Genomic DNA, 72,089 nt, shown 5'->3' on the forward strand with positions numbered 1-72,089 from the left:
GTTGTTTTCCGTATTAGGCTATGTGCGCCTTGAGGAGAGACTGTTCCTTGTTCACTCTCATTTAATCCCTCCCTCCTTTCTTATTCGTTTATTTGTTCTTTCATGTGTGTGTGACAGTATTCTCAGCACCTAGAACACATAATTGGGATTCAACAGATATTTACTAAACTTGTGAATAAATGTATTCATTTACTTCTTTATACTAGACGTTCTTCTAGCTCCTAAATATGTAAAGAATATATGTACTAAAAAAAAAAATTACAAGGTAAGGGGCACAGTACCTGCTGTGTTAGAAGGATGCCTGCAGGCCGTGTGAGCAGAAAAGGACACATCAGTCGGACAGTAGGGGGGAAAGGAGTATGTGAGAGAGGTGAGAGTCAGTGAAGGCTTCCTTGAGCTGAGAATTTAAGGAGAATCACAGGCCTCATAAATGCCCATAAATATATATTAAATTGAATTAAACACATCTTTAACAATTGAGGAAATTTCAACAGTGTGGTTTTCAAATTGAATGATATGGGCCAAAGCAGATATATCAGAATAAATTAGAGTGCTTTCTAAAAATAAATACCTCCTTCCCCTTCTCATATCTGAGAGTCTGTCATTCAAAAGGCATGTATTTTGACAAAGCATCAAAGATAATTTTATATGGACACCCCTCCTTCCCTCTCCCTAGTAAGAGAACCCTACCCTAATAGAATGGATACTATCATCTAAAATAGTGAATTCTATATTCTGAAAGGATCCCATGGGCTACTTTTAGTCATAGATTCAAACAGTGAATTTTTGTATTTTTATTTAAGGAGATGATCTTTTGCATTATTCTTTATTTAATAGGTTTCTTATATTTGTAGAATTTAAAGAGTTAAATACTCTTCAATTAATATGTCCTTTAAAAACAATGATTCCTTTAATTAGAATAAAGCTTGCATAAGGCATTTTTCAAGGACAAACTATTAAACATTTATTGAGAGAAATAGTAGTACATATGAGTGAGATATAAAACATAATGTTGCTTTTGGAATGATGTATGAGGGAAATATAAGTGGGCTGAGTGTATATTTGCTTACGTACATATGTACATATGTTTAAAGTCCATCAACAACTAGCGAACAGATGTCCGTGTTGAAAACTCTTCAGTTTGATGTTATGTTTACTAAACTGATGGGTCCTGTTTTCATTCAAGGCTCTTTGCACATGTTTATTGAAACTTATGAAATGATGCTATATTTGTGTTTATTCTTTTCTCCTGAGAATTATTTTTGTTGTTATTATTCAAATATCTTTTGATGTTCCAAAAGCCCCTGATTAACGGCAGCTGAATATATTGTTGATCATCAATTATGACTAATTCTATCCGAATTTAATTTATAAGCTAAAAGTATCAGAGGAACATATTTAATTTTCATATTGAGAAAGTACAAGGTTCTCAGTATTTCTTACATATGGAAGAAAAGGAAGTCTCCTTAAAACGTTAGTATAAAACTTCTGTGTATAAAATTTTGAAGGTGGAACTTTTAGAGAAATATTTCATCTCTGTTGCTTTTAAGATAATTATTTTATCTGCCTGACATTAAAAGTTTTTCAGAGAAAGTGAAAGTGCTGAATTTCCAAATCTAAACTTAATTTGAAATGTGTAAATCCAACAATATGTATAACTCACTGTGATATACAGACGAATAAGTTTTATTTATTTTTAAATATCTGGCCCCCAACAGTATCTGTATGCTAAACCCACTTTCTCAGTCGGTGGCAGAGAATGACATATTGATTAGATTGTATAGTCTTATTTCAATCCCGTTCATTAAAAAATTACAAACTCAAATTTGATTTAAAGGTCTTCTCACCGTCTCTCTCCTCCACAAGCCCCATTCACTCTCTCCCATTGCTGCCTCCCTGACCCTGCTGGTACCACGGTACTAGTGGATTAAAATGTGTGTGTGTGGATGTGTGTGTGTAAGACTGGGTATGGTTAGGGTGATGTGTGTGGGGGTAAGGGTAACAGCAATGTGGAGGTGAAGGCATAGTTTGGTCTTACCACAGAACCCCCTTTTCCATTTCTAAATTATCTGGTGTGCTTGGACCAAGAGATTGCCAAAATTACTTTTAATCTAGTAACTGCTTTTAAGTAAAGCTCTAGATATGGAAATGATTTGCTTGAACATTTAAAGACATAGAAATCAAACTTCAAAATATACCCCTTATGATTGCTTTGGCTATTTGGAGTCTTTTGTGGTTCGAGGTTAAAATGGATGGATTTTGAGATTATTATACTAAGTGAATTAAGTCATACTGGAAAAGCCGAGAACCATATGGTTTCACTGATATGTGGGATATAAAACTGAAATCAACAAAGGAAGAAGACAAACAAATAAAGAAACAAAAACTCATAAACACAGACAATAATTTAGTGGTTACCAGAAGGTAAAGGGGGAGGGGGATGGTAGAAGAGGGAAAAAGGGGATCAAATAATATGGTGATGGAAAGAGAACTGACTGAATGGTGAGCACACAATGTGATATACAGATGATGTATTACAGAATTGTACACTTGAAACCTATATAATTTTACTAACAATTGTCACCCCAATAAATTTATATATATATATGTGTGTATATATATATATATATATATATATATATATATACACCCCTTATGATTTTTCTTGATATTTTTCTTTTCAAAATTTTCATATTCTTTCCTTCAATGACTGAGCACTATCTTTATGCCATAAGACTCATTTTTTAAATTATTTATTTATGTTTTAAGTTATAGTTGACATTCAACATTATTTTACATTAGTATCGGGTGTACAGCATAGTGATTAGACCTTTATATAATTTATGCACTGATCCCTCCAATTACTCTAATACCCATGTGGTATTAAACATAGTTGTTGCGACCTGATTGACTATATTCTCTATGCTGTACTTTACATCCCCATGACTATTTTATAACTATCAATTTGTGTTTCTTAATCCCTTCACATTTTTCACCCAGCTCCCCAACCTCCCTCCCCTCTGGCAACCATTAGTTTGCCCTCTGTATCTATCAGTCTACTTCTGTTTTCTTTGTTCATTTATTTTATTCTTTAGATTCCACATATAAGTGAGATCATATAGTATTTGTCTTTCTCAGTCTGACTTATTTCACTTAGCATAACACCTTCTAGGTCCATCCGTTTTGTCACACATGATAAGATTTCATTCTTTTTATAGCCAAGTAATATTCCATTATGAATATGTACCACATCTTCTTTATCCAATCCTTTATTGATGGGCAATTACGTTGCTTCCATATCTTAGCTATGGTATATAGTGGTGCAGTAAATATAGGGGTGCATATATCTTTTCAAATTAGTGTTTTGGATTTCTTTGGATAAGTACCCAGAAGTGAAATTGTTTTGTCATAAGGTAGTTCATTTTTAAATATTTTTGAGGACGCTTCAAACTCTTTTCCATGGTGGGTATAGCGATTTGTAATTCCACCAGCAGTGTACAAGTATCCTTGCCAACACTTGTTGTTTGTTGATTTATTAACGATAGCCATCTTGACAGCTGTGAGGTGATATCTCATTGTGGTTTTGATTTGCATTTCTCTAGTGATTAGTGACTTTCAGCATCTTTTCTTATGTCTATTGGCCAAGTGTATGTCCCTCTGGAGAAATGTCTATTAAAGTCCTTGCCTGTTTTTAAATTGGATTGTGTGTGTTTCTCTTGATGTTGAGTTGTATGAGTTGTATGTAAATAAATACATAAATAAATGAATATATATATATATATATATATATATATATGTATCAGATTATCTTTGGCAAATATCTTCTCCCATTGATTAGGCTCTCTTTCCATTTTATTGATGATTTATTTTGCTGTGAAACAACTTTTTAATTTGACGTAGTTCCATTTATTTATTTTTTCTTTTGTTTCCCTTGTCCAAGGAGAAAGATGAGAAAAAATATCACTAACAGTCATGTCAAGAGAGTTTAATGCCTATTTTCTTCTAGGAGTTTTACAGTTTCAAGTCTTACATTTAAGTCTTTAATCTATTTTGAAGTTACAGGTAACCCCCTTATAATACAGCACTTCTATAACACGGTTTCACTTTAACACAGTTCAAGAATTGGGGAAAACTCTTGTACAACACAGTTTCCTAGAACACAGTTTCACTCTAACAATTTGAGAATTAGAGAAATCCCCAAACAACATGGAGCTTTTAAGAGCAAAAATATATCATTTGAAATTTTTCATTCAAGCATGGATGTTGTATCAGATTTAACTGCAGAATTTTAAAATTTATTAGAATTTTAAATCAATTTTGTTTGTGGAGTATTAAGTTCAGAAGATGAAGATATCTTGTCAAAAAGAAAATGTCCTCAGTTAATGAAGCTCAATAGTGATGACGAAGAAAACATTATTTAATACATATTAATATGTTATACTTTTGGTGAAAATTGCTTTAATAAAGATATTTCTCTTACTTACAAAAATATAATAGTATATTTTTTAATTTTTGGAAACTAACCCATTTTTGTACTAGTTCTTTGTTTCATATAACACAGATTTGCATAAAACAGCATTTTTGGGAACCTAACAACCGTGTTATACGGGAGGCTACCTGTTATTCTTGTATATGGTATAACAAAGTGGTCCAGCTTCTTCTCCTTCTTCTTCTTCTTCTTCTTCTTCTTCTTCTCCTTCTTCTTCTTCTTCTTCTTCTTCTTCTTCTTCTTCTTCTTCTTCTTCTTCTTCTTCTTCTTCTTCTTCTTCTTCTTCTTCTTCTTCTCCTCCTCCTCCTCCCCCTCCTCCCCCTCCTCCTCCTCCTCCTCCTCCTCCTCCTCCTCCTTCTTCTTTCTCTCTCTCCCTCTTTCTCTCTCTCTCTCTCTCTCTCTCTCTCTCTCTCTCTCTCTCTCTCTCTCTCTCTCTCTTTATTTTTGCAAGTATCTGTCCAGTTTTCCCAACACCATTTATTGAGTAAACTGTCTTTACCCCACTGTATGTTCTTGCCTCATTTGTCATAGGTTAAATGACCATATAGGCATGGGTTTATTTCTGGGCTCTCTATTCTGTTCCATTTATCTATATGTTTGTTTTTATGCCAGTACCATGATGTTTGGATTACTATAGCTTTGTAGTATACTTTGGTATCAGGTAACATGATATCTTGAATTTTGTTCTTCTTTCTCAAGATTGCTGTGACCATTTGAGGTCTTTTGTGGTTTGATTTAAATTTTAAGACTATTCTAGTTCGTTGAAAGATGTCATTGGTATTTTGATAGTTTTCATTGCATCTATAGATTGCTTTGGATAGTATGGGTATTTTGATGATGTTAATTCTTCCTATCCACGAGTATGGTATATGCTTCCATTCATTTGTATCTTCTTCAATTTCTTTGCTCACTGTCTTATAGTTTTCTGAGTACAGGTCTTTTACCTCCTTGGTTAAATATATTTCTAAATATTTTGTTTTTTGTGAATTGTAAATGGGATTGTTTTCTTAATATCTCTGACAGTTCATTATTGGTGTATAAAATGCAACCAATTTCGGAATATGAATTTTGTAGCTTGTTACTGTACTGAATTCATTTGTCAGTTGTTAGAGTTTTTTCATGGAATCTTTAGGGTTCTATATATATATATATATATATATATATATATATATATATATATATATATATATATACACACACACACACAAATATATATATAGTATCATGTCATCTGCAAATGATGACAGTTTTACTTCTTCCTTTCCAATTTGGATGCCATTTATTTCTTTTTGTGGTCTGACTGCTGTGGCCAGGACTTCGATACTATGTTGAACAAAAAGGGTGAAAGTGGGCATCCGTGTCCTGTTCCTGATCTTAAGGAAAATGCTTTTAGGTTTTCCCCATTGAGTATAATATTAGTTGCGATTTTGTCATATATGCCCTTTATTATAATGAGGTATGTTTTCTCTATTCCCACTTAGCTGAGAGTTTTTATCAGAAATGTACACTAGATTTGTTAAATACTTTTCTGCATCTATTAATAAGACCATATGATTTATTTCACTTTTTTTTTTGGTTTATTTAGTGTATCTTGTTAATTGATTTGTGGATATTGAAACAACCTTGCATCCCAGGAATAAATCTCACTGGATCATGGTGTATGATCTTATCAATGTATTGCTGAATTAAGTTTGCTAATATTTTGCTGAATGTTTTTGCATCTATGTTCATCGGGGATGTTGGCCTATAATTTTTTTTCCCACTAATATCTTTGGTTATTTAATCCAGATAATGGTGGCCTCGTAGAATGAACGTGGCAGCCTGCCTACCTCTTGAGTTTTTGGAATAGTTTGAGAAGGATAGGTGTTAATTTTACTTTCACTGTTTGGTAAAATTAACCTGTGAAGGCATCCAGTCCAGGAGTTTTGTTTTTTGAGAGTTTTTTGAATACTTATTTGATTTTATTTTCAGTAATTGGTCAATTCAGATTTTCTATTGCTTCTTGAATCAGTGTTGGAAGATAGAATTTTTCTAGAAATTTATCTATTTCTTCTTGATTATCTAGTTGGCATATAATTGTTCATAATATTTTCTCAAAATCCTTTTTATTTCTGGGGTGTCAGTTTTCACTTCTCTTTAATTTTTCATTTTATTTATTTGGGTTGTCTCTCTTTTTTTCTTGATGTGTCTGGTTAAAGGTTTATGAATTTTGTTTATCTTTTCAAAGAACCAGCTCTTGGTTTTATTTGTCATTTGTATTTTTTTCTTTTAGGCTTTTTTGTTTATTTCTGCTTTGATGTTTATTTTCTTCTTATTATTCACTTTGGGGTTTGTTTTCTGTTCTTTTCTAGTTCCTTTAAGTGTAAGGTTAGCTTGTTTATTTGAGATTTTTCTTTTCTTGAGGTAGCCCTGTCCTGCTATGAATTTTCCTCTTAGGATTGCTTGTGCTGTATCCCATCGATTTTGTGTTTTCACAAGATACCTTGTTTCAAGGTATCTTTTGATTTCTTCCTTGGTCTCAATGTCAACTCATTATTTTTATTTTGTTATTTTTAGTAGTAGTTGGGTTAGTACTATGTTGTTTAGCCTCTATGTGTTCATATGCTATTCAGTTTTTTTCTTGTAATTGATTTCTAGTTTCATAACATTGTGGTCAGAAAAGACACTTGATATGATTTCAATCTTCTTAAATTTATTGAGACTTGTTCTGTAGCCTAATGTGTTGTCTATCTTGAGAAATGTTTCTTGTGCACTTGAAAAGAATGTATATTCTGCTGCTTTTGGGTGAAACACTCTAAACATATCAAATAAATGCCTCTGGTCTAGTGTGTCATTTAAAGCCGCTGTTTCATTGTTGATTTTCTGTCTTGAAGATCTGTCTATTGTTGTCAATGGGACATTAATGTCCCCTACAATGATTGTATTACTGTTTATGTCAGTCAATATTTGCTTTATATATTTAGCTCCTGTGTTGGGTGTATAAATGTTTACAAGGGTTATATCCTCTTGATGGAATTATTCCTTTATCATTGTGTAATGTCCCGTTTTTGTCTCTTAATGTAGCCTTTGTTTTAAAGTCTATTTTGTCTAATATAAGCATTGTTACCCCAGCTCTTTTTTTCTTTGTTTCCATTTGTACAAAATATCTTTTTCCATCTCTTTACTTTCAGTTTTTGCATGTCTTTTGATATGAAGTGTGTCTGTTACAGACAGCATATGTGTGGGTCTTATTTTCTTATCCATTCAGCTATTCTCTGTCTTTTGATTAAAGCATTTAATCCATTTATATTTAAAGTGATTATTAATAGATACTCAGTTATTGCCATTTTGTCATTCACCTTTGTATTCCCCCTCTTCTTCCTCTTAAAGTAGTCCCTTAAACATTGCTTGTAATACTGCCTTGGTAGTAATGGATTCCTTTAGCTTTTCCTCGTCTGGGAAGCTCTTTATGTCTCTTTCAATTTTAAATGATAGACTTGCTGGGTAGAGTAGTCTTGGTTGTAGGTCCTTCTTTTTCATCACTTTGAATATTTCATGCCAATCCCTTCTTGCCTGAAAAGTTTCCATTGAGAAATCAGCTGACAATCTTTTTTTTTTTTTAAGTTTATTGGGGTGACAATTGTTAGTAAAGTTACAAAGTACAATTCTGCAATACTGTTCTGCCATAAGATAAAATAGTGCCATTTTTGACAATGTGGATGGATCTTGAGATTATTATGCTAAGCAACAGAAAAAGTTGACAACCATATAATTGCAGCTGACAGTCCCTTGTTTGTGACTAGTTGTCTTTTTTCTTGCTGGTTTTAGGATTCTTTTTTTCTCTTTAACCTTTGCTATTTTAATAATAATGTTTCTTGGTGTGAGCCTATTTGGGTTCATTTTGTTTGAGTCTTTCTGTGCTTCCTGGGCTTATATGTCTATTTCCTTTGCAAGGTTAGGATAGTTTTCAGTCATTATTTCTTCAAATAGGTTCTCAATCCCTTGCATTCTCTCTTCTCCTTCTGGTACCCCTAAGATCCAAATGTTGGAATGATTGATGTTGTCCCTGAAGTCTCTTAAACTGTCCTCATTTGGGGGAGAGTGGGAGGAATTTTTTTTTTTTTCTTTCTGTTTCAATTAGGTGTTTTCTGTTATCTTGTCTTCCAAATCACTGATTTGATTCTGTGCTTCATTTATTCTGCTGGTGATTCCTTCTAGTGCATTCTTCATTTCAGATGTTGTATTCTTTATTTCTGACTGGTTCTTTTTTATGGTTTCTAAGTCTTATTTTATACTTTCTATCTCTGTAAAGTTCTCACTAAGTTCCTTGAGCGTCCATATAACTATTGTTTTGAACTCTGTATCTGGTAGTTTGCTTGCTTCCATTTCATTTAGTTCTTTTTCTGCAGTTTTCTCCTGTTCTTTCATATGGGACATATTTATTTGTTTCCTCATTTTGGCTTCCTCTCTGTGTTTGTTTCTATGTATTAGGTAGATATGCTCCATCTCCGAGTCTTGGCCAGGTAACCTTATGTAGTAGGCGCCTTTCAAGCCCAGTGACACTGTCTCCCTGGTCACATGCACTAGAGGACCCAGGAGAGTCCCTTGTGTGGGTTGTGTGTACCCTCGTGCTATATTTGAGCCTTGGTTACTATTGGCACATCAGTGGGTGGACCCTCAAGTTGACTGACTGTGGGGTTTGGCCACATCCACATCCACAGCAGCTTATGAGCTGCTGTGTGGTGGACTTACCCTGCAAAGCATACTTTGGCCAATGGGCTCTAGTGCCTGCTAAGACTGCCCTTTGGGTGTATTGCTTGTGGGACAAATTGGGTGGTGCTCTGCTGTGGTCCAAAACCGACCTCCAGGTATAGTATATTGTTTGTTCTATGGCCTCAGAGGAGGGGTTCCAGTGCAGTCGCAGGGCAGCTACTTCCTGTAACCAGCCAAGCACTGCTCAGTAGGAGCTACAAAGCAATCCATGTTTGGTCGCTGTCTGTGCGGGACTTTGAGACGTGTGGGAAAGGCCACACTGCAAACTGAGAATCGCTGCCACCAGTATTGGGCCATGGGTAGCTCCACAAAAAGCCTAGGGCACCCTGAGGCCTGAGGCTGCCTGTTGGCTCTTGTAAGGCTCAACCAGTGATAAAGCCTCATGAGGTATAACAATTGGGTGATGTGGGATCTCAGTGAGTCACCAGGATGGGATAAGTGGTGTTCACCAAGTTAATGTAGATTTTGGTTTGGTGCCAGTGTTGACACTGGAGCTACTGAGCAAAAGCCTCAGAGCACACGGAGGCCAGCCTCTGCCCACCTGGTGCCTGCAGACCACTGAGAGTTGTCCAAGAAAGAATGCAATACTGTGCTGACTGTTCACTGAGAAAGTGCCTCTGGCATTGCATGAGTTGGGTGGGGTGGAGGCCAAGGGAATCAACAGAATGGAGTGAGCAGAGCTCACCAGGCCAATGCAGATACAGATTTGGCTGTGTGAGGGAGGGTTCAACAAGGGAAAGATGGCATCCACATGCCTACTCCACAGAAGGAGGATTCTACCCAGGGAAAATGGCGACTGTCTCTCCAGTACTTACCCTGCAGCCACAGAACTCAGTCTCTCCCTGAATGTTTCTGATGCCTCCCAGGTTACTGTCTCTCTGCCAGTGCCCAGGATGTGTACCGTCTAGTGAGTCTGTGCCTGGGCCCTTTAAAGGACTCCTAGGTTTTCTGTAGCCTTCCTTCTCACCCAGATGGTTGGAATACCCACTGTTTTTCATAGTCAGATGACTATGTTGGTGTTGGGAGCTCCTGGTACAAGAACTCAGGGCTAGGGAGACCTGTGTGGGGCTAGGGTCCCTTGCTTTTCCAGAGCGGACTTCCATGGCCTAAATATCTCTCCCAATTTTCAACAGCCACACACAGATGGAGGCCATCCCATTCCATGTCTCTTCCCCTCCTATAGGTCTCAATATGGCTTCTTCTGCATATCCATTGTTATAAAACTTCTGGTCAGCTAGACTTCAAATGGTTCTCCAGGTTGATTGTTGTGTAATTTAGTGGTAATTGTAATGTTGTCATAGGAGGAAGTAAGCATGCATTTACCTACTCTGTCATCTTGTATCCCCGTCAAGAATCATCTTGTTTTATGAGCCATTTAGTTTTGTGCTATCCTCAATTCAAATTTTAGTTGAAATAAGTCTTTTGGTAAAGAATCCTTTCTTCCTGGTAAATTCTTCCTATTGTACAGAGTGTATTATGCTACAGAAATTGTTAATAATAGCATGTCAGATTTTAGGGTCAGTATAAGGACATTTTTCTTAGAAAAAGCCTTCAAATCATGTGTTTGATCCAGAGAGTCAAAGTATTTGTGTCTGGAGAGACATTTAAAAAGTGGAATGCCTATTTCTAAATGCATATTATTAGAAAATACATCTGCTGGAAGTGTGATACAAATTTACCCTAATCAGGAAATTGTGTGTTCAGGCTGACATGCTGCTTATAACTTATGTCACCATTGGATTCAAATCACGTTGGTTTGGCATGCATTAAGTGACCTTCTCCTTTAAAATATTCATGCCATTCTCATCTTCTGGGTCATTGTGTTCCTTAGACACATGGAAATAAATTCCTTATTAACTGCATAATTTGTTTTTACAGCATTTTTGGTATACAGATTAATTCATGAATATTATTCACTCTTTCCCAGAAGAGCCATATAATAGAGTTAGCAAAATTCCCTTGGCTAATTAATGCTTACATGTGGCTCTTATCTCACCAGAGCAGAACTTCTGGGACCTTAGGATAAGTCTCTTTAGCCCATAGTAGACTTGATGCTATTGAAGAATGCACCAGAAATATTTCTCTGTAATGATGGATCTTCTACTCTGAAAAAAGTAGTACATATTTACATAAATAGAGATTAGAATGAGGACTAATTAAGTGAAATGTTATATTGGTGGTGGCTCAGGTGTGTGATTAATGAATTGATTTCAAATTTCAAAAGTAGTAGAAGATAATTACAGCCTCTGATGAAAAGATTGTATTGGATTAAGAGTTTTTCATTGAAGGAAAAGTTACAATGGGGAGGAAGTAAGAAGGGCTTGGTAGATCAGGGACCTGTGATGAAATAGAGGTGGGGAGGGCAGAATTGGAAAGCAGAGGGCAGAATTGATTTGGATACAATGTGGAATCTATGGTGAATGGAATCTGTGGAATCTGTGATGAGCAAAGTGTAAACCAGTGAAGATAATGCCAGAGAGGTGAATCTGGGAAGATACAGAACAGTTGGAAGAGACCCATGAAATACAATATATTTTTTATTTTGTTAGTGTTTGAGCACGATGAATCCCACATGAAGGAAGAGAATGATTCTAGAGGCGAGGAAACTCTTTACATGAATAGGTTTAGTTTTCTTTTTTAAAGGCCTTTAATTTCTAATACAAAATAGGAATGTTTTACAGGTACACATGGGGAATTTATACATAATCACAACTGAACAGATATTTCACTGTCTGTTAGCCGATATATAAACTGAAATTCACTGGAAGTGACAGTTGTTGTTTCAAGATGTTTAAAAATTTTAGGTATCTATTTTTTTAAGTAGAATTTTAAGTTATGTAAAATACTTAAATAGTTCCAAGGAAACTATTTCATTTTCATAGTTCAAACTAGGAAAAAAATGATAAGTCTTGTTTTTCTCCCTGTTCCATTGACCCTTTTCCCCTGCTAACTGCACAATCTTTGATTATTTTATTGTTTTATTTTACATGGTATCAACTTTGAAAATTTAATGAAAGACACACACACTTTTTTTTACACACATAGTATCAATTTGAACTTTTTTTACATCACACATTCCTGAATCTCTATTTATTTATCATCTATCTATCTACCTATCTATCAAGACATAGAAATCTTTCTCATTCCTCTTTACAGCTGCATAGTACTGCTTTGAATGGACGTACAGTAGATTATTTAACCAGTTCCTTGTTGATGGATCTTTAATTAATGCCACAATTAATAGCCACACTTGTGGAGTATTTTGTATATTTGCTAGAATCTACAAGTGGGGTCACAAAGTCAAAGGATACATAAATTATTTAAGTGTTTTCAAATTCTTTTTTTACAATAATGCATCATTTTGTATAACTGTACACATTAATTAGAGAGTTTGTGTCTTAAGAACTGCCTCTGTAGAGCATTCTGTCAATCTTTTACATTTACCAATTGGATAGTTGAAAATGGTATTTTATTATGGTTTTATTTGCTTTCTATAATTTTAAATGCAGGTGGGCATTTCTCACATGTTTAAAGAATATTTGCATATATTGCATATTAACCATGTTTTAATAAAGTCTCAATTTTTCTATTGCATTATTGGTCTTTTATTTCCAATGTTTGGAGTTCTTCATAAACAAGATATTAGCCCATTATCATCTAATGCACGTTTTCCTCCATTTTTTACTTGTACTTTTTCATTGCTTTTGTTTTTTTCTATACTACTTATCAGCTTTGTATATATAAATAAAACATTTCTATATATTATATATAATATTTTAAAATATTAAAAAATCTATTCATCAGTTTTTTTAAAATTATAACTTGGTATTAGATGTGTAAAATGCCTTTTGATAAAAATATCATGTCTACTGAGATGATTACAGATGCTCTGCATCTTATGATGAGGTTACATCCTGATAAATCCATCATATGTTGAAAATATCATATGTCAAAAATGCATTTAATACACCTAACCTACCAAACATTATAGTGTAGCCTACCATACCCTAAATGTGCTCAGAACACTTACATTAACCTACATTTGCATTAGCTTACATTAGTTTCACCTGAATAGTAATTGTCTTCCTCTTTTCACCAGAAGCAGGAGACACAGATGGGTGTTTTGTAGACATGATGGGATGCAAAAACACAAAACAACATCCAAAAAAATGCTGGCAACACAGTACACTGTTGAGTATCAGTTGTTTACTCTCATGATTGCATGGCTGATTGGGAGCTGTGGCTTGTTACCACCACCCAGGATCACAAGAGATTATCAGAGATAGTATTATACCACATATTACTAGCCCAACATTCAAAATTCGAAGCATTGTTGCTATTGAATGCATTATTACTTTTGCCCCATTGTAAAGCAAAAAATTCTTAAGTCAAACAATTGTAAGTTGGGGACCATCTGTATGGTTTTTCTCTTTATGTTTATTGATGTGATGAATTACATTAAAGAATTTCCTATTACTGAAAATCCCTTGTCTTTATTGAATAAATATTACTGATTTCTGAAATGGTTAATTTTTAAATTTTCTTCTTTCAGTTCTCTTTTAAATCTTTATTTTTATATTTTTTTAGAGTAGCTTAAAGTTCACTGAAAAACTGAAGGGAAAGAGCAAATTTCCCATCTACCTCCTGCTCCCACATATACATAGCCTCCCCCATTATCAACGTCTTCCAGTAGAGTGGCACATTTGCTACAAATGATTACCCTACATTGACACTTTATAATCGGTCAAAGTCCATAGTTTATATTACGATTCACTCTTGGTGTTATACATTCTATGAGTCTGGACAGACATATAATAACATGCATCCATCATTATGGTATCATACAGAATATTTTCAATGACTTAAAAATCCTCTGTGCTCTGCTTATTCATCCCTCTCTCCACTCCATACCCTGACAATCACTGATCTATAGTTTTTCCTATCCCAAAATGTCATATAGTTGGAATCAAACAATATGTAGACTTTCAGATTCGTTTGTTTCATTAGTAATATGCATTTAATGTTCTTCCATGTCTTTTTGTGACTTAATAGCTTATGTCTTTTTAGTTGTGAATAATATTCCATTGTCTACTTGTACCTCAGTTTATCTACTCATGTATTGAAGGACATCTTGGTTGCTTCTAAGTTTTAGCAATTATAAATACAACTGCTATAGACATCTGTATACAGATTTCTGTGTGGATATAAATTTTTAACTCCTGTGGATAAACAATGAGTGTGATTACTGAATCGTATGGTAAAATATGTTTACTTTTGTAAGAAACTGCCAAACTGTCTTCCAAAGTGGCTGTACCATGTTACATTCTCACCAGCAATAAATGAGAACTTCTATTGCTCACTATTGCTACCAGCATTTGGTGTTGTCAGTGTTCCAGATTTTGGACATATAATTGGGGTACAATGGTATCTCAGTGTTGTTTCAATTTGCATTTCACTGATGACATATAATGTGGGGCATCTTTTTATATGCTTATTTTCTATCTGTATATCTTCTTTGGTGAGGTATCTGCAAAATTTTTAGCCCATTTTACAAATCTGGTGTATTTTCTTATTGTTGAGTTTTAAGAGTTCTTTGTATTTTTTGGATAAATATCCTTTAACAGACATATATATATATATATATATATATATATATATATATATATGTATATATATATATATAATTTGCAAATATTTTTTCCCTCAGTCTGGGGCTTGTCTTCTCATTTTCTTGAGATTTTCTTTTCACAGAGCAGAAGTTTTGAATTTTAATAAATTATAGCTTATCAATTGTTTCTTTCATAGGTCATGCCTTTGGTGTTGTCATCTACAATTATTGACATAACCAAGGCCATCTAGGTTTTCTTCTATATTATCTTCTAGTTTTATAGTTTTTCATTTTATGTTTAGATCTATGATCCACTTTGAGTTAATTTTTGTGAAGTGTGTAAGGATGTCCAGTTGTTCCAGCACCATTTGTTGAAAACACCATTTGCTTTGTTGTATTGCCTTTGCTCCTTTGTCAGGGATCAGTTGACAATATTTATATGTGCCTTTTTTCTGGGTTCTCTATTCTGTTTTATTAGTCCATTTTTCCATTTTTCTCTAATACCATACTGTCTTGAATGATGGAGATTTATAGTAAATATTGAAGTTGGGTGGTGTCAGTTCTCCAACTTTGTTCTTCTCTTTCAATATTGTGCTTGCAATTCTGACACTTTTGCCTCTCTATAGAAACATTACAATCATTTTGTCAATATCAACAAACTAACACGCTGGGATTTTATTGGGATTACATTGAATCTATAGATCAAATTGGGAAGAACTGACATTTTGACAATATTGATTGCCCCTTTCATGACTATAGGATATCTCTCCACTTATTGGGTCTTTGATTTGATTTATCTGAATTTTGTAGTTTTCTTCATACAGATCTTATACATATTTTGTTAGATTTATAACTAACTATCTCATCTGGGATGGGTAGGGGCTAATGTAAATGCTGTTTTTAATTTCAAATTACACTTGGTCATTGCTAGTATATATAAAGTGATTGGTTTCTGTATATTAACCTTGTATCTACAACCTTGCCATAATTGCTTATTAATTTCAGGAGATCTTTTTTGTTTATTTGTTTGGATTTTCTTCATAGACAATCATATCATCTGAGAAAAAAGACAGCTTTGTTTCTTCCTTTCCAATCTGTACAATTTTTTTTATTTTCTTTTCTTGTCTTATTCCATTAGCTAGAGTTTCCAGTCTGATGTTGAAAGGAGTAGTGAAAGGGGATATCTTTGCTTGTACCTCACCTTTGTATAAAAGCTTTGAGTTTCTCAACATTAAGTATTAATTTAGCTGCAAGTTTTTATGTAGATATTCTTTATCAAGTTGAGGAAGTTTCTTTTTCTTTTTTTCAGTCATAGTGTTTCTGGCTTTTTATTTTTGACTTTTGCTGATACTTCTTAATGTAGACTTTTTATTTTTTTTACTTGTTTTATACTCTAAAGTTATGGTTTCATCTGACTGTGGGCATATCTGTCTGGTGTGTCTCCATTAACTGTTAGTGTGTTATTTTGTACATTTAAATTTTTCCCCCAAAATATCTTTATACAGAATTTTTTATTCATTCCAGTTTTTTATGTCTGAAAGATATTGTTTATTTTCTGTACTTTTAAGGAGAGTTTTCTGTGCAAGTGGTCAGGTGTTCCTGTGGAGGTTTTCCAGATTTATGGCTAAGTCTCTCAGTTTTATTGTTACTCTGAACTTTTCAATTAGGCAAGAGTTATTTGAAATACAGGCAGATGTGGCATGACCATAATAATCTGCCATTAGAGAAAGTATATAAACAATTGTGCCCTTGTGCCAAAGTGTAGAGTGACTGGAGAAATATAAATGGCATGTTTGAACTATAAACTCAATACTTTATAGTATTTGCATAAAAATTAAGCAAGGGGATATATTAAACCAATGTTTTCTTTTAGAAGTCACCATAAAATTGCTTGGTAACTAAAGGCATGATAGAAAGCAACTTTTAAAGATATTAAATTAAATCCAACTTCTACTACTTTTGTGTGCATGTGTTTGTGTGTGAGCATAAGGTCTATCTGCTATACAGGTAGGTTAACAATGTCCTAATGCTTTTATGTAATTTTAGGTTAAGTAAAAATGATTTTCCATTAGATACAAGAGGAATGATGCAGTGATACAGGGTAAAATTTTTGATAAATGAAAAAATATAAACATTTAAAATTTTTTCAATGAACTAAAGAGTGAAATCCATCTACCACATCAACACATTTTATTACTTTGAGTAATTTGTATGTTGTTGAAATGTTATTTTGACAACACATCATTTAGGTTAATAACTTCATTTCTGTAATTCACATTTCATGAGTAATTGTGTGTGCTTACACTTAAGCTATTTCTTTACAAATATGCAATAGTCATTATAAGAAATATTTATAAAAAAAAGAATGCCAATAATGTAAAAAAGAAATTTTTGTTTAGTATTCAGATTTTTGATATACAAACAAAAATGATAAAATATATTTCTTTTTTACTGAGAAAGTACGAAAATACTTATTAATCTCATTCTGTCTATATTACCTTAATAATGTCAACAGACTATGGCACTGAGGATGCATTTGATGTAGCAAGGACACCTATGAATTCTATTTCTTAGAGGTTTTTTTGAAGAAATATTTACGGATGTTTGGTCTTTTTTGTGTCAATTTTGAATTTTCTATCAAGTTTCTAGTTACTAATGAGCTGTCAATATCTTTCAGCAATGAATTTCAAGTGTCATCTGCCACATGAATGGCAATGAATTAATATTAATTCAAACAAATACATATTTTTTAATTTGTGCAGAAATATAACCTTTACAGAACAATCTAACATTAATATATTACATTCTATTCTATTCTATTCTATTCTATTCTATTCTATTCTATTCTATTCTATTCTATTCTATTCTATTCTATTCTAATCTTTTCCTTTAAATGAAAAATATGTTTTTATTAGTAATTGTTTACTGATAATGAAAACATACTCATTGTAATCAGTTATCTTCTTTTTTGGTGAATATTTAAGATATTCTTAATATGAAGAAAAAGTTGAATTGAAAGACCACTTGAGTATTCTCTTAGAAATCTAACTTCCTTGAAACTCTTAGGATTCTCGTGCTGACAAGTAAATTTAAATATGAACATTCCTTTGCAGTGCAGTTACCTCTTAAGTCTAGTGTAATAAGAAGCCAGTGAGATCCACAATAACTAAACACCTCATTCTCAAAGGGACAATATGTCACACCAGGCAGATACTAAAAGATCCCTCATGGTTTATTGTAATTCAATTATATGCTACGTTTTAAAGACTTATTTTTCTTTTGTGGTGGTTCTGGATAACCAACAATTTTCCTCACATTGTTCTGCTGACTTGTTTTATATCCATTTTAAGAAATAAGAGTTGTGGCGTCTAATTTAGAAAAAAACATTGTTTGAAGTTTAATTATTCCTATAAATAATTACATAGGAGATACAAAACCATTCATTATAGTAGAATATGGATATTAAGTAATTACTTATACTTTATTCAGAAAGAGGAATTGAATATGAAATAGATAGTTACAATTATCTATTGCTGAATAATGAACCAACACAAAATTTACTAATTTAAAACATCAACAACGTATTTTCTTATTATGGCTGTCTGGGTTGAGTAGGCTGAGATGAGTGGTGCTTGGTTAGGGTCTCTCATGCAGTTGCAGTCGGATGTCAGCTAAGGCTGCAATCATCTGAAGTCATGAATGGGCTCAACATACAGAATGGCTCATTCACATGGCTGGCAATGGATGCTATCGGTCATCTGGTACGTGTACACATGGGTTCCTTATGTGGCTTGCGAGTCTCAAAGCATGGCAGCTGGGTTCTAAAAGGGTGTGTGCCAAATGTGAGCAAGAGACTCATCTTCAATAACTTTTCTTTATATTTTCTTTATATTTTAATCACACATCTTAATTTTTTATGAGATTAAGGTTATTGAAAGAAATGAATGGTGTTGAAGACAGAGAAGGCAAAAACTCTGAAGATAGGGTTATGGGTAGTGATCCATATAAAAATAAACTTACTTAGAAAAATGGCAGAAAAAAAAGGATATAGGAGTAAATTAGCTGAAGATTCACAGATCTTTTGAACTCTAACAGAGTTTGACTAGTTTTACTATTTTACACAGCTAAAACACATTGTTTTAACCTAGAGTCTGATCTTCTTCCTTTCTTAATAATTACTCTATGACCTCAGCAAGATATCCGGTGCCTTGATTCCTTCTTTTATTTTTACTCAATTATGGCTTTATACGTCTTTTGCAAACCAGCTTACACTCTATGAATCAATGTAATATTTCAGTGATTTCTTGACAAAACACTTAATTTCCTAGCTATCTTTTTTACTGTCATCTTCTGCATCAACAATAAGCTTTTCTCCTTACAAAGAATGTCATATAAGCATACATAATATAGCATTTAAAAAAAATGTATTTTCTTCAACATGAGCCTGGCTTTCATTTCCATGGAAAATGTTACTCTACTCAATAATAAGCTTCCTGTCTCTTCTCACAGCAACTATTTCCAACTTTTACTGTGTTAACAGCATAACCATTCAATTCACATTTCATAACTTTCAGAAAAAAAAAGTCACGTCTTCTGATATATAAAACAAAACAGGCCATCCTACCGCCCGCAACTTCACATCTGCATCCATCTTACTCTTGTCTCAGAGTAACATAGAAATCTTGTTCTAGTCAAGGAAAATCTGTCAATCTAGAATCAAACCCCTCCCTTCTCCTCTAAGATCTGGATCTTTCTTTCTCTATATATATATTTTTTTTACTGGATTTTTTTTTTTATATTAACTATCTACTTTCTTTCTTTTCCTCAAAGTTTCCAGCATTAGCCCCTTTTACTCCACACTCTTATTGGGCTCCATAAACAATCTTAGGTTCAACAACCCTCCACTTATATCTCTCTCTAATTGCTATCTCTTCCCTGACCCTGAATCCTTCTTCTTATTTCCATCTCATATGTGGATGCTTACTGGACGTTTATACTTTGATCCCATTAGCACCCCAAGCTCAAAATGTCCTAAGCTAACCTACATAACTTCCAACCTTCTTTCCAAACCCATTCATTATTTTTATACCTCCTACTCAGTGATTAACTTTGTCATCTAACAAGCAGCCAGGTTAGAAAATGTAGTCATTCTAGATTCCTTAATCTTGCCCCCATCCTTAAACCAATCAATAACTAAAACCCAGTATTTTTGCCTCCTTAATATATATTATATTTGTTCTATACTTCCCAAACATACTTCCATATCTTTGTTTTAGGTCTCCATCTCCAAATTTCCTACTTTTTTTTTTTTTTTTTTTTTTTTTTTGCCTCCATCCTTGTCTGCCTTCAATCTGTCTACTAGGTGGTTGCTAGAGGATCTTAAAAGCCAATCTAAAGGCATCTCCACTGCCTCCAGGTTGGAGTCCAAGCTCCTTGTCATCTCATAGAAGGCCTTTTCTATTAGAGACTTACCTTCCCTTTCCAGAATCATCTTCCACAAACTCCTTTAAGCCACTTATTCTCTGGTCCAATGAAATTGCTGGAATCCTTAAAATCTTTCCTAAAAAAATTTCTATGCTTTTTTCCTTTTCTCTGATGTGAATGACTTTCTTTCTCCTCTGTTATTCCTGAGTGAATACCTGACATTTAATACTCAGTTCAAAGTCTATCACCTTTCTGAAGAGTTTACTATTATTTTCTTTGCCTTGTTCTATTCCTTGATTAGTACTTACCTCATGGTTATGCCAATAAGTCTGCTCATGTTCCACTAAAACAGTTGCTTGGATGCTGAAATTTTGTTTTATTCATATAGTAGTACCGAGCCTGGTACAATGTTTAATTATTGATTAAATGATCCTCAGGTGGCCTGGAGAGATGTGAGTTTCAAAAATTTTGTTTGAATAATGTAAAAAGGGTATATCACATCAATCCCCTTTTTCTTACCCTTTCCTCCTTGAAAAGTTCCTCCTGGATCTTTGGGTTGGTAGATAAAGATTACGTAATTTGATAAGTAAAAGTCAGCATCAGTGAGATTTTTGTCAGAGTTGATTGGGATGACTTAAATTGAAAGGGATTTGGAAAATAAATTTCAAATCCACTTCTAAACAATGAAACTAAGCATTCATTTTTTCTCTTCTTCCTTAAACTGGCATCAGTACAAAGGTCAATAACTCAATAATTTAGGAACCAAATACCTAAATGTGAACAATAAATTCTATTGATTGTATTGATTGATCCTTATAGAGAATTTTCTATAAGAAGATGACCAAAGAACTGATTTCTACAATGCAGCAGAAATAGTTTTATTATGGAACTATCTTCATTGAACTAGAAATAAATTTACTGATCCAGATTTTAGCATCAGTCTATAAGAGAAAACACACCTGCTTTAGCAAAAATCACTGTCTTTTGCACTGTCAAAACCAATGAGAGCCTCTGTGAGAGAGATAAGCCACATGTGATTATATGAACATTGAGAAAATACCTTAAATTATGGTGATAGCCCCAATTTCTGGCTAACAGATATACATTGCAATGATTTTTGTTTTACTTACTTTTTCAGCCATGTGTAAGTCAGATTGCCTTTTCCTCCCTATGAGATCTAAGACTTTATCAAGTAAATGAAAACACTAACAAATTTTACTGGAAATTATTTAATGCTTTTTTTTTTTTTTTTTTTTTTTTTGCTTCTTTCTCTCCCTTCTTGTTCTTCTTCTTCTCCCCCCTCCTCCTTCACAGCCCCTTTTGTCCTTTTCTTCTTCTCTTTTTTTCTCCCTCTCCTTTTTAATCAACTACTAATAGATATAGCCTTAGAGTATATAGGCACCAACAAACTTCTTTATTTAAATCAAGACTACAATCTTACTCCCACATTATATAGATATAATCCAGAAGCTGGCATGATACTAGATTTTTTTTTAACAATATGAATTTCTGTCTTTATTATTTGTCAAGTTCTTAACTTTCTCTTTTGGCCTAATTTCTGTTTCTAATTTGGGTACTAAACCCAAGAGATGAATTATTTATTGCAAAATATTTTCTTTAGATGAGCTATTTTTGCTATTTTCTAAAGCTCAACAACAAATTTGTTTTTTTTTAAACACTAATATTGGGATTATTTTAGATTATATTGGTCCTATAAATTCAATTAATAAAAGTCAGACCTCATTTTAATACCCGTTTAAACCATTTTAGTGGCATTGAGAGAATATATGTCAAAAGTTGTCTTGCCAATTTAAATGAGACTGTGGTATAAATAGTAAAATGATTTAAAAAAAGTATCTTAGTTCTAAGGAATGATACAGAGCATTACAATAATCAGTCTAGATCTATTGGTTTAATGAAACCAGGAATGTTCTTCAATAAGAACATATCCTTCAATAAGAGGACAGGAGTTAGGGCGAGAAGACCACCCATAGGGAAAGACTAAAAGAAATCATAACTAACACCAATGTGGTGGAAGGAGTAACATGGTCACGCAGGCAGCTCTTTTGTTTTTCTTTCTTGTTTCTTCTTTTCTGGTTTATATTTTACACATATATTATATTCTTTTTCATATACCTGTACTGCTATATTTATTTTTCTCTATTTACTTCTACATTTCTTTAGTTGCTCAGTAAAAAAACAATGGAAGTGTCTCGAGTCTGAGGGGAGTGAATAAAACTTATGTCAGATGCTTTCAGAATGAAAACAATATGTAAGAATCTTAAGTTGTGACCTCTACACAGAAAGAGAGTGAAAAGTAGTCAGCCAAATCTTCACATGAGACAGATATTGAACTATTTTCCAGTGTCATCCCTATCTGATTTATGTGAAGTAAGCAGAGAGTCTCTCTCAGAGTTCAAAATATTCTAATACTGAATGTTTTCTTGATAGTTTTAAAATTAAAATAACAAAGAAAGTGTCTAGATTTACTCTACCTTTCACAGTATCAAACTCTTATATGGAGCATAAACTTGCTAATAACAAATCTAATGATTTTGAGTTTTCTAAGAGCTTTCACAAACATTAATGAAAAGGCAAAATGCACTGGTTAGCAAGCTGTTTAAATCCCTTAGCTTCTTGGAACCCATAAAATAGAAATGATAAAATATCTACTTCATAGAATTGTTTTGATTATTGAGATAAAGTTTATGAAACTTCTTTGGATCCCCTAAGCTTTTACACAGCTGTCAAATATTATGTTTGATTATATTCCATTTGGAATTAATAATGGACTCAATCTCAATCTGTACATGTTAGTCATTCTAATTCTTCTTTGCATCTTCAAATTGTTTGTACATTTTGTAAAAATAGAGTGTTGCAGGGAAAATCTTTCTACTTATTACTTTCATTGAGGCATACGTTTAGTATCTGGACCTTGGGGTCAGCTAGACCCCAAGTTTAGTTTTGGTTTAGGTTGAGTCTTAGTTCCACTGGGTCCTAGTAGTATGGCCAGGGGATTTTCAACTTTTTAATTTGTAAAATGGAGATAATATTACAGTCCACAAAGTAGGTTGGTTGTGGCTCATGAGTGGCCAGTATGTCCGATCACAGAACACAGTTTGCACAATTTCTCACTTGTCCCTTAAAAAAAAAAAAAAAGGAGAAAAAAAACAAAAAACAAAACAATCCTGGTGCTTTGCTTAGAGTCTGAAGCTCTATCCCTGTTGTCATTATCTTCAGCTTTCTTGCCCCACTTCCCTTCTATCACACCTACCTGGAAAAATCACAAACCCAGATGAATCTAGCTGGATACCTTCCCCCTTGTTCTCCCCCAGGCTAATAAGTACTAGTAAAATAAAAATTACACAATATCCCAAATTTTCCTTATGAAATGCATGGCCTTAACCCCAATGGAGTTGCAGTGCCATAAGGCGCTTTATAGAATTCACTCTCACCTTCCTCTCTCATTGCAACAACAGCAATTTCAAACTTTTCTTACTTTCTTCAAACTTTCTTTTCCCTTACCTCAATCCTCCAGCTGAGCACAAGATTTCACAAAAAATAGAGAAGCCATCTCCTACCTTCCCTTCATCTACTCTCTGCCTTTCTTCTCTTCTCTAGTTATACAGAGACACTCCCCTTTCTGTCTAAAGTTAAGTTTTCTCCTGGATTTTGGATCCCTGTCCATCTTGACTGATCAGAGATCTTTATTTACTCGCATTTTCTATTTTCTCCCCTAAATCTGTAACTGCTGACTATCTACTGATGCCCTGTCACCATTATTTAAACATATTTAAGTGTCTTTTATAATTAAAACAAAATCTCAAGCCTTCCCTGGATCGGACACACTCTTCTGCTCTACCTGGTGTAGCTCTTTGCCCTTTTATAGGCAGACTTTCTAAAGAAGCTGTTCACAGACATTTCCTAACTTTCTCACCTCCCACTTACTTTTCAGCTTACCGTGCTCTGGCTTCCACATGAAGAACTCTGTGGAAACTACTCTCACCAAGATTATAGACAACCTACTTGTTTCAAAATCAACAAATAAGCATTTAAAAAATATATATCCTTTGCTGATTGTGCCTCTTATTGTAATGCTTTTTACTATTATTTTCATATCACATAGCTCTCCCTTTGAAAAAAAGTCCTGCTTTTCTGGATTTTCCTTTTTTTCAACTTTACAGAACCCTCTTCATTCCATCTCTTCTCTGGAGTTTCCTTCACTCCCTTGATTCCAACTTTAAGAGTTACTCCGAAATCTATATTTGTATCTGATATTGCTTTCCTGAATGCTGGACCCACATATTCATCTGCTTATGTCTTTTTGATATATCGCATGAACTATGTCTCTGGTCTAACACAGTAATACATACCTTGAAATACAAAACAAATTAAAAACAAACAAACAAACCTCTTTCTTCTCCCATGTTCCATGTTTCAGTTAACCTTTCAGCTAGTTGCCAAAGCTGTAAATCATTACCCTTGCTTCCTTCTTCTCTTCTACCACTCATCTTCTATTACTTCATTAATCTCTAAATCCTAGGGATCAATCTCCTTTACATTCCTCAGCTATCTACTGACACTCATCCTCATTTTAGCTTCCTAAGCCTCTAACATCTTTCTCTCTCTTTGATTAGTAAAATGTCCTCTTAATTAGGTTCCTGGCATGGAACTTGGCTTCCTCTTTCTATCTTTTCTCCATACAGTAGTCAGAGTGATAGTTCTGAAATGTAGATATGATTATGTTACCCTGCAGCTTAAAATCTTTAAATGGCTTCCCATTGAAGAATATTCAAATATTAACAAAGCCTGCAGGCCCTTTAGACTCTTTTAGCTCTTAAACTTTATTCATTTCTTCATTAATATAACAAATATGTACTGAATGCCCACTAAATGCCAAATACTACGCTAGGCATTGGAGATTCAGCAGTGAAAAGAATAATGTTCCTGACCTTTTGGGATTTATGTACTCTTTTCAATTCATCCTTGATCTCCTGGATGAACCTATGTAGAGCTATGAGTTGTTTAATAGAAGGTGCTGTTTCCTAGCTTAGAGAGACCTACACAGGTGTTTTTTCAGTGTAAGTCTTTCAGATTCAACATCCTTCCATCTGACTAGTTGCTGGTTATCTTTGGGCTCAGTTTACATGGCATTTCTTCCAGGAGTTTATAAAGCTTCTGCATATTCTAGGCAAGGAAAGTTACACGCTTAAACATAGGATAGATTTGAGAGGTCTAAATATACATGGTTTGATTGGATATTGCAAGAAATGGAAAGAGAGGAACCTAGGTTAACTTCAAGATTTCTGGTTTGGGTAGAAAAAGGTTATATTTATGGAGATGAGGACTTTGATGGATCGATGATAAGTTTTAGATAACATGGCACCTCTAACAGGAAGAGTTTGATAAGTGAGTCCCGAAGTGAGGAAAATAGTTTGAGTTGACTAGAAGATGTTGAGTTATGAAGTAGTTAAAATACTCAAAAAGGGTCTAAAATAAGAAGAGAATGTTTGTTTCCTTAAAGAATCATTAGTTTATAATTAAAAACATATACTCTGTCTCCTACTGATTTTAGAACATAACAACTAAGCAGTTAAAAATCAGCTTTTTTTAATTTCTAAGAATCTTATCATCTCCTAATACACTCTATTCTGTTTCTCATACAAGAGATAAATCTTTCATAATAATCTGTCATTTAACTTTTAAACAGTGTTTTATTTTCTTTACCTATTGAAAATTAAGAAAGAAAAGTACAAACTTCCCAAGTCACAAATAAGTGAAGAGTTTTGTAAGGCTTAAACCTAATATGTATTTGTAAGAGTTCTCCTATTTGATGAAGTTTAGCATAATCCTCAGATTTAAAGGTATTATTTCTCTTAGAGGTGTAGAATAGATCTTGGAATTTTGAACCTGAAGGTGACTACTACTGGTAGTCTGCATTCATTGCCTGTAAGCTTTCAGAAAAGCAATTCTTTGTGGTCTGGTTCTGCTGGTTAAAAGGGGATGAAGCAGAGGGATCCATCATTTACCTGCTTTCTCTTCTGAGAATTTTTTCTCCCATGTAGTCTTACCATTATAGCTCTATATTACTTACATATTAAAAAGTCTTCAACAAGTTCCTGTTTACCAATTGAATAGTTCTATTGAATGCTCTTAGAATTTGACAGCATACAAGTTTATAAATTTTCACCACTGATATTCTGGTGTCTGTGAAGTGCTGAATTCTATTTTTAAAATGATTATATTACATATAATATATATTATCATTACATTTTAAACATACAAAGTCATTCATTCTTTTAAATGAACCTTAGCAATTAGCTAATTTCATAATCTTATCTATATATTTCTTCATTGTCATAATTTGCATTCATAGAAAAAGATATTTAAAATGATAATAAGTAGAAAGTATACCAGTAACTCATTTAATGTCTGCCAAAATTTTCACTGACTACTTGAGACTGCTCCACTACGTGTTTAAAAGATTTTTTTTTTAAGATTTGCAAGTTTTTAAATTAGAGCAAAAATAGATTGCTGCTTTCCTGAGTCTAGGACTTTTCAAATTGCATTCTTATGCCATATGTTTTTTTAAAAATTCCTCATAATTATGTGCTTTTCAAATGTAGTTTTCATTATGTAAATGCTTTTAAATCACGAGCTCACAGAGAAAATGAGAATTGAAAAATGTTGAGCTGTTTTAAAGATTGCATATTTTTTAGAATATCTCAAAATAGGTACTTCAGATGTGTGTGGCATAGTGGTTTATGAATGGTTGGCAAAAAGTTACTATTTACTACACCAGTAGGAAGTGTAAAAGGAAAAGCATTTCTACATTGTATGGGTTTCTTGGAATAACAGCTATAAACTGTCATTGTTCGAAATGAGCCCATCAGAGGCTGCACTTGGGCAAAGAGTTGATGAGGTTCTCCCCCAATGGCGGCCATGCCCTCTGCATTACCGGGCACTGGCTGGTTTATGAACTCAGCAACACAAATTAAATGCTCACTAGCTAAAAAATCTAGCGGATGTCTGTGTTAATGGTGAAGAACAGTGTCTGGTTAAACAATGGAAACATGGTTTCTCTATGTAGTATTTTCTAATTATATTGTGAAACCATTATTACTGCCTGCATTTGACTGGCCTCTTTAATTTTCAAAAGCTTTTCATACCTATTAACTTGTTTTATCTCCACAGCAACATAAGGCAGTAGGCTAGAAGGGGGCTGTTATATGAACTGAGATAAGGCAAGGGAGAGTGATTTGTTAATGACAAAATCATACAAAATATACCATTAAGATGCTTGTTTTATGGAAGAGAAAATGGAGGCCAGAAACACTAAATGATCTGTGGTAGTTTACTTAACACTGGGATGACAGGACAGCAGATCAATTGACTTTCACTTAAAACTGTTTTTCAGGTTTTTGCATTCGCCATTCACTGGTGAATCTGTAGGCAGTCAATATAAAAAAGGACTAGTTTGATGGATGAACAAATATAGGGCTAAAACACTTGAAGGAGCTTATGAGGGGTTACTCAGTTAGCCATTAAGAGAATGTGCACTCAATTTTTTTAAAGTATTTTTGGACTAGAGTCTGCCTCAAAACCATGGAGTGCAGAGAGGCCCTGGCACTGTGGATAAAGCTGTTATGGTATGAAATATTATGACAACACAGCCATGTCTGGGTCAATGGTCCAGGGGGAAAAGTTTTGCATTTCATTAGTAAATTCTGGCTCACCCTCCATTCATTAATCTGGTTCCACGTAGCTAATCTCTATTAAAACTCCATTAACCATTCTTTACTCCTAGTTCCAAAGTGATTATTTACTATAATAGATCAATTGAATTCTTAGAAAATAACTGGAGTGTGATCATCTATTCTTCCTTTCTAAGCTTGGAACCTTTCATCCCCATGTGTTCTCTTCTCTCGATAGGCATTCGAGAACGTATGCTAAAGAAAAGAGAGAACTATTGTTTTAAGTCTTTGGTTTTTATGCCACTTGACTTTTACGTGCCCTACTCTCTGCTTGACCTCAATTCAGAATAAAGGATTGGAAGGTGAATTGTAAGAATATAATAATAATGGATAACAATTATGAAATAATAGCACAATAGTACTTAGTGTTTACTGAACACCTCCTCTTCATCATTTCTCAGATTCTGTTAAAAACTTTATATGCACAGTCTCATACAAGAATAGAGTTAAGTAATTAGATGCAAGTTATACACTTGGATGCCAGAACTTAAATCCAAGTTTGTTCAGCCCCAAAGCCTGTGTATTAACCACCATGCTGTTTCCCCTTCTGTCTCAACTGAAAGTCAAGAAGGTCAGGAAGAATCTGAATAATACAAGTACTAGTGAATGTTGGATTCCAGGAAACTGATTCATCGAAATAGCCAAGGTTTATTTAGAACAAACAAACAAACAAACAAACAAACAAACTCTACGAAGAAGTGAAGGAAAGCAAACCAAAGATAAAGGCAAACATCTAACTCCTAATGGTGTGTCAAAGATGCAATTATGCTCTGTTCAGTGGAGCCAGAAGTCCTACTGTGAGCTCATTGTATTCTCTCTTTTTTTTAGCAAGTTATATATGATTTTTGAGCTTCAGTTTTCTCATTCATAAGAATGGGGCTAATAATCTTTGTATCATAGTTTTTTTTTGTTGTTTTTTTTTCACTCTTTTTTTTTAAATTGGGGAATATTGGGGAACAGTGTGTTTCTCCAGGGCCCATCATCTCCAAGTTGTTGTCCTTCAATCTAGTTGTGGAGGGCACAGCTCAGCGTCAAGTCTGCTTTCAATTTTAGTTGCAGGGGGCGCAGTCCACCATCCCATGCAGGAATTGAACCAGCAACCTTGTTGTTGAGAGTTTGCACTCTAACCAACTGAGCCATCCTGCCACCGCTCCGGAAGCTCAGCGGCAGCTCATTATCTTCAGTCTAATTGTGGAGGGCACAGCTTACTGGCCTATGTGGGAATTGAATTGACAACCCTGTTGTTAATAGCTTGTGCTCTAACCAGCTGAACCATCCAGCCACCCCTATATCATAGATTTTAAAAGGGTTAAACATACATACATGCCCCTGTCCTGATACGCACCTAGCCTGTTGTATGCAAAGAGGCAAGTGTTGAGGATGATAATACCAGGAGTGTGGGTGGCAGGAATAAAGAGCCAAAGACCAAAGCGGTAGGCAAGGAAATAGACAACAGGGAAATACTGGAAATCCAGACAGTAAACTCTGGATGTTTGAAAACAGTCTTGTGTTGGAGTACCCCAAGTGCCTCTGTAGGGCATCAAAGTAATAGGATTGACACTAGGCAGACAAGAAAGAACCAAGAGTCACATACTTACAATTGAGGTGGTGAGGTCCTCAGGCAAGAATTTAGAGCTAAGAACCCTACAAACTGACAAGATTTGCAAACTAGGATCAGGAATCTAGGCAAATCTAGATTATAGATTTGTAGCACTTGCCAAAAGGAAATCTTGGGACAAAGATCAAGCTGCCACCTGTCATGATTCATTACCCACACTTTTGTCCAGGCACTATTCAATTCCAGAGTATATTGGACATGTAAATGTATGTCTCTCAGTGGAAAGGAAATAAAGAATTTGAGCTTATAAGATTTCCTAATTGAGGAAGGACCCTGTGTTATGGTCTAGAACTACTGTGAGTCCCTGACCTGGGCTGTAGAGGGTCTATACTCTCTTGGGCATCTAAGAAAGAAGCTTCAGTCTTCTTGCCATCAAGCTCCCTAACCAGATCACAGTTTTATCTTGGATTATTGTCTTATCCTTGTCCAGAAGGATAACATAAATATCTAATGGAGCTATATATTTGTTTAGTTACTATGACTACCTAAAAGGGCTTTAGTCTGTTTTTATAGAACCTAAGGTAACTAGTTAAAAACTGAAAGTTATTCAACCAAATTTAAGAATGAGACATTAGGTTCCTCCAGAGAGATTTGGTTCCTAAGCCATCCAGCTAAATTTAGCAAAGTCACACTCTGAACCTAATATTTAGCAAAGTCACACTCTGAACCTAATATTCTTCAGGGATACCCACTTAATGTATTTCAATTTAGAACAACTTTCCCATCTAACAGCTAAATCTGTGGAAAAGAAAAGCAAAGGGAAAAGTTGTTCTCCTTCCTACTCTCTCTTCCTTTTTTCTACTTCCTAATTCTCATAAATGCCCTAATTTGTTCATTTTTTATATGTTGGAGTTGGTGCCTATTTTCATGGAAGTGGAGAACATTTTATTTTAATTTTTCACTTTCTCTTAAAAAATATAATTTTACAAAGACATAATAATATGTAATAGGAAACTATATATTTTAAGACATAAAAAGTGGAAGTGAAAATTTTTGACAAGGTTGTTAGAATCTCTTCTGGAATAGGTTCTTTGTTTGGAAAGAATAGTAACCTATTCAAATTAGCTCAAAGAAAATTTGAGCTTTATTGTAAATTTCCAGTGAAATCTCAAAAAAAAAAAATTATATAAACAAGCAGACCCTAGACCTTAAGACAGCTGGCCCCAGGCTGAAGAAGACTTCATGGGCTTCCACTCTTCCATGGAACTGTCAACAATCCTGCTTGTCATGTGCTATGATGTCAGCACAAGTCACGTTAGTCATAAGAGTCCTATGCCTGTCATCAAAGAGTGATCTGGGTCCATTAGATCTATCTCTCAAAAATTTAAACGAAAACACTGATACCCAGGAGAAACCATGTTAATCAATAGCAGGACAGTAACCAGCAGATACAGAGCCGGTATTGAAAACATCAACTAACATAACAACGAGGCTAATGGATTTTAACGGCATACTGAAATATAATTTCGGGAACTTTCTGTGACCTGATTTATGTTCTGCATTGACATTACACAAAGTTGTTTAGCTCCATAGAGTGTATTTGCCAAACTGATGTACAAAGAAGCCTATTTGTCATCTCACAAAAATGTTGTCAGTGAGATCCATTTAAAGAGGAGTACACACTCTTTGCCGATTATATAAAAATGTAAGGCAAGTGGAATATACTTCATAGTTTCATGCCCCAGTGTTGTCAGATAGAAAAACATGAGGCTGAATTCTAGACAATTTTCATTATCCATAAGTGATGGTGACAATCTTGTCGATATCATTCTCTCTTCCTTTTCAGATCTTCAATATGATCAAAACAGTTATTGGGCCAAAAAGAATCCTGATCATTTCATGATTTTTCAAAATTGTCTGTAGTACTGATATAATACATATGCTAATAGAGATTTACTAGGTTATCTTTAGATTCATTCAGGAGTATGATTCTTACTATTGCTATCACTTTATATTCATCCAAGAAATGAAGATCTATCTGTGAGCAGAATTAGAAAGTCAAAGGATGTGGTTTCTAAAAGGAGACAAATCTAGCAAACTTGTCCCTGATTTCTGAGTTGAAGGTTCTAGGTTCACATTTAACAATATATATTATACTTTTGGCCAAATAAAGCCCTGCCTTCTAGAGGCTATGCTTTTACAAACCAAACCATTATGATCTGTACTTTCGTTTTAATGCACAAGGGGATTTCTGAGTATTTAAATGGTCTGATGGAAATGTAGTGTTTGTATCTGTTATAGGATGTCTTCAGAATGTTACATCTTGACAGATTCAGCTGTGATTATAAAGTATATTTTATTATATTTCTAATAAAATTTCTATAATTTAAAATTTAGCTTGGAGATTTTGGAGCGACCACATAAATTAAGGCTCAATCAAAGGAACTATCCAAATGATTGCAGAATTTCTTTCTGTACCATGGGGTGTGGGGGAAGCATAAAATGTACTGGCTCAAAGCTTGAATTTCAGAAACAAATGAACCATGATTCAAAGCCTGATTTGAAACTTAACCTCTTTAAGACTCCATTTCTGCATCCATGAAATAGAGATAATAATAGTCCGTAACACTCCTAAATATTTGTTACTGTGAGGATTAAATGAGGTGATGCAGATACATTTCTTCACACGTAGAAGGTACACAATAAATGGTAAAATCATGAGATGTGAAGTATTGAATAAGAAGATAAAGAGTTAATAATAGAAAAAGAGGACAAACAGGAAATAATGAAGATTATTTTTAGAGAGCAGAACATGTTGGTAGTTCTAAAGTTCAAGTAAAGTATTTATCATTATTCCTTTTTGATGTTTAAAATTGTACTCTCTTAAAACTGCTTTAGGGCAAAAGTACATGAACTGAAAACAACTGCTAAAAATATGTAAAACCTAAAATAGAAATGTATCTTCAGCCCTGGTGATGTCCAAGGACTGAATAACTAGGGTGATGTTCCTCAAATCCAAGGCAAATCGATAAATTACGATTTGGTAAATTATGTACTAACCACTCTTTAGAAAACACTAGCAATTAGATATTTAGAAGAAATAAGGGAAATGTGAATCCCAGTACACAATAGGTAGAAAACTGTGGCAGTTGACTTAATCTTTGATCTTCCGTTTAAAATAACATGTTTATAGAAATCAATGTGGGCTTTGCCTTGCGCCATGTGAGGGTACAATGAAAAGTCTGTGACCTGGAAAAAGACCCTGATCTCAGACTTCCAGCCTCTAGAACTGGGGAAATAAATTTCTGTTGTTTATATGTACATCTAAAAATCCACATGATGAGTATTTGCATCTAGAGAGGCACAGAACATGAAGGCCAGATACAGAAAGTGACTAGTGATAAAAGGCTTATTAAAAGAGATTCACCCCCTCCTCCAGGGAAGTCATTGGTTTTTAGGAGAACGTGTTTGTACTTTTTACACTTGAATCACCTTGAACTATTTTCTGGCTGGGTAATCAGAAAAAGAAAACATCTTAAGACAATAGAGTGTAGGTGATTACTTGCTTTGATGACACCAGCCTGAGGTGCAGGTCTTCAATTGACTGCCCAGAGTCCTCTAGCATTTCATTTCTGAAATTTACTTTTCTCGTCATCTGAAACACTGGGAGGTTGAGCCTGAAGTGGTAGTTTTCAAAGTGGCTTTACTTGACTGTTTACATAAAATAAAATCTTAAGGTGAAGTCAAATAAAATAAAACTCAATGTGGATATTCTTTTTGAAACAAAGTGTGACTGTGTGTGTGTGTGTGTGTGTGTGTGTGTGTGTGTGTGTGTGTGCGTAGTGCCTCTTACCTTCTTCTCCACCACAGCATGGCTTCTCTTCCCCCATAATTGCTCCCTTTTTCCAAATCCTAAAGTTTCTCAGTACAAATCATGCAACAGTTTTCAGAGAACAGTTTGCAAACACTGCACCTGATGGCCTGCATTGTTCTGAGCACTGTTGTTGACCCTTCCAAAGAATTTAGATAGGCCATTTACAATAGAAAAACATAAATAGCCACTAACATATTTAAAACTCAAAATATTAAAAACAAAAAAGGCAATGCCATATTATCTTGCCGTGTTAGCAAAAATTACCATGACTCATACTACAGAAGCTGGGATGGTTCTGGGGGCTCAGATGCTCACATTCACTGTTAGTGGAAGTGTACACTGGTCTAACATTTCCAGAACATATTTGCCAGTACATACCAAAATGCTTTCCTTTTTTTAAAATTTATTTTTCAATTACATTGACATACAATATTGTATTAGTTTCAGGTGTACAAACCAACATAGTGATTAGACATTTATATACCTCCCCAAGTGATCACCCCAAATAGTTTGTTACCCCATTTGACCACAAAATTCCTCTTCTAGTAATTTAACTCAACAAAATATATAGAAAAAAGTTATTTACAATTTGCTTAGTTAGTTATAATGAGGGAAATTAGAAACAACTTTAGTTGTAACATTATTACAGAATTTAAGCACCTATTTAAATACATATTGTAGAGAATTTTTTTATTAGAAAATGTAAACAAGTTTGAAGAAAGTAATAAGAGGGACTATGGAAATTGGTTCTTAGTGGGTACTGGAAAAAGACAATGAAAGGCAGAAGGTAATTAATCACAATTTAAGATGACTCCTATGCAGCATATAAAGAGACTCCCAATTCCAATAGCTAGAGGGTAAAACAAACAAACAAACAACAACAAAAACAGCTGAGGGTAAGGCCTGGACATAATCATAAGGGCAGAAAAACTCCAGAGACTGTTGAATCCTTATCTGTGGCAAAACTACTATACTCAGAATCATGTTTGCAAAGGTGTTGGACCCTGAGGCGTCTGGGTCAATGTACTTGGAAATCTTGAATCTTTAGCTTCTCTTGGACACTGGACCTGTAGATGTAGCCTATTTTTACCTGTTAAAGTCTAACATTTGTCCCCTGCTTTAAGACAATCCGGAAGCCTCTTGCTCAAAACACAAAATACACTTCCTTTCAGGATCTGTCCCCACCTCTCCTACCAGCCACCAGAAAAATAACTAAGGTCAAGTCACAACATTGCTCTGCCAGAGACATTCTGACACTAAATAAAAAGTGCTGCAAGGCTAGGCAATGTGTACCAGTTGGAGCCCCGAGGGTATATATGGGATTGGTTTCTGAGGGTTCTGAATAAAGCTGGGGAGGTGGACCAACTATGGATAAAAGAGAGTTCATCCACTGGGTGCACTATCTTGTGATCTAAGATTTATTACCCTGTTGATGACCTTAGGAAACAGTGCTAACATGCTCACATTCCTGGAAGTTTGAAAGAGTGATGGTTCTCACTAAGTAAATTAGGGATTCTAGAACTACTGTGGCAGAGAGTGGAGCAAGGGGTCAAGTGGATTAGAGGTGTGAACATTCTGAAGAAGGTACACAATGTTGGCTGGAAAACCCAGCTAGCTGTGGGAGAACCTGGAGGAAACTCCACCTACCAAACTGATAAAAGATGCTCTAGCGAGGGGGTACCATGCTACAGCACTTCTGAGTAGCTCAGGGATGAACGTCTCTTATAGGTCGAGGGTGCCACTACCGATTTTAAAGAACTGGGCTTCCCGACAGCATGAGGATGATGGGTTCCAGAAAAACAGAGACCAAAAGGCAGAACTTAAACTTTAGAAGCAGTGTATGTGCAGTCATTATAATTAGCAGGAAGGTCTGAAAGACAGCCAAGGGGAGCTCTACAGAGAACTATGGAGATATTAAAGAACATGATATTCTTAGGTGCAAGATAAGTGGGCACACAATAAGAGTGTGTGCCCAACATACAAAATTTATATGCCAAAATAAATCAAAGATTTATTGGATAGTTGCCTCAATAAAACTTATGATTCCTTGTCCAACTTTTGGAACTCATATTATTTTTAGATCCTAAATCATTGACTGAAGGAAAAGCAGGATCCTCATGATGAAGCCTCTTGTCATACCATGGCACATGTCTATAATAACCCCCTAAAACAAACTGTGACCATTCATGCAATGAAGGGAAATAATACTCAGATATTTTGAGGACTGTTGGACATAGGGCATAGGTTGAGGTTGATGTTCTGAGATCCAAAATATCACCAAGACGCCTTCTCTTAGAGAAGCACAGGTGGGTTAGTTTTAAAAGATGGAATCCTGGCCCAGATTCAGCTCACTGGGTCCACACATCAATCTGCTAGTTAATTTTCCAATCCCCACATACGTATACAATGGGAACAGATACACTTCAGGGTTGACAGATTGCCGCCATAGATTCCTTGTCCTAAGAGCTAACATAATAGGGAAAGGCAAATGGAAGCTCTGAGGTGGGCTTCCCTCCCACTCCTGCCTCTACCCCAAGCAAAGATAATAAATTAAAAAAAAAAAAAAAAAGCCCAAGAGACCATCAGAGTGTCATCTCTGTGGATCAACAGCTACAACATCCCCTCCAAGCAGATTAGAAATCAGACTCTGAAATTTAACAAAATGTCCAGGTGATTCCTGTGCACATTGACTAGTTATCAATGCATCCTGACTAGTTATCAGGAGGCCACTCTCAGCCACTTTCTGGCTCTGCTTCAGCTTTGCATCGTAACTCCCTGTAAATAGGAACTTCTCAACTTTGTTTACTCATTACACTTACCTGGAAAGTTTCTTAAAAATATTTATGTCTGGACCCCACTCAGACCTTAATAAAAATCCCTCCAGGTGTCCAAGGGGCAGCCTTGGACAATATAAATGAACCAAGTGAAGAGAGAAGCACAGATACCAAATGACAGAAGATGATTGTTGTTCATCAAGCTGCCCTGTTGTCAAAAGCTGCCATCTTCAGTGCCATCAGTACCAAATCTGCAGAACGGTGGTCAAAGGGAGTGAAAGTGAATTTGGAAATGTGGTTTATCTGGCTAGTATGTAGAGATTGAATGAGTTACTTTAACTTAATTTCCAGTAAAGGGATTATACTCCAAAGAACTCACAGCCAAATTTAAAAGTCCAAGCAATCAAATGACTGCATGTGGATTTTGTTTTGTAAGTGAAAGGCAGGCAGGTTGAGGTGACTGTCGCCATTACTGCAGGGCTTCCGAGAAGGGTTGAGTGTAAGTAAAACAATCATATGAACCTTTTTTCTGGAAATAATCTCTACTTAACTAATTTTACTTGTAATGATTAAAATTTCAAGGTCTTTTAATACTTGTCAGACTTTTTGGAAAGCTAAAATATATCTTGGTAATTCCAATTTAATTACAATTTGTGAAATAAACAACTAGATGCATCATTATGTCTTAAGCCATGGAATTTTCAACACCATTGCATTCTTTTTAATAAGTTTGAAACTTTGGTGTTGGCTTTTGCCTCAGTTTATGTTTGCTTTGGCTTCTGTCCACATTGAGGCTTTGTGAAATGCCTAAAGTTGTGTTGTTTCTAATGAAAAAAATCTGTTTGATTGTAGCTATAGCAAGATTAAGAATAATTTAAAATGTTGAGCTTGATACCGATATCAGTATATCTTTTAAATCTATTCAACCCAGTTATTTCTTTTTATTTTTAACATATGGCTCATACTTCTAAAAAAGATAAGAGATAGTTTCCACTAAAATCAAACACACACACACACACATTTATCAATACTTCATTATTTTAATTGCCCAAATGTAGTCTGTAGCTCACAATCAAATGACTGTAAACTTATTTCATCTTTCCTATCCTATTGCTTGACATTTTTAAAAGAACAAAATATACATTCAATTTGTAACCTTTCTCTTTTCCATAGTTTTATAAATTTAGTGTATCCTTATTAATAAACTGTGTTTAAATTATGCATGAACTTTTCTTGGATTATTATGGAAATGAAAACCTTACTTTCTCCTCCCCTCCCCTCGCCTCCCCTCCTCTTGGTCTTCTTGGGCTGCTGTAACAAAATACCCTAGACTGAGTGGTTTACAAACAGCAGAAATTTATTTCTCACAGTTCTGGACCCTGGGAAGTCCAAGGTGCTGGCAGGTTCCGTGTCTGGTGAGAGATAGTTCTGATTCATAGACGGTTGTCTTTTCATCTTGTCCTCACATCGTGAAAGGGGCCAGGGATGGCTCTGGGACCTCTTATAGAAGGGTGCTAATGACCTAACCACTGCTCTCATGATCTAATTCCTTCCCAAAGGCCCACCTCCTCATATAATCACAGTAGGGTTTAGGTTCCAACATAAGAATTTGGAAGAGACAGAAATATTCAGTCCATAGCATGCTCTTATGTGAAGCTTTAGATCCACAAAATATTGCATTTAGTCTGTATACAAATAACACATCTAACCTTTTAAAAACTTGTACAGAAATCCACAAATTGAAAGAGCTCCTGATGCAGACTAGATGTGTGCACTCCTTTCACTGGAATGAGCCTTAGAAATCACTAATAAGATTTTTGTGTGGAATATACTCCTTTCAATGAAAAAAAATTATTCAAGTTTATGGTCAGTGATTCAAGAAAAATCAATATTTTCCATTCATAAAAACAAAACAAAACAAAACAAAAAAACCCACAAAAACCCGCCCCTGTTTCCAAATAATTTACTGATTTGTGCCAGTAGTTGTACATGTTACACTTGGCATTAACCAGGGTTAAATCAAATGAAGAGTTTTACTTTCACTTTCTGAAGGTCCTTCATGAACTATCCTGATTCTTCTTTAAGATCAGCAGGGAGTGAAATTAGTTACTTTAACACTATATTTCTCTTGCCCTGGTCTGAGACTTTGTCTTCCCTAGTCTCACAGAGTAGTTTTTGTATATTTTTCTCTTCAAAAATGTTGAGAAAAAGGTATTCTGCTCTTTTATTATCAATATGTTTTTCTTTAGAAGCATGCAGAGAAATGTCATTGCCAGCTTCTTCCAGGAATCCTCTCTTCAAAGTTGTACCAGATTTTTCAAATCATCCCATGGAGCTCAGTTAAATATTGTGTTGTTCACATTTCATTATTTTGAATGTTTTGTTTGCCCTTCTGTAGGTAAAATAAATGCCAACTTGTATTCTTTGTTTATCACAATATCCTAGGAAGATAGGAAAGGGTCAAAAGGACTCTCCTGAATTACCAGAAATTTTCTATAGATTTGCAGGGATTAGAACCCACAACTCTTTCCAAGACTAGAAAATCTTCATATTAAGCAATTGTAAAAATTATCTTTATTTTTATAAATGATACTATGGGCACTAAAAAGTCTTCCAGATTGTAGGAAAATAACTACATTTTTTGAGAGAAATGGCAAAGTGATCAGATAATCCAACTAAACCAAAATTATCCAAGACACACTAATGTGTTCAGAATAATTTGAGCCTCAATCAAGAAAGTTGGGGACTTTTAGAAGAAGAATTTTATGGGTCTCTAAGATGATTTTGGTTTACAACTCTATTTTAGATGAACAATTCTATGCTTTAAGAACAAACAGCTGTACAAACTAAAGTTGAAGATCTGTATATTTCCATGTCTAAAAAGTTGATTTTTTTCTTTTCTGTATTTCTTTATTTTAATGCTAGTTTTTAATCTACCGCATCCCTTTGTTTGTTACAAAGTTAGCCTCATGAGACCAGTGAAATAAACATTAAAATGTGTTTTTCATTTCCAACTACAATCTTCATTGTTTTCGTCCTTACATTTTCATTTTACTTTTAGTCCTCAGAAAAGGAACAATAATACTGGATGGCACAAGTCGGATGCCATTCTCTGACTCTTTATCTAAAGTCAGGTGGTTGGCTACATAAGTCATTGATGTCAAAGATGGAGTCCCTTAGATGGGGTAGCCCCAGGCAAGTTCATAAAGTAGGTGAAGTGGTCTTTGATATTCTCTTACTTTATATAATAGCACCTCTTTTTCCTTAGTCACAGCCAGGGATAGGGAGGCCCTACAGTTGGGGTGGGGATTTCAAATGATTCTGAGTGACTTCATAATTAACTCTGTCCTGGTAGCAGTCTCCTTAATTATCTGGGGCCACATTATGTGCTAGGCGGTAAGGGTCCCAGTAAGAAGCAGAGGGAGCTCTATGTGGTGAATGTGCTGCTTCAAAAGCTTGGAGACAGACTTCTCAGGTTCAAATACTGACACCATTCCTTGACTTGTTTTGGGATTTTGGGCAAATTACTTTGTCTACTGAAAGCTTCAGTTTTTCATCTGCCTAATGGAGTTATTAACAGCATGGATCTTAGAAGGTTGTATTGAGAAGTAAATAAGCATCTTCATGTATAAGCATTTAACTCACTGCCAGGCAGTGTTAAATTCTCAGTGTTATTAGAGAAAGGCTTCTGGAATTCTCTCAGGTAAAAGAAATCTTTACTGCCAGTAAATAGATTAGAAATCTCATAATCTATCACTTCTTTTGTCCCCATGTAGTATATATATATATATATATATATATATATATATATATATATATATATATATATATATGCTTTATAGTAAACAGAAATAGCAGAAAGGTAAATAGGCATAGTTAGATTGTAAAGGGCCCAATTATTCTCAAGCATAAAGTTAGTATGTCTAAATAAATGGCTTCTGAAGAGAAGAGCCAGTTTAAAAGGCAAGACTAACAATTGACAATTTGGTGTTGACACCCAAGCCACTCGTATTTTTTTGACTAATCTGAAAAAGACAATATGGAAAATCTGGGCAGCATAATACATGACTAGGTAGGAGGGGCCACTTCTTTAAGGAATGTGATTATTTGGATCTGTTTCAGCTCTAAAGCTGAAAACTCCCTACAATTTAGGTAAATCTACTTTCTGGCTCTCTTGAACTCGTTGTTATATTATAGGTAAGTTGGTAAGACCAAAGCAATGACTATACAAAGCAATCATGTTGAGCTCAGATGCTCCTATCAATTTGGTGGGAAGAATCTGGAGACCTTCTTACAACCCTCCTGAGGCTGCATTCACCCACAGACGTGATGATAGTGTTGTGATTTATCAGTGATGTTTGCCAGGAAGAGAAGTGCCTACAAATACACGAATTCAAATGGTAGCTGGTAGCTTCGCCACTTATTCATGAGGTACTTGTTACTTTGAGTAAAATATTTAAAATATCTACACTTAGGATAATTATATCTAGAAAACTGGAATGTTTACCATACATTTTTTCTATGATTATGAGAATGAGTGAAATAACAAGGGCACCATGCACAGAGCTTGGTGAACATTAGTTGCTCAGCCTCTGTTATGTACGTGAAACCACCCAAAGGAGGCTGCGGATTTACAAAGAGCCTTCACATATGAGTAACTGTAGTCTGGCTCTGATAATAGTCCACTCAAGACAGTTCTGTGCCCAAGAGGGGCTCAGGGCATGTGTAGTAACAGTGCTGGGTGTGCTATGGCAGTTTTCTTTCCTTTCCAAACATTCCATTTAGATGTTAAGAGAAACTATTAACAGCACCTAAACAGGGTGTCCCAGCACTTACACTGGCATGAATTTTTCTTTTCAGAATGACTAGAAGAGCCCTTTAGTGACAATGACAAATTATGATGAATCATGTAACATGATAATAGGTGAATTTATTTACCAGAATGCCTCTCAGGGTGAATGTATTGGGAGGGTTTGACGAATAATGAAACCACCAACCCATCTCCTTGGCATGTTCCAGTGGGAGTACATGGTGGTGAACGCTCTACTGGGGGTAGGGGCGTGATTAAGTGCCCTGGACACTGCATTGAAGGGATCATGGGAGAATGAGGAGAGCAGAATTGCTCAGTCCATTGGACAAAGACAATTTGAGGAAAAGACAAGAAGTAAGCCAGCAGGTGGTTTTGCAAAGGAGGGGGAAAGTGGCAGAACTTACATGTCTGAGGATATCTGAGAAAGGATATAAAACTACATTTTAATATCTCTCGACCCCCAAGTTCCCAAAAACAGTAAAGAGAGAGAGTGTGTGGCCAAATGCTGTCAGTCCAAATTCTGTCATTCCTTGAGATGCCCTGGTCTTCTCTCTGGAATGCTTTCCCTCCCTTTTCACCCATGGAGTATTTCTACTTATCCTTTCTGAGTCACCAGCCTTTTGAAACCCCCATGAACCACACTCCTGTATGTGTGTCCGCTCCCTCTTTTGTTCTGCATGTGCCATGGTCAGGCACCAAGCGATGTATGTCTGAATGTCTCCCCAAATGAACTGTGAGGGCATTGGGGGCAGAGGCGGAACCTTACTCATTTTTATACTACCTCCCTTCACCAGCACACTACCTGGCATTAGTGATTAATGCAGTGCTCCACATGGAATTATTGAAATATGAGAAATTATGAAGAATAGTTCATGCTGTTTAATGACTGCCAAACTCATTTAATCACTAAATCTTTTTCTATTTGAATTATACTAGCTGACTTGGCTTTTGCTCTCCCTCTCCCTCTTTTTTCTTAGCCTTTTGGAAAAACTTCTTTGGAGAGAGGAAAACCTATTTCTTCCTTTAATTCTCACTCTCCTACCTCCCTCTCTCCCTCACTCCCTCCCTCCCACCCTCTCTCCCTCCTTCCCTTCTATTCTTTTATTTCTCCAAGCAGTATTTCAGTTTCTACAATGTGCCAGGCACTATGCTAGGCATAGATGATGGAGGTATGAGAGACAGCATCCTTGCCTTAAGGAGGATAATATTTTAGTTAGGAAAAAAAAAAAAAAAGTAAGCTCACAAATTAGAGTTCTCTGATTCCGGCAAGCTGTTTGAGAACATGGGAGAACTGCAGAGGGAATCAGGGAAGACATCCCAGAGTGGGTGATGATTGAAGTTTTGAAAAAAAGACTGAAAGTTATAAGGCAACAAAAGGATGATACAGATAACCTAGCTATAGTTAATACCATTTACAAAGGTAGGGAGGTAAGAGAGACCACATGTCATTTAGGAAAATGAAAATTGTGACAGCAGTGAAAAGTACAAGCTGCCCTTGGAGAAGGATAAAGAGGAAGAGAGGGATGGGGGCACACCCTAAAAAGACCTTTTGTAATATCTGCCCATCATCCTGAAGGTTTCAGTGAGTCATTTAAAGATTTTAAGCATGGGAGAAGTATCATTATATCTGAATTATAGAAAAGCACATTGACACTGGATGAGTAGGAAATGGTAAGACAGGAGATGAGGTGGGAAAGGGAGTTGGGAGGTGGTTTTCAATAATCTAGGTAAGAAAATCAGGATGGTTTGGATGAAGCAACACTATACAGGGGCAGAGAGTGTTTTAGGGAGACATTCAAATGTATGTTCAGCAAGCCGGAGATATTTAATGGAGCTGTTAAAAGAATTAAAAATAGTAAAGCTAGGGATATTCTACAAGGAATGAGAAAACAGTAATAGTAAATGGGAGGGAAAGATTTTAGCAATTACCCAAAATATGATGATAAAAAGAAGGGAACATCAAATATAGCTGAATACTCTAGAAAATGCCTTTGGGATTCGTTGTTATCCCCTCCAGCACCCTGATAACGATGCGTGTCTCTTCAAGTTTCAGAGACTGTGGTCATGTGGTAACCGAGGTTTCTTATTCTCAGGTCCTTTCTCATGTCCTGTAATCCTCACTGAATAAAGGATAAGCTTTCATAAATGTCACACTATGACTCCATGTTAAGAAGGGAGCTCATTTTTCCTGCTCTCAGACGTCCCCACCTGTTTATTTCTCCATCCATTTTGCAGAGTGCAGTCTTTTGGGTCTGTGAATTTGTATCTCCATTGATACTCTTCTGTCTTCCTCTGTGAAAATTAGTGCAGATCTCACTGATTCTTTCTTAGGACCCCTTCCCTTCTTTTAGTGTACAGCTGTTATCATATTTCTACCCACGTGCGTCAAACTTTTTGTGGCACTGAGTAGAACATACCCGAATAAAATAGAGCACCCATTTTGATTCCTAATTGCACTGCAGTTTGATTACCACAGCCTTCTAGCTGGTTTCACGTATCTTTAGTCCTGTCCCTTCATTCAGTCCTACACAAAGAGTGTGAGTCATCCCTTGCAAGTTGTTTTGATCATCTCTCTCCTTCTCTGAACCCTGCAGGATCTCTGAGTTTCTGCTTACGTCAAATCAAAACTGATCATGAGTCACTCTTTATCTAACTGTCCTCCACTTTCATCATAGCCTGATTGTTCTCTCTGCTTAATTCGAGCTGCCTGGCTCCTCATTCAGAGCTCATACGCGCTGTCTCTCTTCTCCAGAGCATTCACAGAGCCTTCCGCCCACCTGGCATGTTTCCGCTCCTCTAGGCTCTGCCAGTGCCCTCGCTGCTTGCTTGAGAGCCTAGCAGAATCCTCGCCTCCCTTTGAAAGGCTTTCTTGCTTTCTTGCCCACGTTCATTTCAGTCTCTCCCCACTACCTTGCTTTGTCTTCACATGCTACCGCTGAGCACTTTTATTCATTCATGTAGTCCCTTGTTTATGTATGCATTGCTGTAAAATACTAGAGAGAAAACTGTGAAGATGTGAGCCATACCCTACTCCACAGGGGCTTACCTTGTAGTGTACAAGACGCATACTAAAACATTACCAAAAATAGATAATCAAAAAGAGGAGTGATTATTATAAGTAAAGGATACAAAGAGGTTTTAAAAGGGCACCTGATTTAGTTGAGCAGAGCTGAGAAAGTGGCAAATGATGAATGGGATTTCATCTGTTGAACAGTTGGGGGACAAAGTTTCCAGACTGGTAAACAGTGGATGCAAAATCCCTGATGTGGGAACGGGCATGGGGTAGTCGAGGAACTGTGAGCGGTCTGGGTGATTGCCATACAGGCAGTGGGAGAACTCCACACTAGTGTGAGCCTCTCATAATGTGCTTGTCATGTTCTCACCCCCATATCACAAGCCACCAATTTCAAAGCCCACCAAACACTGTCAGTATTCCAGACCAGTGTTTCTGAACCTTCCCTGGGATATTCCTTAAAATCCAGCTTCCAAAGCTCTTTCTATTGGGGATTCTCATTCAGTGGGACTGTGGTAGGGCCCTGGAATGTGTATTTTTGAATCTTTAAATACACCAGGTGTGTTTTTTTATCTTCGGGATTGTTTGGAATCTATCGATTTTTATAACGTTTAGATAATTCTGAAATTATATGAAGAACAGGAAGTGAACAAATGGCAAACTGTAACATAATAGAGTTTCTTAAATCCCTGTATGGTTTGTCGTTGTTAAAAGCAAATATTACTGGCCACTGTGCATATTAACCTGTCTTTGAATGTTGATTATGTAAATCTTTGCTTACTCCCCAATTTGACCATAGAGTAGTGAATTCCAACCCTTGTTTGTCATCAGAATCCTGCCTCAACGCCAAGACTCTGGGGTTATGGTCTGGGCATCTGTTGCTTTTAAAAGCTTCCCAGTGGATCCTGGTCATAGCCAAGGTTGTCAACCACTGATTTTGGATGTTTGTGGAAGTAGGCAGTATGTTTTCCTTCCTTTGCTGCTCCTTTAGTGTCTACTATCAGTTCTTCAGATAGTGTAGTTTCAGGAATCTGGTTGAGCAGCTGATCCACCCTCACTTCCCGTTGTTGATCACATACTTGCAAAATGCGTGCAATCAATTATTGTCCACCTCTGCCCTCTAAGTAAGGACTGGCCCCAGAAACACAAGTACATTAACCATTCTGTCACTGATGGAAGTAATGTGCCATCCACTGGCAGTGCTCTGAATACCTAAGTTTCTGATTTTTTACTGAGGAATGATACACATCTGTTTGCATGTCTCAATTGCTTATTTTTAAGGTAAGGGGTTATTTTAGTTCCTATACTACACATTACAAGAGGTTAGTAGTTCATGAGGAAGCCTTGAACAAGATACAATATGTTGGCTATACTTCATAAAATACAGAAAGTTAAATGAGGGAGGAAGAAACATATTATCTGTCAGTTTATGGCTGGGAATGATCCTATTAATTGAAGCAGGTTGGGGTGGTAGGACATAGTACTGGAGTCAGTTAACTGTGATCACCAGGAAAACTGCAAGATCAGCAGGAAGAACATGGTACTCTCAGGGGCAGGCAACAGACAAAATGATAAACTAAGTGAGGGCAATTGAGGTTCAACAAATGGACAGAGGAAAGCCTTTGGAAATTAAGGGCCTGGTGATATTCAGATATCCTTGAGTATAAAAAGGCAGTTGGTGCTGGGAATAAGTGGAGTCACATGGAAGGATTTTATCCACTGGACTGGACAAAGGGGAAAACACGATGCTATTCCAAAATGGTTCAAAACACTAGTCAGGCTATAATAGGCAGGTAATCCAAAAAATGGCTGGCCAAGAAACAGGACAGGTCCATGTTACCATAACTGAGACCCACTCAACAGGGACCAGATCAGAATCCCAAAATTAATATTCACACTTTGCCTATTTTACAAATGGCAAGTGTTTATATATTAACAGCAACTATAACTTCATGTTGATCCCAGTGTTTTGGACTTGAATGCCTTAAATTCTTCTTGCTCAAATTGAAATTATATCTTAAGCTTGGGAATGGAATTTAGAGCATAAATTTGATGGTCAAGTGCCTTTAACTGTAAAAAAGAAAACACATGTAGATAAAATTGAGAATAACAGTTGCAAAGAGATTGGTTGAATGTTTAAAATCTTGTTTACTATTTTACAACTATTTTTAACTTCCCAACTATAATTTTCATTTACTTCCAGAAGACATCACCTTCTCCAGTCAGTAACAGCAATTGTCCATTCCTCACACATGCCCTGCATTTTCCTACCTCAAGGCTTTTGATCAAGGTGTACTCTACATCTAGAATGTGCTTCTGATCTTCATAAATTCAATTTCCAACAGCACTTTTCTATCAGTTTTTGACTACTTTCATACATAATGCATTTCTGGACACTTGTTGAAAAACCAATGATACTAGAAGTCAAATAACAGGCTCAAATGTTTCATTCCCATTATGCTAAAAATACTATAAATAATAAAATCTAAATATTTACCTCATCCTTTAGTATGAAGTAGTGTTTAATAATATTATGTAAGGATTTATTATTTTACTTAACAGTTGAACACCTGGTCTATTGTGTTAATTTCATACGACACAATTTCTTAAGTTACCAAGCTATAATTTGAATTTCTTGGCTCACCTTACAATGCCTTTTTGTCAATTTTATTAAAAGTGACATCCATAATTCTTAATTTTAGTTTCTCTACTTTTTTTATCTTTACCACTTATGAAACAATAAGTCAAAAACCAATTAAGTATCATGATAATTGTGCAAATCATGATAATTGTGTGACATTGTTGAACTGGACCATTGACTAGCTTATGATAACTGCAAACAACAATTCTTTACTCTTTATCAGAAAGTCTGAATTCAGCCATAGGAGTAATGATGTATAAAAGATGTATAATGTATAAAAGAGTTGGTCACACAGAAAATCAAGATGTTCCTCTATTTTTAATATATTGTTATGATTTTTCACTTAGGACTGATATTTTGTAGCACACCCTGGCACTCTGACTGGTTGGTACCCATGTAGTGCTAATTGTTATGTGTCACCTCTGAATACATGCATTATCTCCCTTACTAGGTGGTGAATTGCTTGTATCCATCATAGCATCTAGCACAGTGATTTGTGCTAAACAATCCTTCATACATTGGCATAGCACCTAATTATTTTCCATATACTTTCAGGTACATGATCTCCTCTTAAGCTGACAACAACCCATAGGTCAATACAGGGGCCCAGGTATGCTAGATGTCTGTGGGGCCAAGAAGAGCCCATGTCTTTGCAATCATATAATAGAGAAAATGGAAGTGTATATTTGTGAACTAATAAGTGAAAACAGGCCTAAGTCCAAATTTTCAGGTTTTTTTTTTTTTTTTGTACAAGAGGGCTTCAGTAATATTTTATTAAATGTATGTGCGACTATATACATAGTTCTTGTGGTCTACTTGTATTGTAGTTAGTTAACAACTTTCTCTAATATATTTGATACCATGTGAGAACCATGCCTTCCAGAATGCTCAGGGCTCTCAGAGACAATCCAGAAGCATGGGGTGCTAGCCTATGTGCCCTCTGCCAGAGCCTTTTCACTCACACTAGAAGGAAAAGGAAGGAATTATGGCACAAGTAGAGAAGTAGTTTGTGGAGGAGTAAAGGAAAATCACAGTTTACGTGTCAGTACATGCATACGTATCAGGTCCGACAATTGAGTTTGTGAACTTCCCACCATGCACTTACATTGGCAACACTGTACAAACAGCGCAGTAAGGTTTCAGAACCTTGGTATATCAGTGTCTCACAGCTGTATTCGTGTTGATCTGTGGCGGTGTCTTGCTGAGTGGCGTTCATTATTGTGAGTTTTTGTGTGCCGTCGCGAGAATGTCTAAGCTTGAATTAGAGCAGCGAACAAACATTCTATTTCTTGGCAAACTTGGCAAAAGTAGAAGTAAAATCAGGGACATAGTCCAAGATTATGGGGATAATGCCATGAAGAAAACGGCAGTGTACAAATGGATTAAACGTTTTTCTGAGGGGGAAAGAATGTGTCACTGATGAAGAGAGGTCAGGGCAGCCAGTAATGAGCAGAACTGATAAAAAACATTGCAAAAATTTGTCAAATTGTGTGTCAAAATCGTCGGCTGACTGTGAGAAGCATAGCAGACCAAGTAAACATCAATAGAGAAAGTTAGGAAAATCTTAACTGAAAATCTTGTCATGAGAAATGTGTGTGCAAAAATGGTCCCAAAGGAGGTCTTGCATCACAATGCATCAGTTCACACAGCACTGTCTGTGAGGGAGTTTTTAGCCAATAAACAAATAACTGTATTGGAACACCCTCCCTAGTTACCTGATATGGCCCCCAATGACTTCTTTCTTTACCTAAAGGTAAAAGAAATATTAAAAGGAAGACATTTTGATGACATTCAGAACATCAAGGGTAATACAACTCTGATGGACATTCCAGAAAAAGAGTTCCAAAATTGCTTTGAAGGGTGGACTAGGAGCTGGTGTCAGTGCATAGCTTCCCAAGGGGAGTACTTTGAAGGTGATCATAGTGATATTCAGCAACGAGGTGTGTAGCACTTTTTCTACGATGAGTTTGTGAACTTAATTGTCAGGTTTCGTATAAATTCCTAATGAAAACCAACTGAAGTTTAGAATTAGAGAAAAAGTGTTGCAACTACAGCATTTTGTATTGAATGGTGAGAATTTAACATTAAACAAAGCAAATTGAGCAGGTAAGAAACCTAACACTTTTTTGGAGGGGGAGGTCATTAAAGCTTAGTGCTGTAAAAAGTGCTAAGATTGTGTAACATTGGTCACACATAGAGATTTTCTGTCATTCCAGTTCTTTATCTATTAAAGAGTTTTATCTCCTCTTTGGTTTTCATGGAGTCTTTGAATAGAGAACAATAAGCTCTAACCTCATTGGGTAACTACTAAGTGATACAACGGTCTCAAGAACTGTTTGCCTTTCTGTGTATATTAAGGAGGGCCCATGAGAACTGATGCTGAAATATGTAAGTCTTGATATGGGGACAAAAGCTCTTAGAATTTCTCAAATTTCTCTTCATGAAAATCTGTACCTGAGTAAATACAGATACTCTCTGATAAATTAATTTCCTACAAAACCTGGACCTATTCCAAGATAGATGTTTTTAGCCAGTATTCTATTCAAAGAGTATTTATTCTGGTTTTCCCCAGTAAAGTAAATATTTGTCAGTTTTCTAATCAATTATGTCTTTATACATTTTGCTTGCAGTGATATGTAAGTGAAAGATAACTGCATTTATCTAAAGCTACAAAGTTTGGCTTTTGATAATTTGGTGACATCAGAGGCAAATATTCACTGATATTTCTTCTTCAGTCAGAGACTTTAGAGCAACAATACATTTTTATTTTGAATTAGTGTCAGTAAAGACAGAGTAATAGGATCTTCTAAAATGGGAACACTCTAGCATTACAAAATGGAATTCTGAAGTTAGGGAGGTTAAAAATTACTTACAGAGATCCTATTTTAGAAGTTTAAAAGGCAAGATTGGGTTACTGAGGACCAAATGAAATAAGTATGACTGCATCTATGAAGTTATTAACAACACGCCTTTGTTAGGAAGGATTGAAATCTAATGTAAAGTTAGATAATCACAATTTGGTAATTCCTGACTTTGTTTTTCTCTTGGTAAAGAATACATTCCTCGCACATCTTGCAAAGAGGGAAGCTCCATTTCCTGGCCCAGAAGAATGCTTGTTTTTGTTTTGTTCTGTTTTGTTGGTAGTCTTTAGCATGAGCTTCTCTCAACTGATGCTCAGTAGAACTCATCATATAAGAATGTTTGGTTTACAGAACTTTGATAGCTTCCTATGTCTTATCTTTTCTCTTCTCTTACTGAAGACAAAGTGTAAATAAAGGTTCTCGGTGCCGCTTTCCTTGTGAAAGACTGAAGAAGAACCATTGGCTCATTTTGTAGAAAAGCAAAACCTCAATGGAATAGTAGAATTATAGTTACTTTGGAAATAATGCAGAGTATTGTAAGAGATAGATTAAAATGCAAAGAAATTTGACAGTTAAAACCACAATGACCTAATGAGAAAATACTTAATCTTTGCCATACAGTATATCAAAATAGAGACATTTCACAGATGGATTTTTTGTTTGTTTGTTTTGTTTTGTTTTCAGTGCTTATCATTTTTCAATGTTTAAGTCTTATGAAGAAAAACACCTGTCCTAAACTGTTTAGACATTTCTAGCTTGACCTAAGATGTGATTTCGTTTGAAATACGATATATGGTAGGTAGTCAAAAATGGAAGAGATCTGAACAGCAATATTGATTCAAATGTATCAGAATTACAACACACTCATTGAGCTCATTGACTTGAAAATACTAATTTGCTTAGTGCAGTGTATATTTTCTTGACATTAAATTTATGGCCTTTGCTGAGTGAGCAAAATTCAGCCCCAAATAAATCATCAATGTTTGCCCTGAAAACAATAGTAAGAAAAACAAGGACCACCAACTGGGTAATTATTTCTTGCCTATATATCTGAGCTCTGTATCACTGTAGATTTAAAAAAATCAAACATTTGTTCTCTGTATGGCCCAACTAAAATAAGTGTGGCACAGTAATCTTTACCACCCAACAATCCGTGATTGAATTTGGAATGGTCCTATCTACTTTTTTTGGTATTTGGTTTACCAAATTAATATTAAAACCACATTTACTGTATCTTTCACATGTATGAGCATTCAAATAATCAGAATATCACTGACAGAGTCAGATAAATAATTTGAAGAGAAATGATAAGTAATCCTGGGACAGAGTGTATGAGACATTAGTGGAGGAAAGTGGTTGGGTGGGAATTTAGTTATAATTTGGCCTAGATTCTTCTAAGTCCTTAGCCTTATACCATATTGACAGGATATAATAGAATATCAGTACTGGAAGTATTCACTGTGTTGTGTTTTTTTTTTTGACAAAAGGTCAGGAGACTTAGTTTTCCTGTTTTAATAATAAATCTTCAAATTTTCAATAATATTTAAGAACAATAGCACCATGACTTTACCATCATTTTTTTTTCCCCAATGTTTATTCATTCTACATCAGAAAATTCTTCCTTAAAAAGATCTGGAAAATAAATGTCAAGAATGGTAGATAAAAGGAAAACATGTCTTTCCTATATCTGACTAAATTCTCTGTAATTCATATTCACTTCTTATTTACATTTCCATAAAGCAGAAATCAGTTGCTCGATGTTTTTCTCAAAATAATCCATCCTATCCCAAACAATGGCCAAGAAACTGTCAATGATAACCAATAGATTTCTGCTCCTCAAGAATCAGAACTACTGTTTTTGTTTTTTTTAGTCCACATCCCTATTTTTATTCCTTTAACAAATTTTGTTTATTCATCTTTCTGAACCCTTTTTAATTACTATCTATATTCTTAAATGATGAAAAAAATTGAACGCATTTACATCCAGTTTTTAATGTCAATTGGTTTTTACTGCTTGTGATGTAACTTAGTTACCTGTAATTTTCCCTAAGTATATAAATGTAATGAGAGTCTGACTTTTAATCACTTCATTTCTAATGCATCCCAAAACTGTCCTTCTACCAAGGATGGAAGTTGAAAATGTAAAGCCAGGTTAATCTTTTCTTTGTTTCTGCTAAAATATCTTGTCACTTTATTTTGAGATAATTATCCATTCCTATAAGTATAGAACACTGGGAACAATTCTCCTGTTTCTAGAAGACAAAAAAGGGCAGTCCAGAAAAAGTGCAGAAAGGGTTCACACCAGAATGACATTTGGTTGAGCATAATAATGGACTTAATCATTTAGTCAGCAAATATATACCTTATACTGACTGCTATATAAAAATTACTTTCCAAATATCATAATTTATTTAAATTCTGCTTCTCTTCTGGAAGAGAAATTGTATTCTATGGAAGTGTTATTATTTGTTTTTTCTATTTCTAAAATTTTTGAAAATGTTATTATGATAAATATAACATATCTTCATATAAAATATGAAAACTACAGAAATCTATAAAGATAAAATTGAAATTATTTCACAACTAGAAATTGTCTATACTTTCTGTTTTTTTGAACAAGTACATATTCATGATTTGTTTAATCACATATCACATGTTTATTGTATGCCTATTATGAGCCAGATACTATCATGCTGGGTATTTACTCTTTGAATGGAAATGTTTCTTTCTCAATAGAGTTCGCAGTTGGGAACAAAAATGATCAAAAAGTAAACAGATACATTTAGTAATATTAACTGTGATACTAATATGAAACAGACAAACAAAAAAGTTGCCATGATTGAGAATAACAGAGTTGGGGTGGGACCTACTTAGCGGTAAAGAGAGGTGTCATAGGGCCGGTAACAGTTAAGATGAGGACTGGAGGATGTGAAGACAACAGTCATGAGGTCAGCAGAAAAACTAGCATTCCAGGCAATAGAAACAACCTATGACCTAGTTATAAAAAGAAATATGAATGTTTGCCTTTGATTTTGTTAATTCTGTAGTACCCAGTAATAGCCATTTGATTCCCTAGACCTGGTCTTCTGAACACGTCACTGATAACTTGCTAGCTGCTGGTAGATGGTTGACAGTGATGATGACGTTTTGATCACTTGATAGCTTGATCCAGTTTCAGTCCAGTCATGGGAAATATGCCTGTTGTTACAAAGATGAACATCAACAAAATTCATAAAATTTTGTGGAGATGGCACAAAATCATATTATAAAGTTGAGAAAAGAGATGTTCTGGAATCATCATAGCTCTTTAGTTCAACTATGTACTATGAATGTAGATTATATAAAAGTGGCATTTTTTTCAATAAATTAAAGCTACCATGTAGAGTGAATTGATTCTAATGTACAAATGGAATTATCTTCTTATTCTTTAATTTGTAGAGGAGGGTACGATGACTGGAGTAAAACAGGCTTTCTCAAAAACATAAAAACCACAATTTTGGGAACTCAGTTGAGGTAGAGAGACTACTACCAGTTTTACTTTGCCTTTTATATCCTAAGGGCCACGGATATCCAGTAGGTACCAGTATTCTACATCCCCTTTTAAAATTAGATCAGAACAGAGCAAATACTCATGTTTTATCCTAGGGAAATACAAGGGATACTCTTTGTTTCATAAAGAACCGCACCTTAAAATGTAAGCCCTACATTCCTTAGGGTCCTAGGAAGTTTTCTCAAGTGACATGACAAGTCCATGAAAACCAGAATTCCAGATGCTTCACAAGGAGAATGCTGTGTAAAGACATCCACACGAAATGTTTAAGCTTCAGCTTATGAGGTGGTTTATTCAGCATAAAAATTTTCTGTGGGTCAGAGCAATTGCTGCTTTAGTGCTTCAAATCAAACACACTCTGAGGTTTAGAGATGAAAAAATAAATATTTGCAAAAAGTGGTTGAATCAGGCAGACTGTTCATTCTAGTTCTCTTTGAGGATTTTCAAATCTTCTATTTTACTACTGTTTCTGAATTTACCAATAAAAACAGTCACCTTGGCCACCAAGAAGGGACTTTAGAAGGAGCCATTATACAGTTCCATGAATGCTAACAGAAGGGACTTCAAGCGTAAGAGTGTCCTTCAGAGGCCTCACATCTCAGTACACATGGTTCCTTCACAATTGACTGTCAGTCATCAGGCAAATTATTGCTCCTAATGCCCTGTAGAAAGAGTATGTTGAAGAACAGAGAAATTGCACTTTAGCCTAGCCACAGATTTTCAATTTGTATAACATATGGTATGTTAATAGGCTTTCCAGGCCTCTCTAGGAGGACTGGTTGTACTCCTTTACTCCATGTACTAGTCAGGTTCTCCAAAGAAACAGAAATAATTATATATATATGTGATGTTGCATATATAATATGTATATATAAATAATTTATCTATGTATTATATAAATGTATAATATGTATATTTTACATACATGCATATACAAACATACATATTTACAAAAGATACACACATATATAAATATTATATATGTATACATATACAGAGGGCGCCCAAAAAAATGCATGAACATTTTAAGAAAGAAAAATTGTATTAAAATGGTAATGCTCAATATATACCGATAACAAAAGATGAATATAAGTCACCTTTGACTTCTGCAATTAAGAGAGTTGCTCAAAGTGGTCCAGACACTTTGGGCCATTTTTTTTTGGTCCACTTTTTTTTACCATCAGCGTCCAGACACTTCTGATTATGGCGAACTACTGCTTGAGCAATTTTGACCAAAGTGTCCTCCACTTGTGTACATTTTTTGGCACTATAGATATAGATATAGATATAGATATAGATATAGATATAGATATAGATATAGATATGGAGAGAGAGAGAGAGAGAGAGAGAGAGAGAGAGAGAGAGAGAGAGAGAGAGCTTTATTATAAGGAATTGGCTAATGCAGTTACAGAGACTGAGAAATCCAAGATCTGTAGTTGGTAAGCTGGAGATCCAAGAGACCCAAAGTATAGTTCCAGTTCAAGTCCAAAGACCTGAGAAGGAAGAGAGCTGATGGTATAACTTCCAGTCACAGTCCAAATCCAAAGTCAGGGGAAGACCAATGTCCCTGCTCAAAGATGGTCAGGTAGAGAGGAAAGAATTCTCCCTTACTCGTCCTTTTGTTCTACTCAAGATATTGGAGGACATTGCTGAGGATAATCTGCTTTAGTCAGTCTATGGAATCCAATGTTAATCTCATCCAGAGATATCCTCACAGAAACGCCAGTATAATGTTTAAGTAAATATCTGTCACCTTGTGGTCCAGTCAAGTTGACACAAAATTAACTATCACACCCCATGACTTTTAACAATTTAAACAGACTTGGGCTTCAGGTAAGCACCAACATTATATATTTATTTTTTAAACTGGTAAAGCTGGGCTGAGGAAATTAGCTTAAGTCTAAGGCCAAAATCAGGATTCCTATATTTAACCCAGTCTAAGTCATTTAAACTTGAAGAGGGAGACTAACATGCTCATTTATCTGGCCATCAACAGACAAAATTGTCACCTGACTTTTGCCAACCAAGCCCCAGGCAGGTTTCAGGCAGAGGTAATTTTATGGATGTGGCTCTGAAGGTTATTCCCTGGGCCCTGAATCCTAGCTTGTGGCGCTCTATAAAGTATTCATTGGAAGGTTTGAGGAGGGTCTGTTGATCCATTTTTAGGAAAATTCATTCCGTACATTCGGAATCCTTCTGAGTTTTATGTTTCCCACCTCATCTCTGTGTTTTAAAAGGAAACTCCATTGACGTATAATTTACATACCAAAAACTGTACCCATGTAAGTGTATTTCAGTACGTTTTGGCAAAGGTAATCATGTAACCATCACTACGGTTAAGATACAGATTTCCATTCACCCCAAAAACTCTCCTGTGAATCTTGGCGGTCAACGTCACTCCAGCCTACCCCTGAGCGCTAGGCTTCCAGTGATTTACTTTGTCTGCATAGATTAGTTTACATTTTCCAGAACTTCATATAAATGGACTCACACATTATGTACTCTTTTACGTGTGGCTTCTTTTACTCAGCATCATTTTGAAATTCATTCATATTGCATTTATCAGTAATTTGTTCCTTTCTGTTGCTAAAGAGTATCCAATCATGTAGATCCCTGCATTGTCTATTCATTGACATGTGAATGGAATTTTTTTTCTTGAGTTTTGGATGTTATGAAGAAAGCTACAATGAATATTCGATATATGTTATACATATACATTTCTCTTCGGTAAATATCTAGGAGTGTAATTGCTGGGTAAGTTTATGTTTGACTTTATCATCAGAAATTCTCAAATTGTTTTGCAATGTAGCTATACCATTTTGCATTCCTAACAAAAGCATTGAGCAGTTTATCAAATAATTTGTAGTTCATGCTTTCTGTGCCCTATCTATAAAATCTTTACCTGAACTTTGTCACCTCGCCTGCCATCTTGTTATAGTAAGATTACAATTTTCCATGGGGAGCACCTTTGGGAAAAAAGGCCATAAGCTCACAATTCTTACCTGTTGCAGTAGCAGTTTTATAAGAGTAAAGTCTTCTCCTAGTTCTGTGTGCTTTTAATTGCCTTTCAATAGTTGCTTTTAAATTTTGACCCGCTTTTGTAAACATAAACAATGTGGCACTATGATTGGATTGGTACAAAGATAAATAAGCTAGTCATTGGAGAATTATTTTTTTAGTGTGTGAGCAAGAGAAGAAACAGGAGTCTTTTTTTTTTTTCAGTGAGTAGCAATTAAAACCAGATACTTTAGAGAAGAAACTGAAAATTTTCTTCCTTCAGTTAATATCATATTTATTGGGACAATATCCAAAAAAGTAGAGTTGTCACTGAATTAATAGTTTTAGGGATAATGGGAAGTATGTTTGCTAGTTTGCTACCTTTCGTCTTCGTTTTAATGCTACCCCTACACACACACACACACACACACACACACACACACACACACACACTGGTTCTCCTGTTGTAACATTACATTACAATGTTTTAGGAAGCTTATAGTAATTCATATAGCATAAGAAATAAGATAGTAACTAAAAATATCTGTGTAATTAATATAATTTGTTGGCTCAGTTTGTTTGGTGACTGAGTAAAAATAGCATTTTTAGACCCAAGGGTGAAACTTTTAAAAAATAGAAAGAAAGCTGTGCCATTTCACAGCTATGGGCACCAGCCCCTGCCATCTGCTTTAAATGATTATCCTCCACTCCTACCACCGTTATTGTCACACGGTCCTTCTGGTTCTCAACAGTCACAAGAGCTAGTGACCTTTCGATAAGCTCTGAGAAGAATTTACCCCACACAAATAGTAGCGGGACACCCTTCTAGAGATTAAATTAGTGATTGTCTTCTTTCAATAAGAGAAATTAGCAGATTTTTCTTGTACTAAGAAGGTTCATAGAAGTGGTATTCCTTAACTATACAAGAACAGGGCCACGAGACACCATTTCTACTATCCCGAGAGTAAGGAATATCTTTAAGAGGCCTTTACAAGTAGTTCTTTGAACAACTGAAATTATGCAGGGATTGAATAACCTTAGGAATGTGTAAGGCAGAGCAGGCCACGGTGAAGCACAAAGAACACCAGCATTCTGGGTACAGGGTCATTTATGGGCATAAGCAGGTGAACCCCTCAATCTACATTATAGTGTCCCTCCTTCCACAAGAATGGCACTCAGGCCTTACTTTCTGGTCATTTTTCTCTGCTGTGAAATGTGTCTTTCCCACAGTTCAACATTACCTTTTGTGTCTGACGTATTTCTTTATTGTTTACAATACAAATTTGATGTTCTAGAAAAACTGCACAGCTTCTAGCTTTACTTCAACTTAGTGTTCATGATATTACCTGCAACCATTTTGACTAAACAATGACATAAGATATTAAATTTAAATAGAACAAGTAAACAGGACTTTTGGAAAACACATCTCTTGCTCCTATATTAAAAGAAACATCATAAAGTCTAATGTAATTTGGCATTTAAAGTATCAAGTGTGTGAACATATCTAAATCTGGTCAGACAGTAAGCGAATGACTATTTTATTGAAATGATTAAAAAAACTGACTCAAACCTTAAGTCCTTTTCATATTTGTATAGTAAAAATTGTTTCTTAAAAATGCTAATATTGTTAATAAAATATTCAACATATTTGATTACTTATAATATGCTACTTAGTGTTCTAAGCAATTATTGAAAAGATATGCACAAATATTAGGGAGCTGAACTCAGAATAACCCTAAGAATTAACTATTACTTGTCCAGAAATAAGGTTCATCTCACATTTCTTTGTGCTTTGAATTGTTCTTTTTCAACCTAATTTTGTGATCTTTTTTTTCTCAGCATAATAAAAAAGCAACGACAACAAAAAACCCCTTTGTATATAGTACCTATGTATATTTTAAAGGTGCTTCATTATACATCTACACGGTCATAAATCCCAGCTAAATTTGCTGTTACATATATAAAACAAATATAAAATAAACAAAGTTTTCAGTTCTTCCCTTGAAAAATTTCAAACGCTCATACTGTTATATATGTAAAGCTGGCAGTGCAGTTGAAAATAAACTTTCTATAAAAGATAGGTTAAATGCTTTGAAATATCATTGTTATCCAAAAGCAGCTTAACAGAACTAAGCAAATATATATTCTGTAAAATTTGGTCTAAGAACAGGAAAAATAGGTAAATATTTGGTCTGATTGAGTTGAGGAGGGCCCAAACCATCACATATTTTCAACATTTTCACCATGACCTCAAAATGTGACATCCCGTCAATCTTAGGGGCATATATTTGGAAAACTTCTGTTATCTGTGAGCTTCCTAAAGAACATTGCTTGGTAATATTTCACATCTTGACATTTATACTTGTCAAATTTGATAGTTGTTTTCAAGCAAAGGATTAATCTTTAAGATCATCAGTCAAATAATCTGTTCATTTTATAAACATTTAATAAACACCTGGAATATTATGGACATATTCTTCAATGAGCTCATAATCATATAATAAAAAATTTGCAGTAGGAGGGAACAAAACTATAAAATCAGTAAAGAAAAGTCACATTTCTTTAAGGCAAAATAATTTATGTTGTCAAAATTAATTTAAAAATCCCTAAAGAAGGTGTTAGGTTGGAGACTTATGAGTATCTATTAAACTCCTTCTCAGTGAATCTAAATCAGCCTGCATTTCTTGAAAAATTTAGAAAAAAGTATTGTTTTTCAGTTGGGTATCAAATGAAGTTGTTCACTTACACTACTGCCAGGTTTTATGAAATATATTTACGTTTTAGACGTTACATTACACGCAGCAATACGGCATGCTCACCCTATGAGGGGCACATAAAAGTTGAAACCTACAAAAGGAAAGCAGATTCAAGTCTTTCGTGTCATTATCACTATGGGGCTTATACTCAAGGAAACTGGATTGACAGGTGATTGGTTCAGTTGCACAATTTAAATTCTCTTTCTCTATCTTTTTCTTGATTGTATGCATATAAATGAATTTGAGCAAGTTAAATAAGTGTACAGTGCAACCCCCGGTGAAAACTCATCATGTGAATGTCTAGGAAGGTTTCAAAGCAGAGATGACAGTGATGCTTGACTAGCATTTTGAAAAATAAGTAGGAATGATATTAAGGATGATTGGTGGGAAGACAAGAACAAAAGCAGGGGCTATGGGACAAGGGGACATTAAGAAGTGATAGCTGAGGGAATCGGGCTCCAGAGATTTACTCCAGGAAACGTTCTAGTTCCAGAAGAGAGGCCAGACCCCCACTTCAGGATTCTTTCCAGTTCACCGAAATTGCTTCTTTCATTCTTTTTCCTTTATGTCAGCACCAGTTCTATCTAATGAAACTTCAGGTTTATTTATTTTTCAAACTAAATATTATTGACTATTATGTCAATTTTTATAATTATTTTTTATTTAAAAATGTTTTTGTCAATGATATGTCATTAGCTCTTACACCAAAAACTACTAGCATGACTCTGTCTTCACAAACATATTTTTATAAGCAAAAAGTGGAGTTTTAGTTTGGGCATAGTAGCACAAAAACACCACCCAATTTTTAAATGGCATATGCATGCTTTTATTTTTGCCATCTTTGCCAATTCTGGGTATTATTATGCCAATCCGGAAGTGAAAGGATTTCTTCTTAAGTCTAATTTGTATTTTTTTTATTATCATAATATTCATTTTTCCATGTTTATTGCATTTGGCTCTCTATTTTCACAACAACATATTCCTGTTCTTAGCCATCTTTATTGGAGTATTTATCTTTTTCTTGCTGACTTATAACAACCCTTTATACAAAATAAATCATTATTATCTTTAATCTTTGTTTCAATTATTTTGTTCAAACTTATCATTTGCCTTTAAATTTTCTTTATGTTTTAAGATACATGTGGTTGTGGTTTTTATGTAATTATTTTGTTTTTCCCTTTTTATTTGTTTTTTATATTATACCTTTTCCCAGGTGAACATTTTACAACTCCTGAAAAATAGATATTGTTTCTTTTTTATTTATTTTACGTTTAATGCTTTAATCCATTTGGGATTGATTTTAGCCTATTGAGCAAGGTAGAAAGGTAACTTTTTTTTCACTGGTTGTGATAGACAAGAGACACACTGTTACTGTCCCCCTTTAAGAGATGCTTTGCTACTCAGCTGTGAGGGGTGTAGTTAACTGCCAGCCTCATTCAGCTTTCAGACCAAGGTCACTCTCTTCTTGGGCTGACCCCTGGCTAATGACCAGGTAAGACAGTTGTAGACTTGGCTTTTTCCACTCAATGAGGGACTCCTCTGTTGAGCAATCTGTGCTCCATCACTCCCCTTTGGGCTATCAGAGACTTTGGTCAGGTCGGCTTTGTGGTCTGAGAGCTCCCCCTGCCCAATCCTGCTTTCTCTCTTTTTCCTTCCCAAGTGTTACTCCCCAAGAAACTTTTACCTTTCTAAATCCACTTCAACATCTGCTTCCCAGAGAATCCAGCCAACAGACTGACTTACCGATGAACTATTTCCACATCCCTAATTAGAAGTACCTCCTAACAACTTGGGAGTCAGATCCCCTCCTGGGTTTTCTATTCCATGGCACTGATCTGTTGATATATTCTTTTGGCAGTTACACAGTTTAAATCATTAATTTACAATTAGTTAATTATCATAACATGTAAGCACAGATGCTCCTCAATGTACAATGGGATTATGTCCCAATAAACCCATCAGAAGTTGAAAATAGCCTATGTTGAAAATGCATTAAATACACCTAACCTACCAAATATCATAGCTTAGCCTAGCCTACCTTAAATGTTCTCACAATACTTTCATTACCTTACAGTTGGGCAAAATCAGCTAAGTGTCACTGCCCAGCATCATGAGAGAGTATCATAATGCATATTGTGATATAAAAATTCAAAAATTTCTACTGTATGTATATTGCTTTCCCACCATCATAAAGCCAAATATATGTAAGTTGAATCATCATTTGGGGACCATCTGTGTGTGTGTATTTATACATACATATGCAATATATACATATACAGAATAGATATGTATACTCATATGTGTGTGTAGAGAGAGTGTGAGAGAGAACAACTCAGTCCTCAGCAAGTTCTTTATTTTCCTATTTTGCCCATTTTTCTCCAAATAAAATTTAGACCTCATGTAATCAAATACAAAAAGACTTCTGAGCTTTTGTTTTCTCTATCCAAGAAAATGAGTGTCTTCTTTACTCATGTCAAACTTCTATTTCATCTCAGTAAAATATTGTAGACTATATATTCATATATCCTGCATATTTATCATTGAATGTATTCCTAAGTCTTTTTTCAATTAAAGTTTATTGGGGTGACAGTTGTTAGCAAAGTTACATAGATTTCAAGTGTACAATGCTGTAATACATCATCTATACATCACATTGTGTGGTCACCATCCACACCATCCACATCCAAGAGTCAGTTCTCTTTCCATCACCATATATTTGATCCCCTTCACTCTTATCTACCACCCCCTCCCCTTTACAGTCTGGTAACTCCTAAGTCTTTTGTAGTGATGTAGCTATGGGACTTTTTTTAGTGGTTTATTACTAGAATAACAAAACCTATTGATTATGAATACTGAGTGTTTAAGTCATCCACATTGCTGAACTTCCCAAAGAATTCTAATAGCTTTTCTTGATTTTCTTAGGTTTTCCATGTAGCAAAAGTATTATGTGCAAATATTATAAGTTAGGGAAGTTAATGAGGAGAAGGCACCAACCGTTAGGTAGCCTCTTAAGAACGGGACAGGTGACAGCAAAGCAAGGCCCAAGCAGACATGAGTGAGCATGGTGATGGGGGACTCTAGACAATATGAGTTAGTGTACCTATGTCCAGATTGGGCAGAGTATGGCACTGGACATGTGGAAGGGGCAGCACAGTGGCTTTAAAGCAGTAAAGGTGACATTAAGCATAGCTTGGGAGTAACGAGTGAGAGACACATCTGGAACAGAAAGAAGGTAGAAGCATGGCCAAAAGTGTTATTACTTTTCTTTTTTAAGAATAAACTCTTTTGGAGATCAAGAGACCTGAGAGAGGGTCAGTACTAAGACTCCACCCTTTAGAATGTGGTGCAATTGATCCAGCAAGTACTCAGTGTGGTGACCCTTACACGATCTGTCACTTTACTCATGCCTCCCTCTTAAATTCTCTTCACTACCACACTTCCTCCCATTCCTTCCAAAGAGCCCATGCTGTTTCTTTGCCTGAAATGCCTGTATCCCGAGTAATTACATGGCACACTCCCTCCTTAAATGTCACCGTTTCAGCAAATCTGCCCCTCACCAATTCATATAAAATCTCCTTTTCTGTCTCTCACTGTTTTTTATTTTTTTCTTTTAATATGGCAAACCAGGAATTATGTTACTTTTAACTTATTTGCCGCCTTCCTCACTGGAAGGTAAGTTCCACGAGTTCAAGGACTTACTTGTAGTGTGTTCTGTTCACTGGTAAATCACTGCCACAGGATGGTACTGCAGTCAGTTGTATTTTTAGAATAAACAAATGTATGGGCACGTGATTAACCTGAGCTAGGGAATGTTAGAGTCGTTCTATTATCCTAAGAATTTTTGTTGTTGTTGTTCAATAAGAAAGCTATTTAATATTATTAAATACCATTTTATAATGTTGCACAATGATCCACTCTTTTTTTCTCTTTTGACCTCTTTTTATGATAAATTGTGTTATAGTCTCAAATATTACATCAACCATGCATTTCAAGAAGAAACCATGCTTGGTCACACTATATTAATTTTGAAAATACTATTTTGAGTTTAATTTAGTGGTATTGCATTTTATTTAAGATTGTCTCATCTATTTTCATAAGTGTGTTGGTTGGTGATTTAAATATTATTCTCTCTATTAATATCAGGGCTATTATAGTTTTGGAAATGTATAGCAAAACTTGCTATCTTATTTAATGCTTTTAAAATAGGGATTTTTTAAATTGCTTTTTTATCAAAGTAATACAAGAGCACAGACACAAATTTAAATTGTAAGGAAGGGCTTTTAATAAAATTCACCTGTCTCTTTTTCCACTCTCCTCTTCCTGAGTCTTGTTTCCTGGAAGCAAACCTTTCTATCCATTTCTGTTACAGAGTTTCTCAAAGTTTTTTTTTTCATATTTCTGAATAGTATGCCTTCATTTATTAACTGAGATATTATCTACTGACTTGTTAAGGACTTTGCCATATGTACTACTTTCCATCTCTCTGCACCCATCTTCCCAGTCTGTTGTGGTATTTTTCTTGTTTCAGAGCACATGCATTTTTAAACCATGAACCTCTGTTTCTTGTCTGTTAGCCATGGACAGCTTCTCAAGGCCATCATCCTTATACTAAGGATATTAGCACTCATACTGTGTTTCCTCTCCCCTTCTCTCTGTACCTTCCTATTTTCTTCAATTATAGTTTCATTTTTGTTCAAGTTATACATGCACAAAGTTTAGAGTCAATTAGTTTTACAATGTTCTTTATGAAAATTAACAGTTAACTCTTGATTTTTCCTTTTAGAAGCCATTGCTTTTCACTCTCTCTTGACTTTTGGCTGATTCTTTTGTAATTTCCATCAGAACCTCTAAATAACTTTATTGCCTTGCTGTTTCATAATTTTCCCATTTGGGCTTTCCATGAGGATAAAAGAGATTGAGGGTTGTTTTTTTTCATCCCCCTCCTCTTACTCTATAAAATATGCCCTTCTATCTTTCCAATACTGTGAGAATAATATTTGTTTACTCTATTTTGTTATGTAAACACTTACCACAGCCGAGCCATGTAGAAAATTAAGATTACTTATCCTTTCCCAAACACTTCTTATTTCTCTGTAGTTATTAATGATGCCAAGTTTCTTTGTTTTCTTAGTTTTCTATATACTTACTAATTAAAAACCAAATTATCCATATTTTCTAAATTCCCTTTCAATAGATTCAGATGTTCAAAGCATTCCATGGGTTTCAACTTGAAGGAAATCTTTTCCTGAAACTTCTGATCTTCCTCCCTTTCTACTCTTCCCCCTCTATATCTGGGCATTTCCTCTGCCTCTCTCCTATCACATAACTCTAGTTTCCCCTATCCCACGTCTTCATTTTCCTTAGTTTATGTTCTAATTTGTGGGGAGCACATATTCCAGTACCTGCCTGAGAAAGTTACATGAAAACAAATTAAAAAAAAAAAAAAAACTTCTAAATTTTTATTTGTAACAACAGCAACAACAACAACAAAATCCAAAGTTACAAAAACGTTGAAAGAGCAAGAATAATACAAAGGATATTCATATACCTTTTACCCAGATTCACTTATTGTTTCATTATTTCTTTTGCTTTAATATTTCTTCTGTGTGTGTATGAAGACCCAGAAAGCCAGGATCCTGGGGCCGCAGTATGCCCAGTACCTAGACCAGTGTCTGCCACATAGTAGGAGCTTAATAAATATGTTACATGAATAAGTAATGAACATCTACTATAGCTGTATCACACTGTATTGAAATTATTTGTTTAGCTTCTTTTATCCTATTTGGTAAAGGTGCTTTGTTGTTTTTTCCCCTCTGTTCTCCAAACTGCTGCTCTTTCCTCTGCTGTCATTTTTCAGTTTATGTCTCTTGGCCTTTCTCTTTTATGTTGCTGATTTTCCTCAAATATTGGTGATGTAGACTATCTATTCATATTTTAGGCAAAAAGCAACAGAGAGGCTGACCAAGGCCTAATGTATCTGGAAAAGTTGTCAACTGACAGCAATTGCCTTAGCACAGGCAGGCAGGGCTTGTTCCACTAAACTGGAAGATATCCAAGTGCTAGAACAAAGAGGGCTTTAGGGCAAGTATATCTATCCTACCTGCCCTATTTCTCCCCAGAGAGTAGTGCTAGCATATTCGCTCCCTCTCTCCCTTCCTCCCTCTGTTCTTCTCTTTCTCCCTCTCTTCCTCCTCTCTTTTTCTCTTTATTTCCTCTCATTCTTTCTTTCAGAAACTTTAGTTATAGGAATTCTTGGCACACTACTCTTCTGTGTGTACAGGTGATGAGGACAGAGGAAGGATGGAGAAGAATCAATTTGTACACATTTTGAATTTCAATTAGTCTGGCTATAAATAGCCCCACTTGTGCCTGCTGCCCTCTGTTGCCCTGCCAACTATCAGTTGTACCCTCTCTTCTCTTCTAGGCAGGTCAGCCTCTTTCCTTGTGCCAGCTGCCTCAGGCCAGTTTTACTGAGCTATGCCCCACTTGTAAACACCTTCATTCTTCTAGAAATGTGTTGAAAATCCTCATCTGCTTTTAGCTTCCGTACATTTGGTGTGTACTTTTAGGTATATACCTTTTGCATTCCTTTATTACCATTTGTTGTAGCACCTAGATAAATGATATATATATATATATATATATATATATATATATATATATATATATATATATATACATATTCAGTTCCATGTCTTGGCTTGGAAATGCAACAATTATAGCCTGGAAATTATTATTTAAAATTTAATAGAAGTTTGGAAGGGGCAATAGGGGGTAGCAATGAGAAGTGAGGTTATTTTATGGGGGTGGAGACAGAGTCCCAGAGAGCAGTTGCCAGGCTCTTGGTCTCAGGTGGAAAGGTGCTGGTTCAGTTATTAGATGGCCATCTGCTGTGGCTGAGTGGCCATCAGCTGTTACCTGTTAGCCATTAGCCACTAATGTAGCTGCCGTGGCTACACTGGCAAGGGTTGTTGTTGGTTGGCAGAGAAGCGGACTGCGAATTGCGACTAACAAATGGGGTTAGCAAGCGTGGATGGCGATTGCTGATCATGTGGATCCTACTTCCTGTGTGTCGCCTGGCTGCCAGAGAATATAATACCCCTGTTGAGGTACTGGCGGCTGTTTGCTTTTGTGTTTTGACCAGCCACCATCAATAATATAGTGGTATGACTCCCCTATCTATGGCTCTGTTGTTCCTTTTTGGCCTCACAATATCCTACGTTCATGTGCGGGGAGAGGGAGCTAAGTCCTGCATTACAGGGGGCTAATTGAAATTTGGAATATATAAAAATTGATTCTTCACCCTCTCACCCTTAAAACTCATCCAGTACTGGGCCAGTATTTTGAAGAATTTACTGACAATATTTAAAACTTGATCTTCAGAGTTTTTTGCCTTTTCTTGAGCCAAAGTTGCTGATTTGCATTTTACTAGAGAGTTCATCATTCTTTGATATTTTCAAGATAAGTAAGAGAGCCAAACATAATATCCTTTTAAATTGTATGAATATCTGCAATCATATTCTCTTTCACATTCCTAATAGTGGGTATCTATAATTTCTGTTTAACTTATTTTTGCTAATAACTAAGAATTTTTATTTACAATTATTCCACTTTTGTATTTTTAAAATTCAATTCCTGCATCTTGGTTTCCTCATTTTTAAATTAACACTATTAGTAGTATTTATTTCATTGGGTGGTAGGGAAGATTAAATGAAATCCTATGTACAAAGAAACAAGAAGAGCAGACTCAAATATTAGCTGCTATTTATTTCTTCTGCTTATCCTGTTTTTATTTTCTTGTTTTAGTCCTAATTTATTAAGTTGATATTTAGCTAATTTATTTTTATTCCTTCTTGTGTAACCATGAAAGTAATGAAAGTTAGTATTTTTTTTCTGAGAGTAATTTTGGCGGCATCTCAACATTTTTATGTGAAACATTTTTCATTATTGTTATTTTCTAAATATTCTCTGATTATAGGCTTTAGCTCTTTCTGTTTTAGGAAATGGCTTCATCCAACCATAAAATCCATTGACCAAACCAGGAAGGGGTTGACTTTCCGTTAAGCATAGCTGGGCAAGCCTGGGCATAGCTGGGCATTTCCTCACTCAGCTGATTATGATTTATAGCAGTGATGAGAATTCCCCTCAGGGCTCTCTGACCTTTGCTTCTCAAAAATAGGAAAATTAATTAGGCTTTTCTTTGCTTGTCTGCTATTTGCTTGTGAGGTTGTATTGCTTTCTTAAGAAAGTGAGTTGTGAGTTGCTTCTAAATATCTTCCTTCTACCTGGTTTCACTTGCACTATATAAAGCAGGAATTTCTTGAATTTTGCGGCCTATGGGTGGCATCTTCCCTAGTTTTCAGTGCCATTGGAATTTTTAAAATTATAATTATTACTATGTTTTTACCATTTTGGCTATTTCTGTTAGTTATAGCCAAAGGGGGTTGAATATGTGTGCTCATCTGCCATATTTTTCAAGTCTAAATAGATTTAAAAACCAATTAACAACCATCTTTTTATTTTGTATGCATTTGAAAAGTTGTGACCACAGTTAGAGTTGTTTGTTTTTATGTAATTCTTATGAAAACGTTAGGTGTGTGACTGTGAATTCTGTAAAAAGAAAGATTAGTTTGATAAAGAATATATCAGATTGTATGTACCTATTTTTAAAAAATAAATTTAGTATGTATTCCTTATTTTACACTTTTAAGTTGGCTATAGACAATTCATATTTTTTTTATTTTATTTATTGGGGTGACAATTGTTAGTGAAATTACATAGATTTCAGGTGTACAATTCTGTATTACATCATCTGTAAATCCCATTGTGTGTTCACCACCCAGAGTCAGTTCTCCTTCCATCACCATATATTTGATCCCCCTTGCATAATTTCTTTAACACAATGTTTTGAATGAGTTTTAAAATTTGTTTAAAAATTAACAAAATTTTAAAATTTATTTGCCGAGTGAATTATATGTTAATTTTCTATACTTTTAGATTTGTGTTCACATTAGGCAGAATCAATTTCTAGTTGTGCTAGGAAAAAAAAATGCTGTCCTATACATGTGTGAGATTTCTACCAATGATGTTCATTGTAAATTGGTTATATCATGGTTTTCTTGTTTGTGAAAACCATTTGCAGAGGCAAGCTAGAAACTATCTAGTAATCAAACCCCTGCAATTAGTTTACAACCCAAACAAAACCTTTTGTGTGAAAAAGCTTTAAGAAAAAAACACACAAAAAACTTGCAAATAATTTAGGGTCCCGTCCTTAAATACCTGGAAACTAAAAGTCTGAAGTTTTATCCCTGTCTGCAAAAGGCTTGTGAGGTCTCTTTGCAGAATTCCTTGGTTTTGCTGTGTATGTATTATTTTTTAATGTGGCTTTAATGATAAGCAATGCACTTCTGTGTGAGTTTTCACATTTCCACAGTAAAAAGTCTTCTTGTATGTTTATTCTTTCTCTCTGATCACTTGTTACTTCACTATCTTACCTCTTTGAAAAAAAAGACCGTACATGTGACTATCCTAAATCAGTCATATTGTTCAATTAGAAAAAAATAAATAAATAAAGATCTGAATGCTCTAATACTAGTGAAAGACCAATCAAAACCATTTAGGATAGTTTCAAACTCAGGGGTGCATAATAACCACGAGGCTTGCTTGAATAAAGTGCACATACATTCCGATGTCCCTTTCAAGAACTACTGTATCAGAATCTCTGGGGTGCGACTCAGAGACTTGTAATTTTCAAAGGCCTTCTAGGTGACTCTGAAACAGGTAATCTATAGATCTCAAGTATGAGTAACACTGACTGGAGAGAGAGAGAGAGAGAGAGAGAACCACATTATAACAGGAATTTGAAATGGCTTTGTTACTGTAGTTGCATAGTGAGTGATTTTGGAAGCCAATTTATTTAATTTCTCTAGGTCCAATAAAAGTAGTATTAAAATCCATCTAAAGCTGGGGGTGGGGGGTGGGGGTGGGGGAACTGTCTGGCTAAATCCTAGAAGGAATTTATCATGGAGATTCTTACAAAAGAGACAATGAATAGGCAGTTAAATATTCAAGGCTTTAATTTCACCTCTGTAAAAGCTGAGGGTATAACATTAACTTTTCACCTTTAGAAGAAGTTTCTGCAAAGAGCTAAGATAATCTAGGAACATTGCTTTCTCATGTAACTTAAAACAAAGGTAAAGCTGGAGAAATAAATATTTAACTATCCTTTAAACCAGCTCTTTCAAATACCAATGTTTCAACCAAGTTTTAGGCAAAGACAAAATAGCAGACGATGAACTCTCTTCCCAGAGCTGAGGGTATCAAAATCGTTTGTCATGAACAAAAGAGAGTGTCATAGATCTTAGATCCCTGAAACATAGATGGAAAAGTTGACATCATGAACAGTTGAAGATTGACTTTGTGTCTACGTAGAATAGGAAGACCTGAAAATGGTGCCCAACCTTGCCTTTTGCCACTGTCCGTTTTTTAACTCTATCTATCCTTATTTTCATTTTCCTATGTTGAGCTATTTTTGGAAAGAAATGTGCCCCAGGGGTCTGATGTTCGGCCAGAATGTAGGGTTGAGGCTAAATGCAACTTCTCTCCCTGACTTCCATCTGTCAAGGTTATTCAGAACTTAGAGTTGCTCCAGTAATAGAGGAACTGGAAGGACTGGTGTTCCTTATTAGGAGTTTCTCAGATCTCTGAGAGCCTGAGGCACATGTACAATTCATTTTGACGTAAAGATGAACTTGAATTTGACCATCAGCTTCATTTTTTTTCTATGTTGCCTCTTATCTCAAGCTTCATATAACCAGGAAGCAACAGAATTTTCACACTAAAAAGAAACTAAAATGTGATCCTGAATTTGGTAAAGAAAATAAGCAGTTTGCCTATGTCGTCTAGAATTTGTTCAGTGAGTTAATTCTCTCCTTAATAAGTAGGGCCAGTATTGGTGATAACAGATTGTCTAGCTGCAAAGGAAACAGCAAAATGCAAAGGGAGATATCGATTGTATTTAACGTGGAAATCATTTGCAACATATGCAAATATTGAATCATTACATTGTATTCCTGAAACTGATTGTTGGGACAGAGTACCAGAGAGCAGTTTCCAGGCTCTCGGCCTCACACAGAAAGGTGCTGGCTCGGTTATTAGATGGTCATCAGCTGTAATCAGAATGCCATCTGCTGTGGCTAGGTAGCCATCAGCTGTTACCAGTTAGCCATTAGCTACTAATATAACTGCCATGGCTACGCTAGGGGGTTCATTGGTTGGCAAAGAAGCGGACTGCTGATTGCGGACAGCAAGTGGGGTTAGCAAGCGTGGATGGCAGATTGCAGATCGTGTGGATCCTATTTCCTGTGTCTCACCTGTCCCCCAGACTGGGTGCAGATAGACCCTCTGTTGGGGTACTGGCAGATGTTTGCTTCCTGTGTCTCCAAACCAGCCGCCATAGAGAATATAGTGGATGACTTCCCTGTCCTTGGCTCCGTTTTGTTCCTTTTTGGCCTCACAATATCCTGCGTTCTGGTGCGGGGAACAGGACCGGAGACCCTGCATGACACTGATATAATGTTGTATCAATTATACCTCAATAAAAAAATAATAATAATGTAAAGGGAGAGTGGTACTACACCTAAAGAGTTAAAGTAACAACAGTCTATCTTTTTTGCATTATAAATTTAAAATTATATATTCTTTAAGACCATATAATGTGTTCAAGTAGCCTATAGAAAATTTATGTATTTGACTCAAGGCTTTCTATGTCATTAACTGGAAGGGGAAAAAACTGCTCCATTATCTGAAAGAAATCATTGCCAGCACAAATTGCTTCTTAAAATTGAAACAAGGTTTTAGTTTGTTTTATTTTCTAGTTGTAGTTTCCATTAAACCAGAGAATATAAAATGAAGCATTTTCTTATATTTTCCTAATACATAGACCATCTTTTTGGCCTTATAAGTTTAAAGTCTTCACGTAAATTTGATTTGCCCCATTTTTCTTTATTGCTACCTCAAATATTTGTTAAAGTGCAGATTCCTACACACAGTCCCCAGGAGATTATATTTCTTTCTTTTAAAAAGCATTTACCTGTTTTTAAAGTCACCCAGGAGAAATATGTTTCATTTACTGTTTCTTTGAAGTTTCTTAAAGTTGGACTAAAGTCCCAGAGAGGTAATTTTAGAAACACTGTAGATAACACCCTTGTGTCTGGCCATGCATATCCTATAAAAGGATAAATGAGTCATGCAAATACATTCCATTAGTGACCTTGTTATAAATTCCATTTTTGTCCCATTCATGAGAAAACCCTAATTTTAAAATACCTTAAGATGGATGCTACCCTTAAAAAGGCACCCAGAAGTCATACATGAGAGTAATAATCTGATATATACAGGGTTTATTTGATTCAACCAAGGGTTTTCTATGTCTATTTTCAAAGTGTATCAAGTGCAAAGAGAAAAAAAGAAAAAGAAATTCCTTCAGCCGCCAAAACCCCTTTTCAGCAATGCTCACTTTCTCAACAAAGTTATCTGCCAAGTTCAAGTTGCTGGGTTTTGACTGTTAGCAACATTGACACTTATTGCCTACTTTAAAAGCTGTGTCCAGGTACATTTTTTTCTAGTCTTTAGAAGAAGTTGTCACTATTAAAGCCTAAAAGCTCCTTCGCAAGGGCTTAAATCTGATTTTTACATTAGTTTGAATTCAGATGAAATCTGTTGAATCAGCTGGTGGTGATGACTTGGTTCTTAGCCTAGTTCTGAAACCTGCTGATTTGCCACTATTCAAAACTGCTCTAAGGGTTTGTAGCCACTGCACTGAGATTTGTAGGCTCTGGCAGAACACAATCCCAAGCTCTTTGTCTTGCTTTTCTGTAGGGGAAGTGAGGCAAGATACCTGGTCCCAGCACAGACAGACCTGAATACGTAATCCAGGCCCAGATGCAGGTTCATCCATCCTATCAACTTGATCTCAATACTTTCATCTGCTCTCCTGTTCCTTGCCCCTTTGGTAACATTTGAAATCAGTGCAATTCGTCAGTGCAACAAGTATTGCATTGCATTATCCTTGTGTTCACCAGTTTTGGCTTCAAGTTGGTATGAAGCTGAGCAGGTATCAAGAGAAGCAGAGTCAATACAAATATGAACACTGCAGGCTAACTTATTCTAGACAAACAACCCAATTGTGAATTTGGCTACTGTGTACTAATAAATAGGGACATAAAGC

This window comes from Rhinolophus hipposideros (assembly GCF_964194185.1).
Source record: "Rhinolophus hipposideros genome assembly, chromosome: 3".
Lineage (NCBI taxonomy): Eukaryota > Metazoa > Chordata > Mammalia > Chiroptera > Rhinolophidae > Rhinolophus > Rhinolophus hipposideros.